At 42.1% G+C, this 71,804-nt stretch overlaps 5 protein-coding genes across 6 annotated transcripts in view; 3 read left to right on the top strand and 2 right to left on the bottom strand.

Moving 5' to 3' along the window:
• bnc1 (basonuclin zinc finger protein 1) overlaps positions 1-11,543 on the top strand; it is a 16,393-nt gene extending 4,850 nt beyond the window's left edge. Inside the window, exons 2-5 of the mRNA XM_070828026.1 lie at positions 4,123-4,225; positions 5,785-6,020; positions 7,683-9,778; positions 10,552-11,543. Of these exons, the coding sequence (XP_070684127.1) occupies positions 4,123-4,225; positions 5,785-6,020; positions 7,683-9,778; positions 10,552-11,344 (3,228 nt within the window). The 3' untranslated portion in view covers positions 11,345-11,543. The remainder of the gene's footprint in view (positions 1-4,122; positions 4,226-5,784; positions 6,021-7,682; positions 9,779-10,551) is intronic.
• Positions 11,544-19,250: 7,707 nt separating this feature from the next.
• On the top strand, positions 19,251-51,538 carry sh3gl3a (SH3-domain GRB2-like 3a). The gene is made up of 11 exons (XM_070833734.1): positions 19,251-19,407; positions 43,087-43,155; positions 44,244-44,316; positions 44,452-44,595; positions 45,971-46,104; positions 47,505-47,663; positions 47,915-48,018; positions 49,300-49,424; positions 49,553-49,585; positions 50,512-50,577; positions 51,321-51,538. Exons 1-11 carry the CDS (start codon positions 19,363-19,365, stop codon positions 51,521-51,523), a joined length of 1,155 nt encoding a protein of 384 aa, XP_070689835.1. The 5' UTR covers positions 19,251-19,362; the 3' UTR covers positions 51,524-51,538.
• A 5,603-nt stretch (positions 51,539-57,141) lies between these two features.
• Positions 57,142-58,347, bottom strand: gjd6 (gap junction protein delta 6). The gene has a single exon (XM_070833722.1). It carries the CDS (start codon positions 58,345-58,347, stop codon positions 57,142-57,144), a length of 1,206 nt encoding a protein of 401 aa, XP_070689823.1.
• A 6,357-nt stretch (positions 58,348-64,704) lies between these two features.
• LOC139204582 (E3 ubiquitin-protein ligase MARCHF3) lies at positions 64,705-67,980 on the top strand. Its single transcript, XM_070834584.1, has 4 exons — positions 64,705-64,889; positions 65,304-65,499; positions 67,257-67,463; positions 67,805-67,980. Exons 1-4 carry the CDS (start codon positions 64,705-64,707, stop codon positions 67,961-67,963), a joined length of 747 nt encoding a protein of 248 aa, XP_070690685.1. The 3' UTR covers positions 67,964-67,980.
• Positions 67,981-69,382: 1,402 nt separating this feature from the next.
• lmnl3 (lamin L3) overlaps positions 69,383-71,804 on the bottom strand; it is a 7,087-nt gene continuing 4,665 nt past the window's right edge. The window contains exons 10-12 of one of the 2 annotated variants that reach the window (XM_070830694.1): positions 71,500-71,610; positions 71,303-71,371; positions 69,383-69,716 (exon numbers count right to left, since the gene is read on the bottom strand). In XM_070830694.1, the coding sequence (XP_070686795.1) occupies positions 71,333-71,371; positions 71,500-71,610 (150 nt within the window). In that variant the 3' untranslated portion in view covers positions 69,383-69,716; positions 71,303-71,332. The remainder of the gene's footprint in view (positions 69,717-71,302; positions 71,372-71,499; positions 71,611-71,804) is intronic. The other variant, XM_070830703.1, reaches the window with a different exon arrangement.

Raw genomic sequence — 71,804 nt, 5'->3', positions numbered from 1 at the left:
AAGAAAATCTGTTTAGTTTGAACCTGAAATTAATAAAATCTGTACATACAATTCAGTGATAATTTATGTTTCCCATCAGGAAAACTCTCACTTCCTTTATTTCCCCTGTGCAGTAATTGTCTTGTTAACTGATTAATGGCTGATAGTAAAATCTGATCCGCTCTCACTTGGCCGTCAGTCTCCCTCTTCCTCAGAGCTGCTGATAGCCCTGTTGTTATTCACTCTTTGGCACCAGCACCGCTTGTTTCCCCATTGAGTGTCAGTTAGTGCCTGGCTGCTGCTAATTGATTAGTTTTCCACCACATTAGGCCAACAAGTCCCTGTCCATCCCCAAACTGTCTCTGTCCAAGCAGCTGTTCACTTCTGCTGAGTCTCTTGAGCACCGTGGCTATTCCGGACATATGGCAGGATTTTATTTTAAGAGCAGAACAGAAAAGACTATTTCATTTTACCTCGTGTGTGTGTGTGTGTGTGTGTGTGTGTGTGTGTGTGTGCGTGCGTGCACGCGTGCGGCTGTAACCAAGAAGTGGGATGAGGATGTTGTTCTATGTTGACCAGGCAGAACATAGAAGTTTCTTTTTCTGCTTCTGGTCCAGAATGCCTGCTGTAATTTTTTGTATATTACAATTATTACAATTTTCAGCACCATTAGACATCACAGAGTGGACTAAGAAAGTGAATCTGACCATTTCATGAAATCCAGGAAACACCTGGACTTGAGTTTTTAAAGATTCTCATGAAAGTACATTTTTCTATGAAAATAATCTTTTCAAGTTTAACTTGATCCGATGGCAATCAAATCCAACAACATTGGTGTTTTTACTGCTGGGTGTGCGAAAGGTATTTCTCACGCACATGCAGGCACCTCAGAGTGTATCACTCAGGATTTGGTTGTCATGGCACGAAGATGCTGTTTTTATGTCGTCCCTGCCTTCTCCTCGCCTCACTCTTTTCTTAGCCTCACCTTCTCCCTCTTTAAACCCATGTCGTGGCCTCCATCTCTCCATCCTACACAGCCTCTCTGCAACAAATGGCATGAAGGGACTGGCAGATTAAGAAGTGCACAGGGAGACTGAACGTTTCTTCAAGTTAAACAAAAAAATGCTGCCCGTGCCGTACAAATTCATACACACTGAAACCATAGAGATGAAGAGATTCAGACAGACAAAGGCTGTAGAGGTTCATAGTATCACTTACAAGGTGTAGCTGTTATTCTAAGACACTCACATGTTATTATTAGCATTTAAATTCTCACTCTTTAAAATCCTTTGTTTTTTGCTTTAGTCTTAAATTAAATCCATATGCTGACTTATTCTAGAGCTTTCAATCGCATCTCATAGTCTTCCTCAGCAGAAGGAGCTCGCTCAGGTGTCATGGAATTAGTTTGGTGGTCATCACGTGGCCGCAGAAAAGATCGAGAACGAGCGCTCGCAGACGAGAGAGGCTCTGACTTAATGAAAATGTTGATACGCTCATCTGGCGGCCTTTAATTCTTACCGTGTGCTCACAGGAATAAACTTTACAAGCAGCAGTGGGGAGATGGGCTCTTTTACCCCAGGTTTTACATTCCAGGCTTAATGCCAGCTGCACTAACTCTCTTGCAGCGTCCCAGTTCCATACTGTGCATTGTGTTCACACTGGAGAAGTGACAGAATTTGTTATGGTATTTATGCAGACCAAAAAACACAAATTGATAATAAAGAAATGTAAACATTTTTTCTAATTTTTGTTGCATGAGCATTACTAAAGAAAGCTCATGCTTTAGCTGAAGAAACCTGACGAAGAAACCTCTTGCCTGTCTGTCAACTTCTGAAAATAAACCTACGCCATTTGTCATTTATTTGACAACATGTGCTACATTACAAGTGCATCTCAGCAAATTAGTGTCTCATGTGATGTATTCAAGGAGTGTACAGAGGTGAAGGGGTTGGTGTGTGGCTACGCTGTTATACATCACTGATATAAATAAGGCAGCATTGTGTTAGCTTTGGCTTCAAAAACACTGACCCAGCCGCATCATTTTGTGCAATTAGTCTTCTTGTCATCGACTCCATTGATGCGTGCGAACAGCCTTGGCTTTGTTGTGACAACAGTAAAGAGAAAGAGATGGTGGGGCGTGGGAGGGGGGCTTGGTCACCAAGAGCCACTCCTGTGTTAGCCTGCCCTGTGCTGCCATATTTCTTCTTCTTCTTCTTCTTAGGAATTCATGAAATGAATCGCTAATTAAGATAAACGACCTGCAGCGCACTGTGCACTGGAATGTGTGTGTGTGAGTGTGTGTGTGTGTGTGTGTGTGTGTGTGTGTGTTTCAGGCTGGTGAGTGAGCAGAAGCACCTGATTGAGATGTATATTAGGGGGAGCAGCAGCAGGAGGTGTGTGTGCACCCACAGTGGGATGGGATTAGCCTAATTGGGCCGTGTTGGTTCTTGGTGCTCTGTAATGATGGGATTATGTCGCTGAGAGATGAGCAAAGGGGTTTTTACACCTCACCACTGTCCCGAGGAGGCTGAGCTCGCTGGACAGAGATAAAACCCGACAGAGAGGGCGATAGAGAGAAAAGCAAACGGATGTCATGGGACCAAAGGCCTGAGCTACCAAGCTGAGTCTCAAGGCCAGATTGCTGGCGATGATGAGAGGTTATTGTAAGGTGAAATAATGTGATCCCAGATTTCAAGGACAAGCTCAGCCTGGAGCGCAGGACCAAGCGACTGACTAAATGAGGAGGAGGAGGCAACCCCCCTACCCTTCCACCCACCCACACTTTTCCTCCTTCTGCGTTCGTGGAGAGGGAGTGAGCTCCAGCGAGGAGCTAAGCATGCCGCTCATGTATACTAAAACCCCACTGATCATGCATTATAGATGCAGAGGGAGAGAGGTGGCGTAGCGCAGCCACTCCGAGGTTTTCAGCATGTAGCACTAACAACACTGTCTTTGATCATAAATCTGATGATGCTTTTCCCTCAGTTCCTGGTGTGTAAATGATTTTTTTTTTTTTTTTTTTTGGCCAAAAAAGGGGGAGTGCGGAGAGTAAGGGGAAGCGGAGTCAGTTTTAGTGTATCAGTGCTCTGGAGTCTCTCAGCAGAGCCGCTGCCAAGTCAGCAGCTACCCAGAAAACTTGACTCATTACTGCCATTCACTCCTCACTTTGAGTCCCTGTGTCGGTCCACTCACTCTGCTTTTCTGCATGTTTGTCCTGAAAAGATAAAACCCATTAGCAGATGAGCTAATGGACAGAGCTTTCTGACCTGTGTGTGTGTGTGTGTGTGTGTGTGTGTGTGTGCGTGTGTGTTTGTGCGCTCATGTGTGTGTCAGTAGTGCTGCAGGGCAGGTCTTCTCTACAGTAACGAAAGGTCTCAGACACACCTGGACCACCAAAACTATCACAATCAATCAATGCCTAAGGCACACACACACACACACACACACATACGCACGCACACACACACACAGCTGTGCTAACGCTGCTTTCACAAGGCAAACCAGGCAATACTCAAAGGTAGAGCAAAATTACTTTAGGCAATCATGCTTTGTCTTTCAGTTTCCGTGGGCAACTTGACGATTGTGCATTTTTCATGTAGCTGAATAAGATGAGCAGAAACTTCCATGCACACACTCTAACACTGTTTTCCTCGACTGCACATTCACAGAAGGCTGAGATGACAGGGTAGATTTTCTATTCGTGCTATTATGTTGCATCCCTGCGTATGTAGTACTGTGACCACATGAAATATTCAAACCTTTAAATATAAAAGGAGTCTAATCTCAAGAATGTCATACCTTTTACACTTGCAAGCTCCACTAGCAGCTCTGATTAAAGATCTCAAGGTTTTTTTTTATTCTTTATGTCTGGCTGAATTTTTGTAAAGTGTGAACAAAATGATACAAGACACACAATATTTTCATTTTCTGAAATGCTGCAGCCTTTAAAAAACGTGTCTGGGGTTTGACTAATTCAGCATCCGCTGCTTCACAAAAGTGCGGGAACAAGAAATTATTAGTTTGTTTTGTACTGATTTTTTTAAATGTCTACATACATAATAGTGGAACTGTGTGTTGTAGAAATAATTTTTTGAGTGTGCTCATAAAAAAAGGGAAAAAAAATGTTTTTTTGTGTCTTAACAGGCTATCTGCTGCACTTTGGTGAACTGTAACTGTGACAGTTTCAAGCCTGGGAAGCTGAAGAGGAGGCAGTGTGAAAACTGCAAGCATGGCTGGGTAGCACACGGTGAGAGGAGACATTCAACGGAGGCTCTTTTCAGAATAATATGAGCAGCATGTGTGGATGGGGACAACCTATTATATGCTTTTAATGTCAGAAAATACACATTCCTCACATACCACTAATATTATCTTTCCATGCTGAGAGTTTTGGTTTCATCTGTCCAGGTTTTGAAGTGTGTGATATCTTAATGCACCCCACTACAATGTAGATGAGTGGAATTTAATTTGTGGAGCCAACAGCACAGAGAAAGGACTTAAAAAAAATTCTACAACTACCTATCTTTAGAAAATTAGGATAACACCTTGTCAGTAGTCTTTTATCTGTGAAGGATTAAATGAAAACTGTTGACAGTGTGAATCATGGATAATCCAGAGTGAAAAGAATTAACACAATTACAATAATTCGTCATATCTCAGCTGAATGTTTTGCACGCTGCCGTCTGGTATTTGGTCAATCACATCTCATCTGGTGTCTGTCTGGTGGTCTGCACCACATTTTACCTCTACCTTGGATTGATCCATCGTCAGGGATTAAGATTTGAGTCACTGTCCACATGTCTCTGGATGTTACTGCTGAATTTTCAAATGAAATTCCCCAATACTGTGAGCACCACAAAATAAAGTCAATTCACCTCCACTGTATTGTGATGGAAACAGGTATCTTACTGACAGTTATCTCAAAACCTGGACAAATATTACCTAAACTACCTGTATGCACAGATAGCACTAGAAATTTTTGATTTTTGAAAGAAATATGTTTTCGTTTTTTGGGGGGGTGAATTGAGCCTTTAGTAGCTCCATGTGGCATTTTAAACCATTAATCTGTCAAATTGCTTTGATACCTAGTTTACATACTGTGAACAAAGAAGACCATAATTTGGAATAACACAGTCACAGTGTTTTGTCACTCCTGATGTGAAGCAGAGTTAAGACCACATTTCCAATTTTTTTTATTGTCATGGAAGCCTCTCAGCAACAGTTACATTTGTTTACTCTAATTACACTAATGTCTCCAACATTTGTGTAGTTTTTCACTCATCACCGTAATTTGGTTTCCAAAATTATTATGAATACACCTTTTTTTAAGAAGTTCAAATCTGCAGAATAAAGTTGAATACCATGAAAATTAAGCTTTTCATGAATTACTTTCTTCAGCTAACTGTTATAATCAATTGATGTTATTATTAACTACTTATTCTAACTATTCAACTAAGTACTCAACTAAGGACTCTGTGTGCCATTGGCTTAATGAAGGGCTACAACTACAGTGTATTTTTTTTTTCAATATTATTATTATTTTTTTTTGTATTGCATTGCTCATCCAGTACTCCAGTATTTTAATTTTATTTGTATAGTCTCTAACTTGTCAGCATTTCAGCCGCTAGCAAAAACAGTCTTGCTTGGATTTTTATAAATACACTAACCACATTTCCTGCATGACTATGAAGAAATATAGATTTTGGTTTTGTCCCATATTGTGTTTTTTTATAGTTTTGTTTTCTATGCTACTTATATTGAAAAAAATGAAATCTAACCCAGTAAATTCTGATGTGTGTATTCTAGCCCTGAGTAAACTGAAAGTGCACCACATGTACCAGAGCAGCCAGGTGGAGATTGTGCACTCCAACGTCGTGTTCGATATCTGCAGCCTGATGTTGTACGGCACCCAAGCCATCCCCATCCGCCTCAAGATCCTGCTGGACCGCCTTTTCTCTGTCCTCAAGCAGGAGGAGGTTATCCAGATTCTCAACGCACTTGACTGGACACTGCAGGACTACATACGAGGATATGTGCTTCAGGTGAGCAGTGTGTGTCTGTGTGTGTTTAGGACTGCATGCTCTTAGGAAAAAACTCCAAACAGTGTGGGTTTCTGAACACCTGCACAAAACTACCGTCTGATTTAATGAAGTACTTCAGCATTTTGGGAAATACACTTATTTGTTTCCTTTCTCAGAGTAAGATCTGTATGAAGTCAGACTGTGGTTAACCTTAGCTTAATATAAAGACACCAAGGCAAAGACTGTGCACAGCATCCTGAAGTCTTGTTGTCACTGCACTTTTGTCAGGTTTAGGACTATTGTGTCTGTACAAAGACCCAAACCAAAACCTGTGCTGGCTGGCCGTACCTGGGAACTGGCACTACAGCAAAGGAGACATCCACTAAAAATCACAAGCTGCTGTCTGTTCATGCATGGATTGAAGATACATAATGTAGAACACGTTAGAATCTTTGGCCACAGCCTGTCTAGCTTTTCCCTCTCTCTTCAGTCTTTATGCTAAGCTATTACAATACATCAAATCAAAACAATTTCAGCCTAGTATTTAGTGTTATTCTTTAACCTCTAAAAACAGCCTGGAGGCTGGGTCCCTAAAACTCAGAGTATGAGTGAGTAAGAGCATGTGAAGGGAGAAACAGAAAGAATTTCTGAGGAAGGCGAGGGAGGTGGAAGGACAAGATGGGTGAGGAAAGCACTGCTGAAGACAGGAGAGAGTAGGGATGTGATGTAGTGACCCTTGCCATGAACTCTCTTGGTACCCTGCTTATGTTGCTGTGGTACCACCACCGCTTGTAGGACTCCAAACTGTGCCGGGTAGATTTGTAAATGTTGTCTTTTGCTTCAGATTTCCTCTCAAGCTGGAGCCAAGCCGGCCGAGGCCTGGGCCGCAGGCACTATGTCAGCGCAAGCTCTCACTTCGATTAGTACATCATCAAGTATTCAAGTTGGGCTGCGTTTAATTCATGTTAGCTCATCTAATGGCGAACGTAGAGTCAGAATCCTCGACAGGCGCCCAATGAATGCTCTATGATGAAATATTAATCACGGTTACGGCACGAAGCCGCTCCTCACTTTCAAAGACGCCCGAACTCACATGTGATTACTGCTGGGCTAAGGGAGAGAGAACCCGCTTGATCAGTGTGAGCCGCCTTCTGATCAACCCTCCCTTGCTTGTGTGTCTTTACATGTGTGTGGTATGTTTGTGCACCTTTTTATTTTTGCATGCCTTTGGGAGTGTGTATGAGTGTACGTGCTAGTATGCTTGTATGCATGTTCTCACCACAATGTGTGTGTGTGTGTACGTGTGTTCTCTGTCTGCTTCTGCTGATGCAGAGCAAGTAAATCCACATGATTTAAATGAAGAGAAATGACCTGCAAGATGAAACACTGTGTGTCTGTGTAATGAGGGTTCTCAGGGTTCTGCGCTGCCCGTTCATATTAACACTCCATCTGATTCCTTTATTTAGCTGCCCTGCCAGTCTGCTTTATAGGGTGTGTCATCTAGCCCACTCTGTGAATATGTATGAGCAGCCCAACAGACACTTATAATGCTAATGATGATATTGCTCTCTCTCCTTTCTCTTTTTTTCACTTTCCCTCTCCTTCTCAATCTATTTCATGTACTTGCCCTTTCACCATCCCTGTCCTGTGCTGGTGTTCGCTTTCTTCCTCTCCTGTCTGTAGGATGTAGCGGGGAAGGTGCTGGACCGATGGGCCATCATGACATTTGAGGAGGAGATTGCCACACTGCAGCAGTTTCTGCGTTTTGGTGAGACCAAGTCCATAGTGGAGCTGATGGCTCTTCAGGACAAGGAGGGTCAAGCGGTATTGGTTCCCAGCACCCGCACCAATTCAGATATCCGCACTTTCATTGAGCGGAACACCCCACGCACTGCTGCCAACCTCTCTACATCCAAAGTCGAGAAGCCGAGCAGCAACAGTATGCACCACTTTGAAAACTTTATCAACAGCATGGCCTTCATGCTTCCATTCCAGCTGTTAGGCTCTGTTCCTGCACCATTTCTGGGCTCACCAGCAGGGGCACTGCAGCAGCAGCACCAGCAACACCAGCAGCCATGCCGTGGATCGGTGGAGCAGCAGACTCAGAGACGAGATGATCAAGGGCGGGATAGTCTAGGGAGGGACAACCCTCTGCCTCTTTCACACCATCCAGAGAGCAGCCTGCTAGGTTCCAGCTCTGTCTCATTCACTGCTGATCTAGACCGAAGTGGAGACAAGACAATGGACAACCTCTCCACCACCACAAAGATCGAGGCTGAGGATTTCTCCACTAGTGACAACTACTCAGACGGACCCTCCACGCCTTGCACACCCTCCATGAGCTCTGATATAACACAGATGTCACCTGAAGGCAAGCTGCGCTCCTTGGATAGAAACGGGAGCACCGGTGGAGGGGTCTCAGGAGGTGGTGGCGGAGGAGGTTCTCTGAAGAAGGGTCGCGTATATTGCAATGCCTGTGAGAAGACATTCTATGACAAAGGCACACTGAAAATCCACTATAATGCAGTGCACCTGAAGATTAAGCACAAGTGTACCATTGAGGGCTGCAACATGGTGTTCAGCTCTCTGCGCAGTCGCAATCGCCATAGTGCTAACCCAAACCCACGGCTACACATGCCCATGAATCGTAACAACAGGGACAAAGACCTGCGGGGCAACTTGTCTACTGATGAGAACTCACAAGGAGAGAAGAGGCCTGAATATGGAACCCCCATCCCCGTCTGCTCTGCAGAAAGCCATAAATCGGTGCCCAGCTACATGGTGAGCCATGTGGACACTGGTTCTAAACTCCACAGCAGCTCCTTCCCCAGCATGAGCCAGAGTGGGATCCTTTTCCCCAACCTAAAAACAGTACAGCCAGTCCTGCCTTTCTACCGCAGCCTGGTTACCCCGGCAGAGCTTGCTAACACCCCAGGAACACTGCCCTCGCTTCCTCTATTGTCCTCCTCTGTGCCCATCAAACCCATCACGGCCCCTGAACCCTACATGACAGACCCCATACCAAAGAAAAAGTCTCGGAAGTCAAGTATGCCAATAAAGATAGAGAAGGAGGCGGTGGAGCGGGATGAACAGATGGATAAGTACAGCAGCTCTGAGGATGAGGCCCCTTTACACGGCAGGGACAAGGAAGAGTGTGACGGTAGCCGAGCAGAAGGGCATATGTGCGCGAGGCAAGCTGGGGAGGAGAAGGAGGTGAGTGAGGCTTACATTGGAGAGGAGAAGGACAGGGAGTGTGGCAAGCATCTGTTGGACCAAACTTTAGACAGAGAAATGACAGAGAGGGAGAACAAAGATGACGGGGCAAGGCAAGCTGAAACAGGGGTCATCACCTGTGCATCCTCCCCCTTCGACAACAGACTGATGGAGAATCACTGTGACAACAACTTACTCTGTCAGGAACCCAGTGGAAATGAAGAAAGAGAAGACAGGGAGCATGCAAACATGCTGCACGCAGCTGAGAAGATTTCAGAGCTCAGATGGGATGATGGTGAGCACAGGCTGACTAACGGGGGCCCTCCTCAGCTCATAGTCCGTGAGAGGGAAGGCTCAGACGGCTGTGTCGATGACTACAGTGACTCAGGTTTGTCTCACTTCGACCCTGACATCGACCTGCCACACCATTGTGAGATCTGCCGCAAGACCTTCAAAAACCCCTACAGCGTCAAGATGCACTACCAAAATGTCCATCTAAAGGAGATGCACATGTGCACTGTGGATGGCTGCAATGCTGCCTTCCCCTCCCGCAGAAGCCGAGACAGGTGAGAGGCTGTTTATTTCGCTATTTTCCAGAACGAGTTATCAGGGTTGTCGACAGATGTAAGCCTGTACATTTTGTTTCCAAAGAGACCAGAGTTTTCTCAACTTGAAGGCATTGCTGTTTAGCAGACACCTTATATATCAGTAGTATAGCATCACATCACCGGCTCTCAACCAATTGGCACTAAAACATGCATATGTGCTGGCAAAGAGGAGGTACTCAGATCAGTTGCTCTAGTTTGGTTAGAGTGGAAACGACAGAGCCTCGGGCCCTTAAGTTCAGTTTCTGCAGTTGTCTGCATGCAGCCAAAAATTTATTAAGACTGTATGCACAGATGGTACAAGCTGCACATGTGCGGACACGTCACCAAATGACACTTGTAGTATAGTATAAAAAGATCTATGAGCACAACTGCTGAGTACATCTGACCCATTATAGCATAACATACTGATTTACATTGTCTAAAGAGAAGCCCATATTGACTGACTGGATTTGACACTTCTGACTTGTCTTTACACGTGCTGTGTAAATGATGTGGAAAAAATGTAATATAGTAAGGCAAAAAAGGCAAAAAAACTGCTGGCTCGAACGTCATTAGCATGTCTGAAATAAGAGATTTTGTCACTGCATAGGCATTTAAGGGGTGAACAGTGCCCCAGTCATTGAGCATGGCAATAAAAGTATCTTCTTGTGAAACTTTTAGGTATATTGTACATTCACCAAGGGCTTTATAATACATAATTGAATTTCAATGCAGATTTTTTTAATCAACAGACACAGTTCAAATTTGAACCTGCATCACAAGCTGCTGACCAAAGACTCATTCAGCCCAGCCAACACCCACTACTTGCCCTCATCACACTGTAGAGACTCTGGTCTGAACTACTGCCAAGACCAGCGGGACAGAGACCTGCCCCATCGAGACCCAACCAGCCAGACCTCCGTCATCTTCCGAGGAAACAACCGCATGGGCCTGGTCTTCCCTATGAGCAAAATGTCCGCTGCATCGTACAGTGCTGAGGCATCTCCTGTAGGAGAGATGGAGGGATTAGGAGGGGGAGAAGGTGGTGGAAATGGGGAGGATGGGGCAGTGCTGGACCTGAGCACCTCCTCCTCTGCCCCACCTCGTTGCAGCGGCAGTGTTCGTTCTTCCTGGGACTCAGATGGAGCTGGTAGCGAGGAAGGGGTTGAAGAGGATGAGGAAGCACTCCCCATGGAGGACAGTGATGAAAGCTGCGATGGGATCGGCGTGGGGAGGCCTGGGGGCGAGGAGCTGCCACTCGGGGGAGAGAGGACCCTGGGCCACGTTGGGGGAGGACAAGGCGGGCTTCAGGGAGGCGGAGGGGGATCTCCGATAACCTGCCATGTCTGCCAAAAGGTCTACAGCAACAAGGGCACATTCCGAGCCCATTATAAGACTGTTCATCTGCGACTGCTTCACAAGTGTAAAGTCCCTGGCTGCGATACATCTTTCTCCTCTGTGCGAAGCAGAAACAGGCACAGCCAGAACCCAAACCTTCACAGGAACCTGGCTGTTACCTCAGGTGCCGCCATGGACCAGGAGTAGGGATTTGAACTCATATGCCAGCGTGACTGAACTCCTTTTATCCAACTGTCTTTTTGTTGTTGTTGTTTTTCATTTTTGGGCACCTAAAGAAGGCTCACCAATTAGCACTTTTCAAGTCCATACTGTAGTCCATCTTGTCGGAAAAAAAAAGAGAAACTAGAGAGTCCAATCAGCAGTTAAATGCAACTTAATTTTGGAAGGCTAAAACTAATAACTAAGCAATACATGTATTTATCTGTGTTTACACATCAACATATAAAGAACAACCAAAACATTGTCAGTAAATTCATTTTTCAGCATTGAGAAATGTAACCTTAATGAGTCTCAGATTGTCTCTTGTAATGCAGTACTGATTTCTTTGGATTGGTTTGCCTTACCGCCCAGTTTAGACCTTAAAAAATTCCATTTGTATGAACTGACTTTTTCCATGTGTTGTCCAGGTGAGAGTTGAGCCATGAAACTGTATCATGCGAGTGATATTTTTCTGGTGTTTTTGTTGTCAGATGTCCACATCTTCCCTGTGAAGCTATGAATAATTGATATATTGATCAAAAGCAGTAGTGAAGTAACCTCTACACGTGTCATTTCATTCGTTTGGACAATGGTCTTTAAAAAAAAGAGTCTTTGTTGAACAGCTATAGTGTTGTGAGTTTGACCAATAAGTTATTGTATGGTGTTATATGATCTGTCTTTACTGTTCTGGTTGTTACATACTGCTAATGTTGACCAAAGATTTTTTCAGTTCACAGGTGTGTATAGAAACCCCTTCATACTGTATGAGGGGTATGCAGTATTAAAAGGGTCTGCCTCTCATCTACTTTGTGATTAAAAGCAGTATTCAGATGTGGGCTCTGTTGTAAAATAAAATGCAGTTCACGCCCCCCCACCCCCCACAAAAAAATACTTTTGACTAATCGGGGTGAGAAAAATATCTTGATTTTGGTGGTGTTTTTGTAAAGAAATCTGCTCATGGGACTAGACTTGATTGAGGCATTGCTCTTGTGTTGTTTGTGTGGTTGCTTGCAGTATCCTGACTTTACTGGACAAACAGCAGGAAGATTTGCTGTGTCTGGAGGCTAGAAGCATGTACTGTGAATGAGTCAAACACTGAGAAATAATAATTTAAAAAAATGCAATTTATAGTAATGGCCCCACACGTGAGCACACCCTAAAAAAGAACAGGTAAACAAAATGTTTATTGAACTGTATATTCTGTGAATAGAGTAATTTGTTATCTGAAAGAAACCAAAAAATATACTGTATAAAATAGGTTAATTTCACCACTAACATTATATGTTTTTCTTTTGTTTTTCAAAAATGAATGAACAAGAACATTGTGTTGTACATGTCTGATTATTTCACCATGGTTTCCTGTTCTGGATTTGCTCTGTATAATGTGTATTTTTTTTTTTTCACTCTGTATTTAAATGCAATGGGCCAAATTTAAGAGCCCATTTGTTTGTTGTTTGGATTTGTTAAAAAAAAAAGGAGCAAAAAAACAGCATATGTTGATAGGTGTTCATGTTTCCTATGATTTAATGTTACAATATTCATTCCAATTAAATAAAAAGCCATATGTTTGCAAGCCTCATTTCATTCAATTTTCTATCCATTAAAAAAGTAAGAGCAATTATTCCTTTTATCATACATATATATATATGTATACACACACACGCACACACACGTATATAAATATATAATACAATAACGCAAACAAAGGATGTAAAGAGGAGGATTTCCAAGTATTCTTGTTGCCTTGCTCCGCAGCAGTATCATCTGATCCAGGCTGACTCCCTGGAGGCCTTGTAATTCTCAGTGTTAGGCGGAGCAACACTGATGAGCCTCTTAGAGACAGATAAAGCAATGGGCTGCTAAAAGGATAACATACATGCAGCTCTGTGGAAGATATCCCTCTTAACAAGTCATTCAAAACAGAGGTGAAACAAAAAGATGTCATTTTTTTAAAAGAGGATTTCCCCCATTTGATCACTTACCTCTTGCAGTATTGAGCCATCAGATGGTTTAGGTTTTATTTATCCAGATATTAGCTTGTGAACGAAATTTGATCCGTGTGTCTCGTAACACTGAAAAAGTAAAAGAATCAGCCACAGCACTTTTTTACGGAACCAGTGTCTCTGATACTCTGGATAACCTGCAGGCTACACAAATGTTGACAGGTGTAAGAAAGAAAATATGCATTGCCCCTTTAAAATGAATGAGAAACTCAGTCTAATGAGCTGGATCTGGTGTAAATCAGCTTGTTTGGAGAAAACGCAATTATGTGCCATTGGCTTGGCATTAAAGGAGCAACCTGTCTTTTTTGCCTTATTTAAGGCACCAATATGTAGTTAAACTGCAGTGAAAACACAAATTGAGCTCAATATTTCACCAGATTCAAGAAAAAGCAGGATTTAGAACATAAAAAGAGACTTAATGGCTCATTGAGCAGGACTTGTTCTCAGAGGTTATCTTGCCATCAGGCCTCGTTGACAGGCTGATGAGGGGTGTGGGCCACAGAATGACTGGGTTCAGGTCAACCTCGGCTTGACCCCTTCACTGCTACACTGCCCAGATCAGGCGAGCAAACAAAACAGATTACAAGTACTGCTAGAGACACGGGAAAAAAAACAGCCATGTGGACACAAAGATGTGGCAACATCATTGTCCGAATGCAGACAGAGCACAGCAGCAGTGTTCTAGAGTGGTGAAAAGCATCAAGCCAAGGGTAATTTTGTTAGAAGCTGATTAATATTCTTTTGATTACATTTAGATTTTTTTTAATCTTTCCGTTTGGAGTGATAAAATGGAGCCACGCACATGGTAGTCACGTTCAGCAGTGATTAAAATTTGCATCGCTGCAAAAATGGCACACACTACACCATCTGAAAAAAGCTCTCACAGTTATTGAAGAGGTGAATTAATCGCGGTAATACTGCTATGCAAAGTTAAAGGGCATGGATGGAAATGGACCAGGGACAGCGGAAGTACCGTTGGGCCCGCATTGAAAAAGCGAGGAGGACAAATCTGTTACGCAACATGCCAAAGTATTGCACTATTACAGAGGGCTGAAAGCCTTGCATAACTCAACAATTCAACCCACCCATCACATTTACTGTACATTAGCGAGCCTGCAGAGCTGTTCCTCATCACTTAGGAGCTGAAAAACCCAGTTCTGACAAGTGGCCCCCATCCTTTCTCTCTGGCACGTTGCAGAAATCTAGTACCACTCATAGAGGGCACAATGGGTTATTTCAGTCCCTCCTGTGTGCTGCATGTAGGCGACAATATTCAGCAGAGAACCTGGTTGATCTGTAGAGGTGGAGCACTTGCTCAGCTTCCTCCACAGAGCTGTATCTGTATCCAGAACAACCTGCATCTTTAGGGCTATTTTTAAGAAGCAGTGGACCATTTTCAGACACCGTTCAGTGGTAAATATGGAACAGATTGAGGAAAGGAGACGCTCCTGCAACAGCTTGCTGAAATACACCTGCAGAATTTGGGGCAGTTTGATTGTGGGAAAAGAAATCATGCAAAACGATACACGGAAACACAGAGGCCTGAAAACTGCCTTGTCTTGATCCTCTTGGATCATCCCAAAGGTGCAGTCAGGCGGAATGTGAAGACTTCGAGGTGACCCAACTGCATGACGAGTCAACACAAATGGAGCGGACATGAGTTTGGGCGGCAGAAACTGAGATTAAGACTCGTGTTGAAATTGTTTCACCTGAAGCAAAACATTTGTGGTTATGCCAAATGATGCCAACTACGACTTTAATTCAAAATGACTTCAAAGAAGTGGAGATGCTGTGCTCCCACATCTCAGTTACAGCGTTACTTAAGTGTGTACAATATTATCATGGGAGACAAAATCAATGGATAAAATCAGAAAATAAGTAAACCAAACAATTCGTATGCTTTCCATGAGAATACTTCAGCTGATTGCTGTGTTGAAAGTTAGATTTGGAAGCGATGGATACGTGCACGCTACTGTGAGAATCCCAAACACTGAAACTGAGCCGTCTGAACACCACTGCTGCCGATCCCCCACATGTTCCAGAGAGAAGGGTCTTTCTGGGGCACTGACACTGGATCCCACCTCTCCGTCCTGGGATGGGGATCAGGGCCGGCGGGGGAGGGGGGGGTTGTTGTTGGGAGAAGTGGAACTCGAGGGTAAGGCAGAGAAGGGTGGAGAGAATGGATTGTCCACGGGTGCTTGGGAAGCTGAAGAATATGAGGGGATATTACCGCCCGGCTCAGCGGCCAGATGGACAGCAGATGACTTTTGTTCTCCCAAATACTCCGCAGGCCGAGGGAGGAAGAGGAGGAAGACAGGGAGGAGGTGGAGAGGAGGAAAAGCAAAGGGAAGGAGGAAGGGGGCGGGAGGAGACAGGCCCAAGTGAAAGTTTCAGTTTTACAAGATTTTTTTTTTCTTCTCTGGATTGTAACATGTTCATCAAAGACATTAGTGCATCCTGCCAAGAAAGAAAGTCACTTTATCCTTTTTATAGTAATCACATCCACCATTGTGTGAGCAGTGAAGTTATATGCAATTACCAAAAACATCATTGGACCAAATAACACATTTATTTCGTAGATTTCCATTGACTCACAGCCCTTGGCCTCCCAGAACCAGTTTAATATCCTACAGCTTTAATTCAGCTGTGTACACAAATTAAAATCTGGTCTAACTCCACCACAGCGGGCATGCCAGCACAGGAGTGGGGGCTCCTGCTACTCTGCCCCCTGCTGCTGGAGCCCAGATCTCTACTCACCTCCACACCTGCTCCTCTGCAGACCTGTACTGCCCCCCTGTGGTGTGGCACAGCAGTCACAGCTAGACTAAACACAAGGAAATGACGATAACTTCATTATTAACTTCAGTATCTGTGCAGTGTTTAATAATTAAATACAGCCGTAGTGGCCCTAATGATGCCTTTAACCATTTGTGGGGAGGGCTAACATCTGAAAGCCAGAAGGGGCAGGCTGTGGAGCAGGTGGGGGCCTTTAGATCCTTGATCATTAAGATATGTAGTATATAGAGTCTGGTCTTTCTCTGCTGTCTACAACAAGGCCCAGCAAGCAGTGCTTCTTTTTATGGAGACTCAAGACCGTTCAAATCTGACACATTTTTGCAGCTGTGTGCAAATCACTCATTGAGTTTGTCCTCACTTTCATTATTACATGGCTGGTGTAACGTTCTCTCTGTTTAACGCCAAGTTAAAACCTTCTCAGATCAACCAGCCATGCAAGTTAAGTAACAGGCACCATCATCAGATCTCTGCATCCACTCATTAACTGTAAAACAAATGCTTAAATGCTTAAAGAACTTCCATTAACATGATGAACAAGCTGTGTAAGACTTAGCACATACTTCCACTGTGCCACACTGGTCTTAAAGGAATAGTTAGACATTTTGAGAAATGTGTTTTTCTTAGCTTTCTTGTTAAATTGTTAAATGACAAAACAGATGCCACTCTCAGGTGTGCAAGCTGGTTAGCCTAGCTTAGCACAAGGCCTGGAAACATGTGGGGAACGGCTAGCTTGTCTTTGAAGGTAGCAAAATCCACATCCAGCTCAGCGATTAACAGTGTTACGTCTGCCTGGCTTCATCCAGGTGTGAAAAGTTCTGATTTTACAACTGGTTATGTCCTGAACTATTCATTGGCCAGGAGCAGTTAGAGGAGACACCACAGAACGCTCCTGTAACTACTTTTGCTCAAAAAATCTTAAAGCTCTCCTGGAGAAGTACAGCAGGATGTAGCCTACATAATATAGTGTAACAGAGATTTTGAAAATATGCTGGGTTCGGGTGTGTTGGGAGGTCATTTGGATACAACCTGAGTTTTAGTCATCTGAATCCTTTTTGATGAGTTGCAAAGCAATATTGTACCACAAGGGGGCAGCAGAATCATAATACTGTTGAGTCTAATCTACTAGTGAGCATGAAAAAGGGGGGAGGCAAATGAGAAGGCAAAGTTTGTAGAGGGAGACTGAGGTCAGGATGGCAGTGAGGGGGCTGCAGGAGCAGAGAAACTACAGAGGTGGAGGTGGGTAGCTAGAAATGTGACAAAGCCAGAGAGACCATTATAGAATCAGGAGATTTGAGCGATTTAAGCTGCCGTTAACATAACTTGCATAATCAATCAAGATAATTATTTAATTAAAATTGTTTCAATTTTATGTCTTCATGTATATTTTCAAAAAAGAGGGGGAGCAGATTTTATGAAACCGCATATTTATTTTTCAGCTGAAAAGATACACACAGAAAAAAATGAAGATAGCTAGATCAGGTTTGTGGCCACACTGAGGACTACTTGAAGCGTAACACTGTAACAGATGAAATATCTCATCTGCTCTCTGATTCTTCAGCGAGCGCTCCCTTGAGAGCATAGAACCAGCCTCAGCATAGCAAGAATAGAAGAGACGGCAGCAGCTGTGATTAAGCAGGAAACATGTGGCATCTGGCCAGTGTCATGGTTACAGATGGATGCACCAGAAGTGATGCAAGGAATTGGCACTGACGGAGACGCAGTTTGAATTCTGTTACGTTCATATTATGGGGACGAGATAGTTTGCAAAGGTGTGTTTAACACTTTGTTCATTCATGAGATGCAGACATTCATGCATTTTTTTTTCTGAGAATCAAGCTGAAGACTACAGACTAGTAATGTAATAGTATGGCTGCCATAGTGCAGAGAAGTGGCACATGCTCTGTGCAGAGAATTATGGTCATAATACATTTACATAAGCATTGAACCTGCAGTTTGTCCAAGGTTTTATTGTATTGTGCTTGAATATTTGAATTTTATGCTAACTTCATTCTCACTTCATTGCAAGTGTGCTTTTCCTGCATTCAGTTTGAGATTATATTGCAGTTTTGAAATACGAAACACTGGATTAATGCATCCAATAATCCAGAATCCAAAATTAATATGCAAATATATTTTATTGTAAAAAAAAAAATAAAAATCACAGAGAAACGATGTCTGTACGTCACTCAGCAGTCGTGTCTGTTCTCTGTTTACTGTTCAGTCTTTTTTTTACAAGCTATAAAGTTTATTCAGCCATGGTACCTTTTTGCCTTCAGTCGGTATTACTCATATTTCCGACGCCTTTGAAGTCATCATTACTTTACGCTACAGTCTCCTCCGCACGAGCAGCTGTCAGCCAATGGGGTTGGAGAGGTGGCGACATCTCTGCGATTCAGGAAACCCTCTCCTCCTCCGCCACTTGATGAAGAAAGCTCAACCACGTCTGCTGCTTTTCCGCTTTGCACTTTCAAAATAAGACCACGACTGACCGATGCCTCACAACCATTTAACACATTAGTGTGGTGAAAATGACACATGAAATGGGCCGATAGGCCTTCGCCTTGTACTTGATATCAATATAAAGAACAAATGTAATTATGTGCTATTCAGCTTAAGGCCTTATGAGGTTCTATCAAGGTTTCTTTTTGATACGTTGGCATTGTGTGTCCTCCTTTATTTAAAACAAAAAAGATGTCAAGGAAGTTGTAAAAAGTGAACGACCTGATAGCAGTTAGACATTGTGGGGGAGATCTGTGGTGGAAGTCTCACTCAGGACTAAAAATAAAAAAAATAAAAAATACTGAGAAAACTAATACTTAACATATTAATACTATATTAATACAAATACTTAAACTAATACTTAGAATACTTAAGAAAACTGAAGTCGCGACAGTATAATTTCACTTTCTTACTGTTCATTTTGAATGAGAAGAAACGTAATTTTAGAAATAAAAAAAAGTTTCAATTTTCAGTGGTGAAGTTGAGACTTTTATTTCTAAGATAATACGGATACTTCCGGTTGTGTCGAGCTCTTCTCCGTGAACTTGACTCAGCTCGGGTCTCGCTGCAATCTTGAACGGCGGTGACTGATGAGTGCAGCGCTGTGGAGTCGCCTGGCTCTTTCTTTACCGTAGATTTCTCCCCCGATTTATCCTGTGATTTACCGAACATTTTCTCCAGAGGTGAAGCTCTACACGGTCGTGGAAGATGTCTGTGGCCGGGCTGAAGAAACAGTTCCACAAAGCCAGCCAGGTATGGAGGCGCCTGTTATCGGTCGTTCATAACAACAATTGTTTGGATGTGGATCGTGTTTGCGGGCAACGGTAAACGGAATCAGCCCGCAGGTGATACGGAGACATGAAAAGTAGCTTTAAATTATTTTATTTGACAGCCATGGCGAATTCACAAGCTATTTCGTGTCATCATAAGCTATCTGTGTAATGTTACTTTTTCATCCAGATAAGTTCGCTTCGTACGGAGACAGCGTCACACCAAACTCCGTTGAAAGTTCCCAAAATTAAACGTATTCTCGCATATTAACAAACACACATTCGTCATTTGTCTTGTTTAAAGTATGTGTATGAGAGACTGAAGTCCCAATGATATTTCGGCGTAGTTATTGGCGTATAAATTATTCACCTTGCAACACACCACTTTAATAACATTTCAAATGTTAGGTGTTGTTGTCGTTGTCCCCAAGCTAGTATCACCAGGAAAAACTCTCATTATTCTAGGGTGGGCAAAAGCTATAAGAAAAGTGAAATTCCTCATGAATATCTTTATTTATTGAAAATATCCTAATATTTGAATGTAACATCTTCTATTGTAAGCCCAGTATTAATGCAAAACGACGTTATTACAGTAGCTATTAAGAGTCTCTGTCTTCTGTGCACCAGCATTGTGTAGTAAACTTGTTTAAAGGCAGGTGGGCTGACATGGAGCCATCAGAAACACTGAGCCAGCAGGCCCTCTTATGGATCTGGGCGCATCCACTACTCTTTAATGAACTCATTAAAGTCCATTTGTTCCCACAGCCTCCTGCCACCAAAACACGCCGTGGTGGGCGGCTGTGAGTAAGTGGGAACCAGTTCTAGCATTTAGATAACACTGGAAACAAACACCGCCTAGTGGATCTCCTGATGAGTGTGCTATGGAGCAAGATTAATGGGTTAGTGAGGTATGTTTAGCCTGAAGTCAGAGTCTCTTTTAACCTGATCATCATGATAATTTACGCAGTGCAAGTAAACTTGTTCCATGCTTACAGTTTCGGTTTAAATCTGGTTTCACTTACACTTTTCCTGCCGATGTTCTGATGTCACTGAATGATGCCATGCTGTTATACAGTAGCACAAACTATATGCATCAGGTGGTCACAGAAAAATCAGCGATATTAACACACACTAGCAAAATTACACAGCACATCATATATACACCGACAGACTGCTGGGGGTGCAGCAGCTACGGACCACTCTGGATCATGTTTTTAAGGTTGATGTGCTAAGTCTGTTTTACAGTCTGTACTGAAGCTAATGGAACACATAAGAAAATTGATTAGTCTTTAGGCATTGGTCACAGATGATGTCTATTTTCACTTATAGTGAATGGGGCAGTATCATACCCAGACATACATGAGTATAATGTTAAATATGTTGTATGTATGAGGATGTGCAGCTGTCACATTTACACGTGTCTCAAGCTTTGATTGAACCTTTAAAGAACCTTTGCCAGTCAACACCAGTGGGCTAGAATGGAGTTTGGCACGAGGTTATCATCACAGGCGTGTTGTCCATCTGTTAGGTGTTCCTTTACCACACATGTAGCCCGCTGGTGCATTTGGCGTGGAGAGACCACGTAGAGGCGTTCTGTTGCCTGACGGAGAACCGGGTAGACGTTTTTCTCTATCTGACGGTGCCAATAAAATGCACGTAAGTGTGACATGCGCTCCAAGTACTTATGCAATGCTCAGTGGGAATCGATCGAGAAGGAGTGTCGTCAGTGGGCTGTATTAGCATGGCGAGCTAATAATCAGTGTAGAATGAAACTAAGCAAATCCTACCTTTGCCTTAAGCTGGGCTCAAGTCTCAAGTTTGTCAGCACCCATCAAGTTGGGTGTTTAAAGTGGTTATTATATATGTTTTGACCTTAACATTAGGCCAAATGACTATTTGTAATGCAAAAAGTGTTGCTCAGTGTGATGAGAATGAGAAACTCTGAAGCCCCCCCCCCCCAGCTCTGAGGAGCTCTTAGCTTCTTTCAGCTCGTTATGGTCAGACTGACATGCTCAGTTCTGTAGCGATAGACCTTTGGTTAGATATTAAGTAGTGCACTTACAGTTGCTTTTCTTGCACTGCAGTCGAAGAATACTGGCTCACTCACATGTGCACAGGCCTGGACCCGTCTTCTCGGCTACATAACACGATAATTAGTCACCTAAAGATTCCAGCTCCCAATGTGTAACTGTAGACATGAAGACAGGTTATGTAGTATATGTAGTAATACAGGATATAAGGTGCAGTTAAAAGGAGAGAACTGTGATGCATCATAAGAACATAAGAGCGACTCATGACCATCTCATGGATTTGTCTATCATATTTATGCTTGATCAAAAACAAGAACTGACTGTGTTACTTTGCTGCTCTAGACAAGCAGCATAATGCTTTGGATTAGTGTATCTCTACATACGCTAAATCATCTAGGAAATAGCCGCATGTCACAAGTTGTTTGGTAGTTGTAGAGTGTAAATAACAGACAAGCGGCAGATAGAGCTTTCAGAATCTCCTCGTTTGTCTTTAAAGCTCACTTAATCATTTCTCTAACATGGTTTCCTTGAAACTTTGAAACAGGCCTGTGGGACTCAGAGCTGTGAAGCAGTCTGTCTTGTCAGTCTGGAAGCTAATTTTAACATTAGCTCATGCAGCTCCAGCATCATTAGGTATCATCGTAGGATTTTCAAACTTTGTCAAATGTGACTGACCAGCAGTGTTTTTATTTTTACCATAGCTGCCTTACTGTTATCACTAACTATGACCCACATTTGAATGACACAGGGCGAACTGTAAAATGTATTTAGGAGCACACGAGGAAATAGAAAGTATGGCAGAATTCAGCCTAAGCAGACAAAACAAAAACACTTTACATTAACACAACAATGGTGATAACAGCAGTCACTGAGCTGAACCAATATTGCATGTTGCAAACAGTCCACTGGTGGTGGTGATCCACTTGTAAATGGCCCTGTGGACACCACGTTTTTCTACCAAAACTATGAGCAAGTGAGCATGCAGTGAGCCAAATAAATAGCTAGAGTTATCTAGCACCATACACAGCGTTTGAAGCCTATTAGTCATTGTTTCAGAAGACTGAGTGCGAGAGAAGCTGAAGTTTGTGTAGTTTTGACTAAAACGGTCTACGGCGAGGAGGAAATAGAAGAGGAAGGCGATGAAGCAGCGTTAATTGAAACCCTTGGCGTTGGTACTTGCTCATCCTCCACTGCCTGTGGGAAATACAATGTTAACCTGCTGTGGCAGACAACACTCCCATGGCTCATCTTCACGGACGGCTCTATGTGCTGAAAGTGGTGCAAAAGTAGGAAGCAGGCAGGCAGCTCAGTCTTTTGTTCCAGCAATGCTCGCCTTAAACAAGATACTGTGCAGAATCCCAGTAAGTTACTGGGGCATGTTAATGCAGGTATCTTTCTGCTATTTAGGTAAATAATCTATTAAAGAATTTACAGATGCAGTTTAATTGCACATTATATTGGTGAAATGTTTCCTGACAGCCCTCCAACCCCTACGTCATTCCTAGTGGAAATTCCCTCTAATTGCTTCAGGTAATGAATGATAATGCCTTATGTGTCATTTAAATTCCCATGCCAGTTATCTAACTAAATAGAGAGTGCTGACGTTGATAATGACCGTAGACAAGCATCTGGGTGAATCATAGATCAGGCCACACATTAGACATTTACTGTCTAACTGAGGCTATCTCCGTCTTTTCCCCTCACAGCGGAGAGGAAATTGAATGCTGAGCATCTGGGCTCATGCGGGAAAATATGAACGTCATTATTTATCTGATTGCTCGTGGAGTTATTCCCGTGTGCATGAGCTAAATGTCAACCCGCTACTTCCTGTTTGTGTGTCTCCTCTCCACACGTTGATCAGTATAGTTACGTATAGTACGCAGAGCTGCACATGCATTGTCTCTTTCACAGCCTGTTTTATGAGATATCATGTGGCCTGGTCTCTAACATAGGGACGTTATCCACTCTCACTTCTTTTTTATTCACTGCACGTCTTTTGTGCGCAGTGACTTCTCATGAAAGTACCTCCGCTCTACCTGGTTTTCCTCTGCACCTGTTTGATCTCACAAACTCCTGCATGTTGTTCTCTGAGTCATGTGGTGACGAGCAGTCAAAGCAGAGAGTGTAAAAAGCGTTCGTCATTTCCTGCAGCTGCGAACGCAGTGAGAAAATACCTGAAAATAACAGCCAGACTGTACCGATCAGACTCGTCACCCTTGCAAAAAAAAAAGTCAAAAATATTGTTTGGTATTTCACCTGCTTCCTGAGGTGGAAATGGGACGATGACCGGGGTGATGACCAGATGTATAAATCTCTTTGAACCAGCAGAAGATAACTGGGAGGGGGAACACTGTCACTTCCTGTTTATTCGAACCATATCTGAATCCATTATCCATTATTATTGGAAAAAGGACAGGGAGAAAGTAGTGGAATATAATCTATGGCTCTTTTAGATAAATCACAGTTTCAAGATGGGTTTGCAATACTGATTGATCCCAGTTTATCTACCCTGATAGTCAGACTCCATTTCTCTGTCCAGGGGCCTCATTTTGCCCGAGCTGATCAGTACTGACAGTTTTGACATATTTATCCTCTTGATGTGATTTTTCGGCCAATGAAGAGAAGACAGTTGCGGTTGTAAGGAGCAATTAAACTTCTTTGTTATGTTGATCCAAGAAATGTGGTGATTTAAGAGTTCTGGCCAGAAAACCCGGCCTGTCTGAATCACTGAGAAAATCTGAGGTGCGAGCAGCGATGTAGAGGTCTGAAACCGGAACAGAATTCGTCATTCGATTTAGTTTGTCACAGTTTTTAGTGGTTTTTTTTTTGAGTGTAGATGATAACAGGATGCATCAGAAGACTAATGGTAGTCATTAGGATGCTAATATAGTATGTTTTTATTTTATACTATTGATTACTATAATTTATTAATGGTTACACTTGTAAGATCCTCAATAATAGATAGATAGGTATAAGAACAGTAACACTGTGTCAGTGTGAATGTGAGAAGGTGTAAGGACATCTGATTCTGCTGTGTTGTAATCTGACACTGTTGTGACACATACAAAAGGTCCAGGTATTAGCTGAGGACGCAGACCGCCTCTGTCTATGGCTTGATAACGGCACTGTTGCTGTTTCTGATCTGCTGTTTAGTTTGCGGTGCAAAGTCCACAGTACAGGTGGAACCCACTATCAGTGGGGTTTTATGGCTGATACTACTGATGTCTCACACACACAAATAAGAGGCAGTGTCATAAAAAACCTGCAACTTCTCCGTCACTCTTATTTCCACTTCATCCGAGAGTGACACACTTGCAAACTTAAGATAAATGTCTCCACTTTAGTGGTAGCTGGACTCCTCACCATTGAATAATTCACAGCAGTTGCATTTTCTCACAGCAGCTGATAATATGTGTGAAACAACTTGGATCATAAAATCAAAACCAAAGGCCTTCAAAGTTTGAATATAGTTAGATATTTTGAGTTAGTGTTTTAGGTCTTTAAAGGGTAGCCTGGATTTAGTGTTGGCTGGTCTTGTGGTGACTTTGTCCAACGTTCCAAATCGCGGCTGCAAGTGATCAACAAATGCTTCAGTTTGAAATCACATTACAAAACGCACTGCGGCAGTACAAGTACAAGCCATACCTCGTCTGTTGCAGGCCACATCTTGGCCTTTGTCATGGCCAAATAGTGACATCAAAAAAGTTTGGTCTCATTTTGAACTGGAACATCTGTAGATGAATGCCATACCTGATATGCTATGATCCACTAAAGTTACATTACAACATGAACACGGATGGACGGCCTGGACTGCAGCACATGGGGTCGGGTCGAGGAGGTAACTCTGGTGTTCACACACCTCAGTGCAACTGCGTTCTAATCATAGAACACACAACAAACCCAGAGCTCCAACCTTAGCATCTTCCATCTTGTTGTCACTGCGACACCAATCGCTGGCTGGCTTACATCACATGCAGCGTTCCTACTGTCGGTGTGAACGCAAATAGACATATAGTCGCTGTTATAGAGGCTGTGGCTTGTATGAGTATGTGTGAATTGGATTGAGTTGTTTGGAACTTTCGTTAGTACTCTTCTGATATAAAATGTTTCTCCTAAAACACCTGCCATAAATCACAGGAGAATGCAATTTTAGCTGTTTCTTGGATTCTCAAAATCACAGATTTCCTGCATAAACTTTCTTCATTTATATTCCATCCATCTGTTACTTATGTCTGCCTGTACTGTGGAGTTGATCACAGCTGGTTGCCAGACAAAAATGATTCCACATTTACTGCAGCACATCTTACGTCTTTCCAATTCCAAAACTACGTCACGATTAGAAAGTTTCACCTCAACGGTATTCATGGAGTTGCTGTCGCTATTACACTTGAAAAGAGACAGAGGTAGGTGTGTAAATAGTAAAAACAGAGCTTAAGAAAGAAGATTAAACCTTTTTCTACTGGCACTTCTAACACACCTGGCCAGTCGCTGTGTAAAGTGAGTGGGATTTTTGGATTATCTGTTTCAGAACGTGACAAAAATTGTCAGACTAATCGCCCTGAATACTGCTGTCGCATACTGAAGCTTTATTAAAGCATATTAAAAACCAAACTCTCTATTAGTTGAACAGTGTAGGTTAAAGTGTCTCAGGGTCTGACCTCATGTCTTCACCACAGCTCAGGGTACAGAACCTGTGTGTGATCACGTGCATGCAGCAGTATCATTATCTGCCATAGTACATTATCACAGTAACCTGTGTACGCCCGCAGCCTGGACCAGAAACAAAATACCACCAGATAGAGATACAGCTGAGACCTCTGTGAAAAGAAGCCATCCATCTTTAATGACGAGGTGATGCAGGGACTGAGCCTGGTGGTCTGGCAGGCAGCCTTTCAGCTCATTAACATTTCAGCTGCTGATCATTATTGTGTGCAGCTACACCGTGACGTGGATCAGCCAGTTTATGTTGGTGGTACAAAATGAGAGCCTTCCGGCTAAACAGCAGCTGATACATGATATATAGACACAGGCTGTCCTATTGGAGGATCTCCCCGAGAGCGAAACATGATATCAGTAGCTTCTCTTTTTTCACAGAGAAAAGATCTTTTTTCTATCATCAGATATAGAATATTTATAGCGGTTCCATGTTTCAGTGTTTTAAGAAGAATAACCAAAACATTTAATTTTCAAACTTTTATTTAGGAATATTTCCTTGAATTGATATTCGCACGTGTACAGAACATCATATGTAAGGAAATCTACATTTTTTTTTTAAGAAAGTAGGGCAGACTGGGGTTTGCTGTCACACTTTTTACTCTGTGAATTACTCATCTTACAGGAGTCATTCCTACATTTGAAGGAGGCTTAAGGTCTTGGGTTGAAATGTGCATCCCTTTCATTCTCGTAACTTATTCCAACAGCATTATATTAACCATCAAAGTTGTCCATACACTTATCAATGGAGTTTCAGTAAGAAAAATGCGATTTTAAAAGAACGTGTAACTTCTAAGATTTAAGATGGAGACACCAAATCAGTCACCATCCCCATAATACTGACTGTATTTGTCTAGTTGTTTAAACCATGAATATAATCATGATTGTTTGTTTGAATTATTCTCTGTAATGAGCAGTAAAATGAAGGAGTTTACATTGTTGTACATTTTTAAGCTTTTATTAAAGCCATAGTTTCATAACAACTCATGAATATAACATCTGATGGATGTCACAGATGTGACAAGCAGCCCCCCCCCCACCCCGACCTCTTGGCCTACAACATGCCTCTAGTTAGCAACTGAAAAGTGGACTAAAATGAAAGTTAGCGTCCTCACCCCAATGTTTCCTGTGTCTTACACAGAGTGGCCAGATAGAAATGAGCATGACATGATGCCAAATGTTTGATATCAACATGATGAAACAGCGCCCTCTAGTTTCGCTGCAATGAGAGAGACAACCAGCCCTGTTTTCCACTAGTTTAACAACTACTTAAAGTATTATTAAGATACTCACTGCTACATTGGCAACAGTATGTAAATGGTAACTGATGTCTTCGGAAAAGCATTCGTAAGAAACGTTTGCAGAAATAATCAGTTGGGACTCAAAGATCATTTGTGGAAATGAGACTGCAGCAGCATAAAATACAGATTGAGGCGGACTTGGAACAATGGAATGCAGAAACAGGGAATAATGGCGTAAAAAGCAATGGGAGTGTGTGGGTGCAATCTTCCAAAAACAGATCCAGACCTTATATTTTTCTGGTTTAAAGCTCCTGATAGGAAAGTTACTAATTGTGCTCTTCAGAAAGTCCCAAGTTGGTGGAATGTCTGAATCTGTTCAGCTCTAACTTTTCACTTTCAGTTTATAGCTGCATTTTTTGCTAGTGAAGCTCAAACGTTGAGGTAATAGGCTCCCCTATTACTAGTGTCCAGGCTAAGCTAGCTTGGAACCTCTAGCCTGCAGCAGGGATGGGGACAGAGAATAGGCTGCACTTGTTTAACCCTTGTATGGTGTTCGGATCTGTGGGACCCGTTTTCATTTTTTTATCAAGAGCAAAATGATACGATTAATTCTTTTTTTCAAACTCAGACTCATTGGCCTTGACTCATATTGATGAGTCTGAGTTTGAAAAAATGATTAATTGTATAGTTTTTCTTTTGATGAAGAACATGAAAACGGATGAAATCGGGTCCACAAACCCGAACACCATAGAAGGGTTAAGTGTGGCTGACACAGCACATACTTACTGACATCTTGTGCTGCTCAGATTATCATCAGGTTGTGTCTGATGGGCTTTAACATTCATTAAAGTTAGAGTTTTGTTACAAAGTTTTTATAGCTGTGGTTATGAACCCCATGTTCATAAGTTAGTTAGTTTCTTAGTAATCTAGTATCAGCCAGGCTGTAGACTGCATTGACCACATATCAATGGTGTCAGGAGGCTACATTTCTTCTTTTACAGAGGCAGCTTTTCCACTTACTTATGAATATGAAATATTTGGTATCGCGCTTGCAAGTCTACAAGCTGTCATCATAATTTCATGTTCCACTCACACCATGTGGCCTGAAAGAATAGTAATTACATTAGATCTGTCCAGGGCTCGTCAGATAACGACACTACTGATGGCATCAGACAAGTGTGTCCCTGCTCCGGCCAGGTCTCTAATGAAGCAATTACCTGGAATGGCAGGTTTAACCGAGGCATGACGAAGGAGGGTTGATCCGATAATGTCATGCCATCCTGTCTGTTGTGTTTTGCTTTGAGATAAATTGATTTTCTTGTAAACCTTCAGATGATCTGTTTTCAGTAGATCAGACCTTGTTTACTTAGTTACAGTTTTTCCAGGTGATGATTCTTCAGAAGCATTAATTCCCTGAAACGGAGCAGTGTGTATGAGTTAGCAGGATGGGGTTTGATACGTCTGCCTGACTGGCTTAAAGGGAAACATAAACAATAGAGTGGCTGCTAGCCTGCCTGCTGCCTCTTCCTTCCTGCACACACTGAAACCTGAGTACACACACACACACACACACACACACACACACACACACACACACACACACACACACACACACACACACACACACACACAAAACAGACTGTGAAAGCTGTGGTTCCATATAAACTGAACACACACACATTGACAGTGTTGTGCGGTAGATAACTGTGTGCGTACAGTAAATGCTGAATGAAAGGCTCTTTTCACAGTCTTATCTGTCCAAGGACATCTCAAGCTTTTCAACTTGCTGACCTGATAGATGGACATGTGAGGCAGCCCAGGTTTTGTGCGAATGATGTATATGGGAGGAGAGATTTGTGTTTATTTGTGCCAAATTGAAATGATAACTTCATGCACATATATGCTGAGACAATAATGCTTATCTTCAGCCTTTTGTACCTCGTATAAGATACATGATAGCGACAAACTACAAACATCAGTCAGTTGGGGAGCCCATTAAGCCCTTTCATGGACCCTGACTGATCCGTTAACCCTACTTTGATAACACTGTACAGTGTGTTATTGAGCGGGGTATACAATCAGCTGTCTGCCTTTCATAGACCCTATCAAATCAATGAAGAGCATCTATCTTTAGTGAGGGTTGTTTGGTCCGATTAGACAGACACACAAGTGAAAACCTCCAACACAATGTTTACCATTTACTTAAAGGGAATGGAATTTGTCGCAGCTTTGGTATGTATGCTTGCCTTGTGTAATGTTAGTGTGTCCAAGGCGATGTCTCCGCTACTTTAAATTTCCCTCTAACAAATGACTGTAAAGGCTCCAGTAGTCTGAGGACCCAATATCCAGCTCTGTAACTCCACTCCAAGTCTGAGCTGTTTAGCCTCATTGTTTGTCACTGGTTTTATTGCACATTTACTCAGGATCACTCATCAAACCTGTTTCCTGTATATCCTATATATATATACGATCACTGTTTTTGTCAAAGGAGTCTGGTGGGTTTGTGTGGTGAGATACGATGGCTGTCTCTGGTTAAACAAAAAGGATCATACAGGTCTATCACTGCAGGGTTAAGGTCATTTGTAATATTCCTAATCTTTTCAGACATTTTGAATAACAATCTGTGCCAGTCAGTGGCACGAACGAGCACTTGTAGCGGACATGCTCTGATTGGGCACAATTATCCCCAAGGATTACATCGCACCTGTTCACTGTGTGTTCTTGGCTGCTGGTGGAGGCAATCTACTGGACCAATTCCAAAAGTATTTGTACCTGCCAATCATTTCGAGCCAAAAATATGTAAAAATTGGGCCTTGGTTTTGAAAATACTGGAATTATCCTTTAACAAACTGCATAACTTTTACATGTTGCCATCTAGCGTTTACACTTCACAGCAAAATGTCCTACTGTATAAACATAAAATTACATGGGAAATAATGGGAGATTTCAAAAAAAAGCATCAAGGAGACTCTAACACATGTAATTTTCCGCCACTACGGTTCTCCGAAACACTATTAAACGATGGAGTTTGATGCCGACATGCAGTAGAGTGGGATTATGGGAGATGTTGTCTTTGTTGTTTAAACAACCACCATTGCCATCTTATTTTCAGGTTAACGTTCCTTCAGTGGTCATCATTCAGGAGATTTTTACAGTCACAATGATTTCAATTGTGTTTTGAATGATGGGTGAGAATCAGTCACAATCATTTTAAAACACTGAATGAAGCAATTCAACATTAAAAATGTGTTTTCACATCGTTTTTAGGTTAGGATTTCTTCAGTGTTCATTGTTCACAAGGCTTTTACCAGATGTCTATTTATCCACAGAGGTTTCCTCCTCTCCAAACGGATCCAGTAATTAAAAGATATTCCAGTTCAAAGACATAGTTAAAACAACCACAAATATGTCCAAAAACAGTTGTGTCCGCTTTTGAAATATGGAAAATATGCACATTAGCTGCAATATCATTATTTTTAATATTTCTGTGCAATAAAAATGAGGAAAAATCTAATTTCACTGTGCTGTACTCTATAAATGTTTTGTTAAACTTAATTGCTTGTACATGATCTCAGCTGGAAATCATGGGGCGGCTCCAGTTTCCACCTCATTCCACCCACCACTGAACAAACAGACTTCTGCTCAAAACAGCAGGAAGGTCACAGGTCAGTCCAATAGTAACTGCTTGTTGTGAAGAACATCTGTCAATATTTTTGTGTACTGGAGAACCCAAAAAAATGTGAAATTCCAACACTGCATGCACTCCGCTGTCTGTTGCGTTAGTAGAGCAAGTCCTCATTACTTCTGCCGTATAGCTCCTTTGGGAGATGCAGGAAAACAATGTGGTTCTGGTAACACTACAAACCCTCAACAACAGAATTCCTGTGTACGTGAGGTCAGTGATTTACCTCCTCAAGAGGTTTTGTTTTGGAGGGAAACTGCTGCTTACTCAAGGAGGCCATGCAGTTTCACCTCATGTCACTTTCCCTCTAATCAATAGCATACCTTAGCTAAGGGGCAGCTCAGTGACAGACTGACAATGAGTCACAGAGCACCGAACAGGCAGAGCATCACACTTGTTTTCTATCTTCTTATGAATGTCTGCATTCTCTCTCTCCGTACACACTCTGCAGGCGCACAGTCCAGCCAACCAGGAATGCCTCATAACTTGTCCAGACTAATTTCCCACAAGATCCACCATGCTGTGAGGCTGAGGGGAAAGTATGTCCTGGACATGATCTCTGCAATGCATTAATTAGTGTGAACCAATATTAACACGTGGCAAAATCTGAATAATTGAATTAACATTGCTGTGTTAAATCCAACCTCCTTAATTAGCCTTTAAATCTAAAGTCAGATCTCTTCAAAGAGGTTAAGGCAATTTCACTGTTCCCAGTGCCTATCAAATGTTTTAATTAGTTTTTTGGAAAAGAAATGACATCCCAGATAAAAGTTTAGGACCCCAATGTTAAACTGAATTTCTCCCTAATAAGGATAATAAGCATTTTATAGCAATTTAATTAATACTTAACTTTTATGCTCCAGCCAATTTGAAACTGAACAATGTGTCTTGTGCATTATCATGCATGTGTAGCTTATATACAAGCCTTCGCTTTTACTGGAACAGTTCTCTAACAAAGCCAAATTAATCAAATCATACACATTTGTAATCAGTCAGCGCTAATAATAAAAAAATAATCAAACCGAACAAACTGAACAGTGAAATGTTGGACTCACTGATGATCACATGTACAAGCTTTATGAACGACTCCCTCGGTCTTCAGACCTTCACATAGTCAAATTCACGAGTTGAATTGGTGATGAGTGTCTGTGGCAACGCTCATTGCTCCCGAGCGCCTGCTTCAGCCAACAATGTCTCAGATAAACATGGAAGTGCCTGAAAAAATACAGCGCCGGCTTCCAGTGGAGGGGGGAATGGAGACTTACCCTGAAGTGGCTGAGAGTGAACCCTGTGCTTCATAAACACTATGTTAACCATTTTACTGCTTCAAAGAAAAGAAGCTTGGTATGTTAATGAACCCAATAATATTTAGGATCTGCTGATGGTTCGACATTTCAGTTTTACTAAGCAGCTTCAGATTTAAAGTGAATTCCATCTTTTAAATAACTTACTACCAGGCTACACTATGGTATTCAGACTGAATCAGATTAGCTCAAAACCCCCAGTTGACTGACAATAGTGAAGCATTCAATATTTGGTGAATTGGATCACTGCCAAATTGAGGAGTGGCTTCTGCTAATTCTTCCAAGGTAATACCATCTTTACTTGAATGCTTCATGATACTCCTGAAGTATTAAATTACCAGTTCTTTGAATAGAGTTTGGTTTGGTGGTCTTCCTCTTACCGTTGCTTTGTATTCGATGTAGCTTATTGAAGGTGTTTTGGAATTTTTGGAATATACATAAAGTCAGATTCTTTTTTACTCCAAGGCCTCAACTGTGTGATATGAGACTGTGTCGAGAGCTGATGTTGTATTTTTACCTTGAGCTCAGACTGCAGTTTGCTCAGTGTAATGAGAAACATTTATTATGTGTCAGGCAGGTAAACTTTGGTTAGAAGTGCATTTTGAGGGAGCAATGAGTTCTTTGGTGTGCTTGCCTCACAGTGATCCATCATTGCAGCACATCAAAGAGGCTAACAGTGCCATTGCTTACACTTTGTTCAGCGGTGCTCAAGGCATGTGCTGTGCAGCTATGTGGAGTCCTGCAGCACATCTCTAGCCTGAGCCTGCGACTGGTCTCTGGCCCCAGTGCCCAAGAAGGGGCACCCCAAAGTCTTAATTGACTACAGACCAGTGGCTCTTTATATTGCATGTGATGAAGACCCGTAAGAGACTGATTCTCTCCTGCCTCAGGGCTCTGCTTAGACCAGCGCTGGACCCCCCCTGTGTTTTGGCTACTAGGAGAACATCTGAGTCAATGATGCTATCCTTTAGCAGCTACACTGGGGTAGTTCCCAGCAGGACAAGGCTGGGAGCACAGTGAGGATCATGTACTTTGATTTTTACGATTCTTTTAACCACACAGGTGCAAGTGAACACTCCACTTGAATTACCTGACGGACAGGCCTCAGTTTGTCAGAATGTGTGTCAGGAACTGTGATTAGAAATATTCTTCTTTTACACTTCACATTTTAGTTGCATATTTCTTCGACCAATTCGATAAGCATGATATTAAGAGGTTATAGTAACCACAACCATAGCTTTCATGTCAGCTGGACAGATGCAGCACTCACTACGTGGTTTGGGCCAAACAACCCCTACACCAGAGGAAACGATTACCATTGTGAGAATGAATAATGGGGTGAAAACAAAATGGCAGTTCCCGTCTCATTATCAGGCTGCGTTTCTCTGCGATTCCCAACTTTATTCCTCACGCTTCACTTCAATTTAGACCTTCTCTCCAGCAGGGAAGATTGGTTGTTGATGTGGGAGTCAGCACCACCGTTCATTAAACGGGCAGCCAGCTGGAAGAGTGATTAACAGTGTGATGAAAGTTCCTGGCGAGAGCGGAGCCTGTAGTTGCGCTGATCTATGATAACATTCCACACTGCTGTCGAGAAAATGGACAGCGGTGGCCCTGCGTTTCGATTGGTTGAGCATGATTCAGTACAGTTGTGAAATAGCTATATTAAATGCACATTTTTGATCCATATCTTATGTATACAGGATAATATAGGGAGTAGTCACAGTATATAAAGCACTGTCAATGTTGATTTGCGATACAACTGTCATCTCAGTTCTGAGAAATCCAGGGATATTTTCACCATATCTTCAGCTGTAAAATTGTACATCGTTTACTTTGCTTGCAGAAGGCTGTGTAAAATCTGGACTATGCGTGTTAGTTATGTGTTAAAGCAAAGGGACAAGGAAGGCAGAAGATGAAACATTTTGGACCCAGCCTGCTCTGCATGGAGTGCTTACTCACTAATGACAGTTTCATCACCTTGGTCAATCTGTCGAGTGAAAACTTGATGGCCCATTTGTTGGATTACTCTGGTGATGTAAGTGCATTTTAATGATTCTCACTGCAATTTGGCTCTTAATTTTGTAGTGTTGACCACTCATTCTGTTATAATAACAATGTAAACACCAGAGTAAGTGCAGAGATGTGGAAGCACAGTGACATTGCTCTAACAAAGTCAGACTGGGCAAGAAATGCAATAAAATAGTGGATAGACAGATAGAAAATAGTGGAAAATAATGGCTTTGAAAGTAACACGAGGTTACTACTGTAGGTAAGCTACACTGTTGCCCATAAAGTTGGAATAAAATGTTTTTTACCTCTTCTCATGAAATGATTGTGACAATGTGATTTATTCTTGATAAATAAAGTGATAAAAATAATCTTCTCAACTTTATTGATCAAACTCTTCCAAACATACCACAGTGAAACTTAAACCACAATTAACCTTTGCAAACTGTGTATTCAGGCTTTAACAAAATTGGGGGTATTGAACAATTATTCCAACTTCATGGGCAACAGTGTATTTAACCAGGGATGCTAAAATTTGCAGCTTACATTAGAGCAGATACCCAGTTTAATCCTTATAGCGTTGCTCTTGTGTTTTTGGTTTTGGAAACGGCTTAAAGAAGACATCATCCTCCAGGCTGTTTGGATATAGAGAATCACTGTTACCAGCAGCCTATACAGACTGCTTCAGGATGAGAATTCTAAAGCTCGACAGACCTGCCATGTTGTGTTACGGTTGCGAAGCTATGACTGGACAATTGCTGCTGGTGGAGAGGTGTTGCAAACAACTAACATAACAAGGCCACTGTTATTATTACTCATAGAAATGATGACCAAACCTTTGAAATAAGACCCAAGTTGTAATAAGTGGGAACTATTCCACATACCAAGCCACAAAAGCCCTGTGAAGTATGGAAACTGACAGGGAAGTGTTCTGTACTAATGCACTATTGTTACAGTGTTATTGTTTGGTAGGTGGGTCATCATTGTGTTTGCTTAGACTAAGCAGTGTGTGTGTGTGTGTGTGTGTGTGTGTGTGTGTATGTGGTCTTTACAAAGGGAGGAACACACAGTGTGTGTGTGTCCCCTCTGCTCTCTGAGGCCCGTCTATAAAGACCTGTGTTCAGAGTGCAGGAAGACGGAACACAGATCTGTCAACACAGTCGCGCAATCAAAGAAATGACTGCAAATGAACGTGCAACGCTCGGGTCTTTTTTTGATCTGTGACTTGAAAGAAAAAAAGTACCATCTTGACGGTAAAGATGGTAGCTCGCCGGAGAGTCCCTTCCTGTCACAGCACCTGTTGATCGGAGCGGTTTTACTTTCCTTTTGTACTTTTTGTATTGCCTTGTATGCACTCTCAGTTCACTACTCATAGTAATTGCAGCTCTAATGTGCAGGTTAGATGGCATAAGTTTTAGATCAAAAGCACAACCAGCACCAGTAATTTGCTTTCCCAGCTGCCACCTGCTGCTGCAGCCTGTACCGATGCATCTGACCCGGAGCATGTCACTGTCCCAGTGAGAATAGCTGCTTCCCCATTTCTCCCTTTAATGGAACACCATGCAACTGAAACATTAACATAATTTAAGTGAGAAGGGTTTTCAACCAAGAAAATCTTCACAACAGCAAAACCTTTAAATAGCACAACAAACATTTAAATAGCATTTACTTTTGTCTAGAATTTTCTTGTATGAAAATACATAATAAATAAATAAGTTAAAGGAATTCCATTTAAGCTTTGTATATTTCTTTCACTTGGATTGCTTCATTTTTCTCTAAACAGAAACATACGTCGTCAGAATGACTTGAAAAATGCCATAATTAGATTAGATTAAATGTCTGTGGTTTTGATTTTTAATTTTCAATTTATTGAGACTAATGGGGCCCTAAACTGAAAACTGTTTTGGCCTGTTGGGAGCAGCAGAAATAAGCTGTGAACACAAGAGTGACTTGAAAGCAAACAGTTTCATATGTTGACCTCAGTTACACTGTGAGTGAACAAAAAGTCACATTGACACTCTTTTAGCTCTGTTTTTGGTCTCTACCAACACCTGAGGGAAATGACTCACATTTTTAAACTATGTTCACTTGATAGTCTCTGACAGACTGTCTGTCTGCTTTTTCCTGCTGTGCAGCAAGTTTATAGTGGGTTTCTAGAGCTTTATCTCTGAAAACTGTCTGCTACCTGCTGAAAACGTCACTACAAGAGCGTTGACAGTGAACTAGTAATAGTGAAGTTGTGGGGCAGACAATGAGTTTTACTCTCTGTGTTCCTGTAAGAACAGACCACATAAAGACTGGAAGCAGGTGGAAACCATCTGTGTGGCTCTGTCCTAAGTTTAAAAATACACATGCAAAAACTGAAATTGCCTTTTTCTTACACAGCTTATTTTGCTTGTTTTTTACATTCAAACAAATGTTAGAATAACAATTTATGGTTTTAAGGCAAGTTATGCTCGCTCTCCCGTTTCTGTAAACCACATCCTGACTCCAGCTCCGTATTTAACACATAGACATGAGGATGATCCCCAACCTCTCATCTCACTCAGAGACAAAGGGAAGAAGTGTTTTCCCAAACTGTTGAACTAGTCATTTGTGAAAAACATGACTTTAAGTGTGTGACAGCCAATGACTTGATGGAACAAACAGTTTTTGCAGTAGTGCAGTAAAGTTGTACAATGGTACCTTCCTGTGCATTTCACACATGCTGCCCCCCCCCACCGTCCTAGAAAGGCTCTGGCAGTGCCGGATTGGGATCATTCCTCCACTCTGAGTCTGCTAATTTTACACAAGCTCTGACCCACTTGGTGCCTACAACTCTTCACATCTTGTAGTGGAGTCTAGGACACACACACACACACACTCACACACACACTCACACCTATACAAGGGCAGGGGGCAGTAAGACTCTGCTTAAACAACAACCTTTGCGTGTGTTTATTAAACCACTGAAAGTGAAATTCGGATTTGGATCATGATTGACTTGTACCTCGTTGGATCACAAGTAGCGATGGTGCAACAAACTTCAGACCTCATCTTGCAGTTGCACTTTTATTGCTTAGAAACTGTCGCAAAGACATCCATAGCTCATAATTTTAGCTTAAAGTCATATAGATACAGTGTTTTGTGTGGAACAACAGATTTGCTGCGGCAATGTGAACCGGTTGCAAAAGGTATTCTTCTCATGGTCAAACACAGTGACGGATAAACATGTGTACCTGTATTAGTCATGTCATTCTTACTCCTACACTAGCCATTCTGATAATAAGAAAGAGCCTCATGTCCTCTTTGCAGCACAGCTTCTGTTGTTGGAGCGTTGCATTGATCAAGTTAACACAGAGTTCCATTGTGGATTGGATTGTACTCAGTAGATAGATTACTGTAGATGATATTGCTGTGCTGCTCCCCTGAATGGATGATCATGATGATTGAATTGAGAGAAACATAGGCTAACATCAGTGAGAGCAGCAGTGCAGCGTGCTAAACTGTGCTCAAGTGTGTGATGAAACCCAGGATCACTGCACTGTGAAATTCATCAGACGTGTGTTATATATTGAGGACTGCTCAGTCACTGTGTCTATGACCTTTCGAAGCATAACTGTTTCCTTTTTTTTTTTTTTTTTTTTTACCTGTGCTTGTGCAACCGCTCATTACACTGTGTGACCTCAAGAAACCCATACACAAAATCATCACAGCTGTTTTCAAGCCCTTTCCCTCCCCCGCTAATGCTTTCCCAAAGCCTCAGTCATACTGTACATTGTTCGCCGATCCAGTCTGGTTGCTGACAGTAGGCCTTGCTGCAGCAAAGCTATCTCCAGAGCTGCTGTCATCTTTTACCGATACAAGACAATGCAGCACGCTGAAGGTCATGACCTGAACTTCCCCTCCTGCTCTTCCTGTACTCACTCACCAGGCTCAGCATCTTCATTCACCACCAGTCGTGAGGCTCATTAACTAGAGACACCCTATAATAGTATTTATGCCACTCTGAATCACATGACTTGAGCTGTTCAGAGGTGTGAGCACAGCTCCACTGCTGCTTAGGACCACAATATTGGATGTGAAAGCAGCTGAATCATAAAATACTAGTAGAGGCTGCACATTTTCCTTTCAGATCAAGAATGTAAGCTGAATGGATTAATCCATTAATATCAATAAAATTAGAATAGAATAGAATGATTTGCTGGTTCCAGCTTCTTAAATAAGAGGGGTTGATGACCTTCCTGTTTCATGTCATTTTAAAATAAATACTGTCTGGACTGTAAATGTATTTGTAAATCACCTTTAAACACGGAGGCAATTTTTGTGCTTTCAACTACTTCAGTGAAGAAACAAAGCCACTTTGTACTCTGCACCCATAAAATGACACTATGTAATACTGTTACCATCACAGAGTGAGTAAAACAATAAGATTTAGGCCTGCAGAGATGAAATGATAATTTATTCCTGCATCTGATAAAACAGCAAAATACAGTCGTACAAAGCCAAACACAATAGCATTAACTTTAACAATAATGCATGATTGACATGGGCAATAATGCAGAAACGTGAATGGAATTAACTTGACAGAGCATTGTTGCAATCTAAACAACAGTGGAATAACCCTGCAAAACACTCATCAAGCCAGGTCAGTAGAGTAAAGCCATTTGAATAATTAAATAAGTATGGACAGGGATCATCAGTCTAAACATTAGCCCTGATCTGATGGGCCAACATCTCGGATGTTTTTAATTGGTTTCCGATGGTAAGTGGAAAAATAATGTCTTTTCCTTTTTATTTTGTCAGATACTGAGTGGCCCAAGGGCAATCAGTGTTACGTCAGGCAAGAGCCATGACATATTCATACATGCTCTCCCCCGAGAGAAATGCCAGAGAAATTATGATTCATGAGGAGCAAATGAGAAGGCTTTCATCACCTGAATGACACGCGTAATAGCACCACAATATCACGCTAAGCTGGCCCTGAGAGTTTCTAGTCCTGTGATACTACACCTCTCAGTGATGAGTCAAAACGATGATGATTAGTGTCTGTAAATCTAAATTGAAGGGAGTGATTTCAGGGAGTTGGGTACTAAGGCAACAGCTTATCCCTTTTGCTTTTCTTTCTGTCATATTTATGCTTATGTTTCTTTATATTTTGTTGAATCTATACCATCGAAGGGCGTGTTGAATCAGCAGCCAGCAGTTCCTGTTTGCACTCTAACCGTGAGCATGCAGACAACAATCAGCTGGGTTACTTTAGATGATTAGAAAATGATGACATGATGGTAACGAGACGAGATCTGAAGTTCCATGATTTTCCAAGTTGGTTTGTGGAGAGGGTCTGACCTGGAGAAGAAGGGGTGCGAGTTGTGATATTAACCCAGTCATTAACATTCATATTCAGTTGCTTTGGATTAAGGTTCCCTTTGAATTTGGAATCTTAGTTATTATGCTGTCTGCCCAAAACACTGCTTTTTATAACTTCAGCTCTATTAATCCTAATATTCCACATAAGATGCCTAATTTCCCTGTTGACACTCTGCCATACGGCACCACTCATGATGACTCAAGTCTCGTTTCTATTCTGGGTGAATCTCCAGATTCCCCCAACTCCTGAGCTCCCTGATAAATGCTGTGCTGTTGGCGGAGCTGCTAATTTGACCACTTTTAGCTGGGCTGTGTCTAGTGGAGCACCCATCATCGCCGTCTGCTCTATATTTAACCTGCAGCTAGTTTACTCGGCCTCTCTTAAAGGAAGACGTAGTAGTTTTTTTTCATATCTTGAGAGAGTGAGGCCGTTGGGCTGCCATATTGGAGGGTTGCATTGCATAACTGCCATCGGAAGAACCTGAAACCCTCTGCCTGGGTAAGCTTCATGAATTGTAAAGGAAACCATGTTAATATACTCAAATTCTTTCAAGGATGCGTGGTTGTTTTGTTGTTCAGTTATGGCTGCTGACTTCAGTTAAAAGTATAGAGTATCCATATCTCACAGCGTCTCCATCTGCACAGCAGAGGACTGGAAAAGCTTTAAGAAATGATGCAAATTCCAGCATGACATGACATGAAAGTGGGTTAATCACAAATGACATTCTAACAAACAATGACAGTAATGGTTTCTCAGTTGTAGATTACAAACTGACCCGCGATCTGAAGTTTTCCTCCTAAATGGCCAACTGCCCTAAATCTCTCAGTATTAGTCTATTTTTTGTGCACACAGAATTTTAATCCTCTTTTAAATCTGCCAGGGAATGGAGTCAAAGTCCCGTTCCTCTGTTTGACACACATTTTATGCAACTATGCAAGGTCAATAGCATTACTGCTGCTGAGGCACAGGGGATGACTGTGGATGTCCCCATACAGTATCAGACCAGTTCACTAAACAAAATAATCATTAACCTAAAAAAACACATGACAAATGCAGATCTCTCATGCTCAGTATGGTCTGAATTTATAAAGATGCATCATCTTTTCTTTCAAATAATGCACTGTTTGTTACTGTAAGTGTATTGTATTTTGTGATCAGTACAACAATGCACAATAATAAATGCAATAAAATGAAGGCTGACATCATTGAAAGTGAAAGTTAGCATTGTTGTACCTCCATGTAGGTTAAATAAAAGGTTGCAGTTACCTTAATTTATTAGTGATTTCACGCACCCCCATGTGAACAAGTGACACAAACATGCCCATGAAGATGTGTGACCTACAGATGCTCATCTTGAATTTTATACCTTCACTGAGGTGTGCGAGGCCTTCCTGCTGTAACACTCTCAGGTGTGACTGCAGAGCCTCACTCAGCTCAAAATCTCTGAGTAGGGTAGTGGGACAAGAGTGGTTGGGTGGACTAGACATATGCATTGAGAATGAATGAGCACAGAACCTATGTGGTATATTGTTCCCTCAGGGTCCGTGATTAAGACTCACAGAGTGACACTCAGACAGGTAAATACAATGATGAACTGCTCGTTTTAACTCTCCAGAGCAGAACTTTAAAACCTGCTGTGTCTGTGTGTGTCTATACAGTGTGGCAGCACGTTAATGCACCTTTTCATGCCTTTGTGCTGGTGGCTGCTGTGGCCTGAGACAGTGTATTTAGTAATAGTTCTATCAGACATCATCATTTAATGTTTCCTCGCTGTGAAAATGTACCTCTGCAACATTTCCTGTCAGAGTACATTTGAACTAATTTTCACTTCTATTTAACTACTTTTTGAGTTGCAGTTCTTTTATTTTAGTAAAATATTTTAATACACCTCCCAATCTGTTGATTTGTGATGGTAATGAACGTTTTCTAATTTGTGCCTTTTAATGTAAAGCACTTTGAGTTTACCTGTAATGAAATATGCTATATTAATACAATTGCCAATATGGTGCCAGCTCTGCCTTTTTTTAACTCGGTGTATTTGTATAAGTGGGCTCTTGCTTCTCACTGTGTTATCTCCATTTTTTTTTGTAATGTGCGTATAACACTGGCAGTCAGAGTCTGTTAATTCATAGTCACTCTGGCCTTGACATTTGGATCACAGAAAACATGCTGCAGTCCACACTCCAAATTCAATACATTACCGCTATTTGTAATAAACAAAGTACTGACTCATTCCCCACTACAGCTACTGTAGAGCTACTGAAAAAGTTTGCATCTGTAGTAAAAAAATGAATATATGCCTATATTAGTCATTTCCTGTGGGAAACTCCACTTGAATTCACGTACAGCATGTTCTTTTCCCGATATTGTAGAGCTCAGCTTATTTGAAGCAGTCTGTACTCGAGCTGAGCAGCAGAGAGACAGATTGTGAGGATGATGTCACCTAGGAACAAATCCTGGAGATGCTAGACTGTGAATAATAGAACAACTGCTGGCACATGGTCATGGCTTTACTGAGATACTGAGCTACGTTTTGGCTCAGACTAAACTGCAGTGGATTGTGTAACATGGAGAGGACTTTCTAATACTGTCTCCACCCTCGTGTGTAAGAATGTCAATGCACAGTAGAATCAGAGAGTTATATAGTATTAACAACAATGTTAAAAAATAAGGATGTGATGCAGCAGAGTGAGTTGATTATTGAGCTTGGTAATTACATCTTAAAGCAGGGGCTCCCACTTTTCAATATTGCAACATGTTTTGGTGGCTGTTATCATTCCTTCTGTTTATTCTGACCCTGGAGAGATCCTGTGTAACCTGGTTTGATCGACTCAGGCTGCTGACTGAGTCAGATAAACTGTGGAATGTGTTTTTGCACAGAAGGAAGACTGGATCTAGCTTCATCACTTACATTGAAAGGGCAAATTGAGGGGACCTTTTAGTCAACATGAACAACTACAGCAAGAGAATATAATGGTCATATGGACAAATGACTATTGTTTTAATAGAGCAGAAGATAAGATACTGGGTTAAACTGGGATACTACTGCTATGTGTGTGAATAACAAAAACAAATCACAGTTACTCAGTCCTGTAAGTATGTGTACTGTGTGCTGCATTATAAAATTGTCTGTAGCAGATTCAGATGTCAATAATCTCAATTAACTAGAAAAATGGCCAAAATGTGGAAAATAACACTGCGTGTTAACTAAACAACACAATTGTCATGAGCTTCAAGTTACTGTTATTTTCCTCTTCTCCCCTCTCTCTGTCCCTTTGTCTCTGAAGTCTATGTTTCAGTCCTCCATAATCCTCTCTGCTCTCTCTGTGCAGCTACTCAGTGAAAAGATCAGTGGAGCTGAGGGGACGAAGCTGGACGAAGACTTCATGGAGATGGAGAGGGTGAGTGCAGCACAGGTGTCCGCTCTTAGTTTCCCGTAAACACAGATGATTCATATTGTCAGTCGAAAAGCCCCCCCAATTCCGAAAATCCTTTTGTCTTGTCAATGCACATTTTCTTGCTGTCATTTTATTAGTGTCATTGCACACAGCAAGTCAGAATCAGAAAACAGGAGGCCACAGGAGTTACAGGGGTAACAGCCTCACCAGAAGTCGACTAATTTATCTAAACTGGCAAGTCTGAATCTGAATCAACTTTGGGTACAGCCCTGATGTAAAGTACAGAGCTGCAGAGAAGATTTTGTTAGCCTAGCTTAGCATAAAGACTGGAAGCAGGGGGAACAGCTAGCTTAGCTCTGCCCAAAGTAAAAAAAAAAAAAAAAAAAAATCCTACCTACCAACAACTCTAAAGCGCACTGATTGATATGTTTATGGAAGATGAGCTTCCATCTGAGGATGCAGAATAGGCTGCATTGTCTGAAACTACAAATACCAGATAGACTTGAGTATGATGAAATGAAGAGTAACATGGGACGCTTCGAGCCTTACTTTACTGATAACAGCAGCACAACAAGAAACCCCAGAAAATGTAATAACCATTTTTTTTGTTTTTGGAGGCTTTAGTGTACCATCACAATATTACACTTGGTGCTTACGCTGTTAATTACAATTACAAGAGTAATGGCTGATCAAGTTTACAGTTAAATGCAGTTAAAGAAAGAAAAAAAGTACTGATTCAAATCCATTTTGTGTGTCGAATAAGTACGACTTTTGCTAAATCATTCTACATCATCATGAATCCTATAATTATTATCGATAATTCATTTGTGGATAATTATTAATTCCATAAAGCATATTTGAATGTTAGTGATCACTATGAATCATCTAAACATCTAAATTATAACATATTTTGGGGATGAAATTGATATTCAGGTTTCATTTAAGTTACACTAAGTTGAATAGCTTAAGTAGTGGAGTCACATAGTCTTTTTTTTTTTTTTCATCATATTTATCTTAATTCACAAACGGCAAAATATTTGCACAGAAATCTCTCATTTTTTAATCTTGTTTTTGTATCTTGCTTCCATCAGAAAATCGAGGTGACCAACAAATCGGTGTTTGATCTCTTGTCCAAAACAACTGAGTATCTCCAGCCGAACCCAGGTAAAAAAAAAAAAAAAAAAAAGAGAGCTGAATCATTTGATTATTTTGTTAAAGAATTTGCTGTCTTATAGAAAACTACGACACGTCTTGCAAAACTAATTGATTTTGTGGTACATTCATTGTTTTCCTCCGTAGCCTCTCGAGCCAAACTGAACATGCTGAACACAGTGTCTAAGATCCGAGGGCAGGTGAAGACCACTGGCTACCCTCAGGCTGAAGGCCTGCTGGGAGACTGCATGCTGCGCTGTGGCCATGAACTGGGAGAGGACTCCGTCTTTGGTACCGCATATCTCATATTCCAGAAAATAGCGGCGGGGGCTGCAGGGAGGCGTTAATGGATGGGTCTCCCATTTACAAACAGTCAAACATGCGCCGCGGAGAGGGGTGGGAAGCATGTTGTCACAATATCATGACAGCTTGAATATAAGCTTTCAGTGTTTAGAAATAAAGCAACTTGCTGGAAACCACCAATATTTTTCAGGGGTGAATTAATTTGCATCACTCACCCACTCATTTCCAGCATGGTTAAAAACATGACGACCCCCTCACACAGGGAAGGTTAGCATTCACAGAGAAAAATGTAATGTTGGCATCAAATTCCTGCTGTTTTCTTTTAGCACAGATGAAGAACAACCGACTCGGTGTTCTCCATCTGTTCATCTACTTCTGGATTTAACATTTGTTAATGTCAGCATGTATTAAAAACACTAAATGGACAGTGCTTTATAAAGTGCTTTCTACCTTAGACAAAGTGCAGTTTAAGGCACAATAACAACTTTTCATGTTGATCCGCTCATCAGCTCTCAGTCATCTGTGTTTTTTATCCCCTGCATGGACGCCATCTTACTGATGACGTCGCTTTGAAACCTATTGTCTTCTTTAGAAATCTATTTGGATCAGGCTTATGCTAGAAACAGGCCTTCATGCTCCGTTTCTCTGTCAGGATTCTTTATTCCTTTTTCATTTTAGTAAGAAGCCTCATTGTTTTCTGATCTACCCCAGTTTTTATTCCCATAACTTTCTCTAGTTTAATCTACATTTCCACAGCATGACGGCATCTGTCAGTACCACAGAATCATGTCGCACTCGCCACTCTGCTGCTCTCAGTCAACAGAAATACAGTTTTTATTTGCTATTTAATTCCAATCACTCACTTTTTTCATTCGCTGGTTAGATAATTTCATTCTCAGGTGTTTCACATTAAAAGTCTTGTAGTGACTCAAAAGGCATAGTCCCTCAGTTCTGTGGCAGGCTTTTATGTCTCTGTGAGTTCAGGGTCTAGAGTTTCACTGTGGGAGTTGGAGCAGGCTGATGGATTTGGGTGGAAAATCCATCACGTTGTTACGCTTATAATTTTTATGATCCCCTGTCACTAATAAATAATACTTTCTAAGTCTAAGTTTAGCTTCTAAGTTTTTAATCATGGGAATGTTGAAGTTACTTTAAATATTCAAAGGCTAAATTATTAAATTGGCAAAAAAGTTAGATTCACATAATCGCATATTTATAGGATTTAAGATCAAGTATTGATTATATTAGTACTGATTATGTGAAGCCAAAACTACTTGGCATGATTTCTGTGTTACAGTGCCCTGCTGAAAAGACCTGAAAAGGTGAACTGAAATGATGTGGTCTGTGTCCCTCTGTCCTCTAGGATGTGCTCTGGTGGACATGGGCGACGCCATGAGGCAGATGGCGGACGTGAAGGACTCCCTGGATATAAACGTCAAACAAAACTTTATTGACCCCCTGCAGAATCTGCAGGACAAGGACCTCAAAGAGATTACGGTACGTTACAGCAGCCCGTAACCTGTAGCTAAAGGTACATGACAAGTGGTAAGCCATTTGTTAATTTATGATTGGCAGTTTAGACAAACTACAGTATGAGAGGGGTTTGATTTTGCTCCACGGTTCAAAACTACTTTAGTTTCAAAGTAATGCTGACAGCGTTTGCAACACGGGGAGGAAATGTGACAACATTTCCAGGATGTGCCCAGATTTCTGCAGCACATTTGCAACAGTGCTGCAGGACAGTGTAAACCTGTGTTTCATTTCATTTGATCCAACTATTAATACCACACCGTATAACTGTTATTAAAAGTAAAAGTCCTGCATTCCAAATTATATGTGAATGTATTATTTGCTACAAACAATTGCTGGATAGTTCAGTCTCTAATTGCTGCATTACATTTTATTTGCTGACCATATATCATTTATATACAATCTGAAGCTATTAAGTAACCAGTAACAAGCTGTCAACTAACTGGAGTAGCATGAGGAGTACTCCTTGTAGTGGTAGAGTAGAAGTAAACAGTTGCAAATATTGAAGGCATGCACATCTACCTCACAACTGTAAATGAGCATGTGCTTGCTTACATTCCACCACTGGTGATAAGGAGGCTGCAGATTGACACAGATGCACTTGTGTACCATGCTTTTCCTCTGCTTCCCAGACATGATGAAAAGTCACTGGGTTTTTTTGCTCAAATGTGGTTCTTGTACTGTACTTATTGCTGTACATTCTTTTTATGGTATTTTGTACTACACTGCAGATTGGTGACAACTGATAATGAATCCATAGTCCATACATTATCACATTGGATGTCCAGTTGTAAATGAGCAGAAAAAGGAGCAAAAAAAAAGAGTCTTTTAATGTAATTAAACAAGCGGGGTGAGGACAGTCAGTGTGTGGTTGTTACATTTCAATCACTTTTTAATGAGAAGGACCTTTGATTAAATTACTTTTCACTTTTTAATCTTCACTTCCACACTTTTCTTTCCTTTTCTCACCTGATAACAGTTCTGATACCTCGAGTGTGGCTCTGTCACCATGCTCTTTATTTCTCCCAAATTTAAAATCTGTGTGTTCATTTTCATTTTCATTTTTTTTATCAAGAGCAAAATGAAACGATTAATTCTTTTTTCAAACTCAGACTCATTGGCCTTGGCTCATATTGATGAGTCTAAGTTTGAAAAAATGATTAATCGTATAGCTTTTCTTTTGATAAAGAACATGAAAACGGATGAAATCGGGTCCACAAACCCGAACACCATACAAGGGTTAAGGTAACATGAGGCCAGGAACTTATTGCCGAAACAGAAATTAGGTCACTATTGATGCCGTCTCAGATTTTGTGTATCAGACCTATATGTGATATCGGCATGTTCCTGTTTGTTGCTGTTTGCAGCACCACCTGAAGAAGATGGAGGGCCGCCGGTTAGACTTTGACTATAAGAAGAAGCGCCAGGGGAAGATCCCGGATGAGGAAATCCGGCAGGCTGTGGAGAAGTTTGAGGAGAGCAAAGATCTGGCAGAGAGGAGCATGTTCAACTTCCTGGAGAACGATGTAAGAGAGGATAGAAATAATACATATTAAACTGACCAATAGGGAGTAAACTTAAGGCAACCAGCCATTTAAACACATCAACTTATTAGCTATTAACGTGTGAAAAGGACTATGTAATACATCAAATTTCTTCCCATTATCACAATGATACATTACAACGTGTAACGGTGGTGCTTTAAAGGGGTTATGTCACTTTGCTGGAGGTTAAGTTAATGTGTGTGTTTGCACATGCTTTGGGTTTTGGCCAATAGGTGGAGCAGGTGAGCCAGCTGTCGGCACTGATCGAGGCTGCCTTAGAGTACCACCGGCTGTCGTCTCAGATCCTGGAGGAGCTCAGCGGAAAGCTGCAAAAGAGGTATAGACTGTGCTCTGTTGTACTTGAGGCAACACTTCACTCTCACTTTGCTGCCAGTAATTACTTTGCGGCGCTCATCCTCTGTGGGAGAATCGCACTCTCATTCTGGTGCCACCGTTCAAAAAGTAATTTCGCTCAGAGTGGCTGTGAGCAGTACATTTATTCATGGCACCGGCTTACAGCATGTGACCTGGGAGTTCTTCGTCATTTTGGAGCCATAATGGAGGTACACTGACATCCACACAGCATCATACCAACTGCCTCGATGCCATGACTAATGAGATGAAGTAATGATATTTTTTTTTCAACATTCATCTCTTTTCTCCCTCAGAATCAACCACCACCAAACCTCTGTATGTTTACAGTCCACTTTGCACATTGCATACTTTTTGAAAACCTTTTCAATTCATTCATTCGAAAACTGTGATGTGGGTGAGAAACTAAAGGAATGAATAGAAGTTTCTGAAAGACATTTGCTTTGCCACCTGTTGTTGGAGTTTTAGGCCGTTGGTTGTGTAATAAGTGACAACATGTTACTGTCGGCAGACTAATGTTGTCTGTGGTCTGATCCTGAGATGAAGTATTAAGTGTTAAGATGTTTTGATTGCGTCAGTGCATTTTGGTTGTGAGACTAGCTGTCATGTCGTCATTACACAAACACACAAAAACTTAAAACTAGAAAAAAGAAAGTATGTGACTAAAGCCAAAGTCTCTTGTCTGACAGTGTTATGTGTTGGTGGAAAGAGCAGCAGTGATTATGTACATGTCTGAGAATAAAGAAATGTGTCCACTATGAATCCAAAATTGCACCAGATGAATTAGACACATTGCAATTTTATGTCTTAAAGGGATAGTCTGGATTTTTTGCAGCGGGGCTCTTTGAGAAGGTCAATGTGTTGCGTACAGTAGATAGCGGTCAGCACGCCCCCAGTTTGGAGGAGCAGACACGAGTTCCAGCACAAACCCTAAGCAGTGTAGTGCTACGAGCAGGAGCAGCAGAACACATACAAGTGGACACTATATTTAGAATATTTTCTCTGCTTTACATTTGTCATCAGACAGCCCTTTCAGCAGGGAGCTGTGGTCGTCCTCTCTTTCTCTTTGCTTGCTTCAGAGCTACCGGACTCCATTACAAAGTGTGTTATGCTCCAGAAATCATTCACAAAAATCTGAGTTTTACTTTGCAGAAAGCAGGAGTTGAGTGGCCGAGGCTGCGGAGGCACAGCGTTTGTTTAGCGTCATGGAACACGTTTTTCTCACTCTGCTACCTTCTCATCCCAGGATATCCTCAGCCAGCAGTCGGCCCAAGAGGGAGTTCAAACCAAAGTCCATCAGGAGCAGCATCGAGACCCTGGACAACAGTCAGCACAACGGCCTGTCCTACAGCTCCTCGCTCAAATCCACCGGTACAGCTGCCGCGTGTCTTCCTCCAATCTGTGTTTTTGCTTCCTTTCCTGTAATTTTCTCTGTCAGCCTCATCTTCATTGTTTGCTTTGAGTTCTACTGTAGACTTTTTTTCTGTTATCCCCCACAGATATCCAGATCAACCACACAGTCAATGGCAAAAGTAGGTATTCCTTCATACAGTGTTTAGGTGTGAGGCTCTCATCCCTCTGAAGGGGCTTAACTTCCGGGCTGTTATGTGTTCATAGTGCGTGCTGACAACGTTAACGCTCTATATTGTTATGGCATTTAAAAAGACGGTGTATCGTGGGCCATCACAAGCTAATGTTAACGTTAGCTCAGCGATCAAGCTGACAGCCAGACTGAGAGGACAGGACTGATTCAGATGATATCTAATATCCTCAGCTTTAACTGACAGATGTGACTCACCAGCAGTTTGCCATTAGAACCAGAAGTAAAAAAACCACGTAGGACTTGTTGTTAAATGCCATTTTTGGCTGTAATGATTTTAGAGAAAAATGAGCAGTATTAGTTTTAAGAATCCCAGTAATGTAGCTGTTATATCACTAAATATCATTTAATTGTTATTGCTATGCACAAACTTACTTATGATAGTTCCAATGTATCTACAGTAGTTGAACATATTAGTTGTGTCTGATTTCATGTCTAATGTATCTTGTATTATTTTACTATTTTTGTCATACTCAGTGACAAAGTGATTTTGACAGGATTTTTGCTGTCTGTCTATGTCTGTCTGTCTGTCTGTCTGTGTCATTGTGTTAGATTTATTAACGTTGTGTTCTTATGTAGAAGTTAGGTAAATTCTATTCACTTTGTGGCCAAATGCATGTCTGACCACTTTTAAAGGAGTCAGTGCAGCTAAAGTTCCCCAGCACACCCGTCAAGGCCGAGAAGGAGATTTACAGCATCCGAAAAGCATTGCTGCCCTCTACTGGTGAAAGTCCAACACAACCAGTGTAGAGTGCACACTTTAGGTCTTGATTTTCTTCATCATATACTGAGTGTGAGCATTGTTCTGTGTTGTCCTGTGCTCAACATCATCTCCATTTGTCTTTCCATCTCACCCAGCTGATCATATAACCTCTGTTCCACTGTCATGGCCTGAGAGCCCCACCATCAATGGCAGTATCCACCGTGAGTAGCACACAGTAACTCTGCATTCACATCTGCGTTTGCCCGCCGTGAGGAGAGTTACCGGATCAAACCAGCACTTTAAATCGAGTGTAAAGTTCAGTCGTGATCTTGGAAACTATAGTTTGACTGAAGGTAAACTTACTATCATTTTCAAGAACTTTCAACCTCATCTAAGGGTCTTCATCAGCCAATTGGAGTTTCCTCAGTTTTCATGAAAATCAGTATTAATACTGAGTTCTGACAAATGAGCAAATCCCATCCACTCAAGGCCAACTTACTAGTTTTCCTCTGAGCTTTCAACTGTATCTCACAGTCTTCGTCAGTAGATGGAATTTCCTCAGTTGTGAAAGAGATCTTAAAAAGAACTCAAGGTTCACTTACTGGCTTTTTTATGCATTTTAACCACGTGTCACAATCTCCATCAGCAGTTGGAGTTTGTTTGGTTGTCATGGAGATGGCCCAGTATTAGTAGTGAGTGTTGACAACTGAGCAAATTCCATCCACTCAAGGTCCTCTTACTAGCTTTTTGTGGGCTTCACAATCACATCTCATAGTCTTTGTCAGCAGGTGGAGTTTGCTCCTTACAGACATTTTATTGATAAAATGATTAATTGAAAATATGGCAGGAAATTGAAAATGCAGCTTTAGTTGGACGCTCGGTGTGTGCACTTCAGCCCTTTCCCATAAATGTGAAGCGGTGAAACAGTTATTCAACCACCTTATAATCTCTTTCTGCGGTGCAGAGTCGGAGGTGTTGGACCAGCCGTGCTGTCGCTCCCTCTATGACTTTGAGCCAGAGAACGAGGGCGAGCTGGGCTTCAAGGAGGGTGACATCATCATCCTCACCAACCAGATAGACGAGAACTGGTACGAGGGCATGATCAACGGCGAGTCCGGCTTTTTCCCCATCAACTACGTGGATGTCATCGTCCCCCTGCCTCAGTGAAGGCTGGCACCTCGAGTCCCCAGCAGATTCCCTCCCCCCCGTGCGCCTCATCACGCTCAGCCTCTGTTCCTCAGCTCGACTCGGGCCTGAAAATACACGGGGCTGAAAAAAAATTCTGTCTCCTGATTGTCAAGCTGAGCCAGAGAGGTAGTAGTTTTGTCCCAAGCCAACTTACAATGAAATATCGCTGATTACATTGTTTTCTCTGTTTATTTATGAACGTGAAGCCGACTGAAACCCAAGCCATTAAGTGGGACACTCCTCCTGGTTGGTCTGACCTAGGTGCAAATGTCTAGCAGTCGTCAAACTCTGTAATTCACCATCCAGTTCACCGCCAGTCTCTCAGATGACGCTGCTTTCTGTTTATAGTGATCAGAGTTTATCTCGACGAGCTGTCCGCCTGTTTTTCCCCCCTCACCACTCTGCTCGAAGTGCACCGCTGGACGTCATGACAACATTGTTGGTCACTGCAAAGAGTTTATATGCTTTCATTTGCATTGTAGTCATTTCAGGAACATTATTTACATGTCAGGGTATTTTCAATCCCAATACACTGTCATTTAGTGGCTTTAACCGCCATGTACCTCTGGTATAATGCTGACTTCATACTAGCTAGCTAAGAAGCTAAACTAATCCAAGTACAAATTTAGTCAGATGAATGAGGGGTTAAATCAGCCCAGTGTTCAAAGAGTTGGTTCATCCTAATTACCCTGCTGATAGTTTTTATTTTATTTGTCCAAGTTTTGAGATATTTGTCTCTGAGGTTTAAGGCTCAGAGCCAATACAGAGGGGCTGAATGGAATTTCCTATGTGTTGCTCAAAGGAGTGAACCAAGACACAAATTAAAAAAAAAAACCAAAGGTTTTTAAGCCAAAGGTTGGCTGAGAAAATAGGATTTGTTTTAATTGGGCACTCTTTACCCTTTTAAAGGACATGAGATGAAGGCTTGATGAGCCTGTATAACTCCACTGCTGCTCTAAAAGACCTCCAATATGGCCACTGCAGTCCTGTATTTTACTGATTTTTTTTTTTTTTCTGTTTTCTATTTGTAAATGATTTTAGGTTCTGTGTTCCTTTTCAAACGCAAGCCTCTTTTTTTTTGGTAAGTATTCATGATGCATAATGAGGCCTTCAAGTGGAGTCTTGCCACAGTTCGAGGATAATACTGCGGCTTTGTTCTTGCTTTTGTTGTTTTATCCATCATTTCTGTCAGTTATAACGACGATGCATTCATCAAGTTAATTGCCGATGTCTTGCTGAAAAGACGTCTTCCCCTCAGCTCTAAAAAGCGTTACAGCCTCTTTCAGCTCATTACAGCCTGCTAATTCACTGTTTTGGTTCAGTCTCATCAACTTGTTCTAGTAGTTTTTGGCAGAAAAGCTCTGAAAAAAGATTCCTGCACTTTATAAGGCCATAATATGTCACAATATGTGTGTGTGATGTTCAGCCTGTTGGCGGGTTACGGCCCAAGTGACCAAATACAATGGATTAATGCTGCTTTGAACAGACCCTCAGGTTAGCCAAACATTTGTGGAAGAGAAGATGAAGTCAAAATGTAAAATTATCACCCAAACTGTCTGTTGTAAACGTCCATCACAGACAAACTCCCTGATTTAACTTTCACCTTGCTTGCCATAGTTATGCACACGTTTCTTGTCCAATCAAGAGTTATTGCAAGCATTCAAGCACACATACGCTCAGTTTCACCCCCTAAAACAACCAGTGTGATCGTCTGACTGCTCGTGTTTCCTCTCCGGCCCTCTTGGACTGTTCCCAGAGTGCAGCAGTGAGTTTGGTGAGTACACTCTGATTGTAACCGATAGAAATGATGGCCAAAATTCTGAAAAATGTTGTTTTTAGTTATTAAACATCCCACTGCTACTTATCTCAGACACACTTTTATTTAAAGCCACAGCTCTTAAAAAGTGATCACACCTAACTCGCAGAGTTAACGTCACCAGTGTCACGTTCCGCAGGGATGATGGTAGACAGAACACGCCGTATGTTACTGCTGATGTTACTCTGCCTGTGTCCAGGTTGGTCTGTCGTGTCTTGTAACTTTCTGTTCACATCCCCAAACTGACTGCCTGTCTGCCTGCTGTGCTCTTAAGTGTCGCCCTTGTTACGACTGCGAGGAGCTAAAATGAACTCCCCCACCCCTTCTCTCTCTCTCTCTCTCTCTCTCTCTCTCTGTTTACATGCTCTGACTTATTGTGACATAATGGAAGGACTGCACCTCCCGCTCTGTGTCAGATGGGGACGAACGCCTTGTCACACTGAAATCATATGAAAGTGCTTTTTGAAATGTCGTCTGTATTGCACTGAAGCTTTAGAAACTACCTACCACATATGTTCATGGACATGCACCTTTTCGTTTGTTGATGTTTTGTTTCTCCTTTTCTTCAGCGTTTGCACTTTGTGTCGTTCACAACGGGGTCAGAATTCCTACCATGTCAGATATACGTGAAGTCAGAATGGTAGATGCTTAGATTTATATAACCACAGATGTTCTTTGTACTGTACTATAATGAATCCACTATCTCAAATATTGTAATGTAGATTGGAAAAATGGTTGTGTCACATCGTAAATTGGACGTAGACGGAGTCTGTGGAAGTAGATGAACCTGTTACCTTGTGAAACTCTCTCCAGCTTTCTTATTAGCTAGTGATAAGCCACAGGATAAGTAGAGTCCTGCAGAGACTGTGCGGCAGGAACCAGTTAACCAGCAGCTGTTTCCCCTGATGTAGATTATTCAGTTTAATGCTACCAGGCAACAGGTGAATTACTGTAAAATCTGCTTTATTTGAACCTTTATTCCTTCTGTTTTATAGGTGCATTTTTATTATATTCCTGTAAGAATCCTGCAGGATAATCTACACACACTTTCCACAGCACTAACTCCACCAGTACAACAACACAGTCAGGTTACACTCACCACTCTGCTTCACTGTTTCTCCTCACCAACAGATATATTCACTCATTCATTTGCTCCAATTGCATCTATTTAGCAGTTCTTTTTGACATCAAAAGCTTTCCTGTCGCTCTAATTGGATAGAATTGCAAAATGACAGGAGCTGTTGGGGGGAAAAAAGAGCATGACATGACTCAGGTGTTGTACTGAAGAGTTGGTATTGTGGCACAGGTCATTCCAACTCAACGTTTAGCTGATATTAGTGACCAGCCTTCTATTTATTCAGCCACTATTTGAATACTGGTTTATAATTGAGAAATCACAGCACTCAAATATATTCTCATAGCAATTCCACAAACAGGCCCCCCCCCCCAGAGGTTTGTGCATTCCCTTATTTTAATCCATAAAGAAATACTATAATGTGAACAGGCTTTACTCCAGACCTAAACTCAGGTTTGGGTGTTTGTCAGGATACGTACTCGATGAATTGCATTTTTAATCTACATTATTTAGTTTGATTTTTAAATTTTTTTTTTATCGTATGTGGACCAACTCTACTTTGTATACAATAGAGAGAAAATAACAAACATGTATTGGATACTTACTGTTAGCTTGCAGTTGCTTAGATGTTCAAGATGTTGCATGATTTTTATTTTTGATCTTTTCCTAAAGATTGTTAATATGGATGTTGGATACTGGGGGGCTCTTAGCACAGGGTGCTATCTGCAACACAGTGACAATGCATTACAGAAAGGAATGTCCACCAGAAGGTTTAATCCTGCATTCAGTCTCCAGGGGACGAGGACTGCAACGTTAATTAAGAAATTGCCCAATAAGTGCAGTTGTCATGAACCAAGTGGAAGCAGCCATAGTAGCTACACATTTCCAAAGCGTTTGACTTTGTTTACAGATTTGAGACTGAATGTAAGATTAGCCTCTTTTAAACTATACGTTTGTGCAGTCAGCCCCACAGTTTGAATGGCTGACTCTTTGATACACTAAAACAAGATCTCTCTCAACACTGTACCTCTGTTTGCCTTTGCAGTCCACAAAAGTCTCTCCTCAGTATTCATTTTACAACCAACTTCTAGACGAAGGAAACTGGCTGCGCAGTTCTGTGTTTTATTTTTTCAGTAGCATAATTTATGCAAAAGGTGTTTTATAGATGTTGTAAATGAATATATTAATAAATATATTGCGTAAATAAATGACAAGCAAATATTGAACCACCATTTACACGTGTGCTTTGTTTGTGTGCATCTCGATCTGTGAATTACATTGTATGGCCAAACTTATGTGGACGCTCAAGCCCACCTACTTTTTTGTGCCTTTGTTAGGTGGCTGTTTTTCATGTTTTAGGGTCCTCGTGTTTCCAATAAAGAGAACTCCAGACATTGTTTTGTATTAAGGGGACTCAAAAAAAGGTTTGGAGCCACTGCCTTAACTAGGCAACCCTCTTATCAGTGATCTCAATAGGGAACACTTAAACTCCTTACCACCCAGCCATCCACTATCCTTGTGCATGGTGAACACACAGTACATAGCAATTCACAGAGGTTTTTATTCCATTATAAAGTCCAAAAAACTAACTCAGTATATAAACACTACAGTCCCACATTTGAATGTCTCCAGGCTTTAAGACTCACCCAGCATCAGCATAAAAAATAGTATTTCTTAGAATCTCTGATCTGTTGTGATTTTTCAGGACAGTGCTGCTTTATGTCCATCCAGTAAGGTAACTAGTCCTGCAATAAATCCCACCCTAATAAAGGCTCTAATGTTCAGCTTTTGTTGCAGCTGTTGTTGAGGTGTCATTTTAAATGCTGTAGTTTGTGGTTTGTAATACACAGAGAGGTTGTAATATTTGCTCCACCTTTTTTTTTTATTATTATTTTCCTTTTTATTTGATAGCATCAGTAGAGATACAGACAGGAAAGCAGGAAAGTTTGATTTCCCCAGAAAGTTTGAAATCCCTGGTTTGATTCAGACATAACCAGTAGGCTAGTAGACAAGTTCACCCTCACTTATATAAATATTGTAGACAAAGTATTAGAAACGTGTTAGTATGATGCCATACAACAGCACCACACACTCCAGCCTCCACAATGACCATAAAGTTGAATCAACACACACCATGAAGGAAGGATTTACTGCAGGACACTTGGAATAGACTGCACAGGTTTAGCCTGGTGCACTTGAAAACAATCCAGGTGTGTCTTCTCTGTTAGCTCTTACTGTCTTTAGCCATGCAGATAGTTTTGGTTACATGTGTCCAGGCTTTAAGATGTCTGTCTCTGAGATTTCTGCCTCAACGCAAGGAAATTGGAGGCACAGTTATTTTTGGATAATTTATCAGTAGCATATATCTCCCTGAAACAATGTCCTGGTTCTAGATAATACACACTTTCCTGATGATGCATATAAAACTGTTCAAAGCATGGTCTGTGAATTATCCTGAGTAACGGAGCGCATTTTTTGACAGACACGTTACTGTTGAATGGAGGTGGGGGAAGAAGTCTCCAAAGAAGAAAATCTGCATGTCTGCATTCAACTAAAGGTCAGTAAGAAAATTATTTCTTTATAATTTCTTTGAAATGTGGGTAAACCAGTCATTTAAACTATTCATTCTGCTGGGGACCCTTTGAATTCCAAAGTGAACCCTGTGGGTCTAGACAAAGGCAGCGACGTGCGTCCCCATGGCAGGAGCTATATCCAGACCTCAGCGCTCCTCGGCTTGGACCCTCTGATCTCCCTCTTACTCTTCAGTGGCTGCCTCTCTCCTTTATGGGAGTCCTTTCTCTTTGGTTGCTCTGATCTTGTCCCTCTGACCCTGCCTGGCTCCCTCGTCCGACCACAGTCCACAGCACAGGTCCAATCAGGCTGGTGCCCCACCACCAGGTCCAAAGTGGGCAGTGAGGTGGTACTGGTCACGTCCCTGAAGCCTAAAGACGATGTGAGAGAGGGGCTGTCTGGAGGGAAGGTTTCATATCCACCCTTCATACTGTGGCAGCCTCCCCAGGACGCCCTCTCCCTCAGCCTCACCACCTGGCGGATCTTCTTCCAGCCAAGGTGGTTGAGCTCAAGCAGATTGAGCAGGATGCAGAAAACACCCACGCAAAACATGAAGAGCAGGAAGATGGTCTTCTCTGTGGGCCTGGAGACGTAGCAGTCCACCGGCTGGCTGCAGGGGGCCGAGGTACAAAGGAAATGAACAGGCACCTGGAAGCCGAACAGCTTCCACTGGGCCAGGACAAAGCCCACCTCCAGAACGGCCCGTAAACACACATGGAGGACATAACATTTAGACAGAACCCCTCCAGAGACCACGTGACCCTCTGCACTCCCCTCCCTAAGGATGCAAGGTCGGCCATTGCTCAAGGATGCCATGTTGTTAGGGTCTATCCTCTGTAGGTTCTGTGCGGTGATGCCCTCCAGCACGTCCGCCAGGCTGTGACCTAGATGCTTATGGGAGCGGATGGAGCAGCTGTCTGAGTCGCAGCTCTGATCGTACACCTCCCGTCCACCACCTCGCTCTACATCCAGGCCTCTCTGCCCTGGGATATCGCCTAGTCCTTGCCCCTGTCTCCGGGGGTTGTTTTGGGGCAGTTTGGACAGGTTGTGCCACGTATAAATGATGAAGCAAAGGGACGGCGTCGAGACGCTGATGATGTGGAAGACCCAGAAGCGAGGTTGCGAGATGGGCGCAAAGGCGTCGTAACAGACGGTGGAGCACCCCGGCTGCAGGGTGTTGCACACAAACATCTCCTGTTCGTCAGTGTACACGTCCTCAGTTGCCACAGCAACAATGAGCAGCCGGAAGATGACCATGACGGTGAGCCACAGGCGACCGATCATGGTGGAGTGCTGGTGGACGGCATCCAGAAGGCGTTTGAGCAGGGTCCACTCCGTCATGGTGGCGTGTGGCTGCTGGCAGCCTCGAGGAGGGACGAGCTGCCTGGAGTAGAGCAGTCTGCTCTGAACTGATCCACCTCTCCTTCTCCTGAACTCTTACCTTACCTTCGACTTGCTGACATCTTAAACCACCCAACAGTTCCGGGCACCACTATCCCATCTAATCCACACTACCTTCTGTCCTTTCATTTTTATCCTCAATTCTGGAAACTCGAACCTCTAATTTCTTGGTCAGAAGGTTCCTCTAAGCACGTACCACCCCTGGCTGAGGCTTGCAGTAGACTTCCTCTCTGCCTGAATGTTCAGCAGCTCTGCCCGGCTGCCTTGAGAGCAGTGGAGCCATTGCAAAAGAGAGCCACCCCATCTTTCATAGATAAGGATGTCCACTTGACATGAGTCACTTGGCACGCTCGCTTCTCTCTTGTCTTTAGGATCCATTTTAAAACCAAGAGACATCACCCTTCCTCTGCTGGAGGAGCTGCTGATAGTGACGACCGATAGAGCATTCTTTGTAGATTAGTCCTCTGAAAGCTAATGGGCTCTTCCTTTAATGGAGCGGCATATTTTAAATGACGACCAGTAAAGAACAACATGCTCACTGTCAGGTTGTGGAAATCACACAGTGGACAATATTGTATACAAAAAGGCATCAAGATGTTTGTGTCAGGATGCATGACTGAGCAAAATAAGATTCATACTGGTGACAATAAGGCTTTTTAGAGTTCAGACTGGTGTCAGGTGAGGTTTTCTGTTCCAGGGCGTGTTTTGACTGCTCCTCTCCAGCCACTTGCCAATCCTCTTATCTGTGTTTTAAAAAAAGACCCTTGAAAGGTCTGCTACCATCAAATCATTGTGTCCCCCAGATAAAACACTCAATGACCCCTTTTCTTACTTCAGATGGTCCCAGTAAGCCCCGCCCGAGTCTCTGGCTCAGACCTCTGCCCACTTTCTATTTATGACATGAACAGAAACACTGGATGTAGCATTATCTAAACATGTAATTTAACTCACATGTAATGCTACTTTATATTCTTAAGGCCTCTGTATGCTTCCAACTAAGTGCTTGCGGGACCATTGTTTGCAACTTTTCAAAACTACAATATGACAAACAGACACAGTGTTTGGCCAGGTGTTTGGATGGGTGTGCAGCTTGGAACTTCTAACTTCAAACATGCACACACACAGGCCAAAATCAGCATGTAGGACTTACATACAATAACTTTTTGAAATAAATGTGTAACAAGATAAAATAATAAAAATAACCAGTAGATCATGTGCTACTTCCATTTGTTTTTCAATTGACATTAAGCTTAATAAGCCATTTAATGTTATTTTTCCGCACTCGGTCAGGTGAGTCAGTTAGTGCTCTAGGGTTAAGAATGATACTTGTATCTCCTCTGAGCAGGTGTTGCAGTATCTTTATTACGATGATGGGAGCATACAGGTAACGCAGAAAGCACATATGTGAGTGTCCAGACAGCCTCCTACAGTGCTTTTGTCTACTATCGATCCAGACGGAGGCATTAACATCTTTTAATGGCTGTTATGGGACCTGATGAAGCGAGGGATCGATAGACTGGAGAGTGGCCCCTCGCTCCTGCCCTGAGCAGGATTAGAGAGGGCCCCAGTCCCATCTAACACAATACAAATGGAGGAGGGGTGTTGAAGGGTCCGCTAATCGCAAATAGACCTTGACTAAAGCCCAGACACAACATCAGCCGACCCAGACCTGCAGCCAGAGGCAGCGTCCAGCAGACCTGCGCCCAGCACCGGCCGCGGAGAGGACAGGAAGTGGCTTTCTCCAGAGCGGCGTGACGGGGCCCTGTGTACATATGTTTTCATCCAGCAAGTCTGGGGCTCCGCATGCTGCTGTCCCGCCAGTGTCAAAGGAATTATCCACCCTCTCAGTCTGTTCATGAAGGAATTCCCAATGATGTGCATTCCCCCTGGGCTTTGTCAGTAGCAGCCTGGGAATGAATAACAGACAGGATTAGAGGGAAAAGGGAGAGAAAGAGAGGGACTAGTGCTCTGCCAGTCAGATAAAGTCCTTCTCTTTCTCCCTGATGCTTAGGAGTTATTTTTCAGCAGGACTTTCATCTGAGCTTACATGTACAAAGAGAGAGTAGACTATAAATATGAATGAGGGGAGAATGAAGGAGTTTTCTTTAGAGCACTTGGCTCTTAATCTGCTCCATACACAAACATGGTTTACTATATTTCAAATATAGAATACTATATATATATATATATATATATATATATATATATATATATATATATATATCAAAATAATTAAGTAAGTCAGTGTACATAATTCAAAAACTAATTTCCCAATCTAAAATAATTAATGCTTAAGTGTAGAAAAATATAACCAATTTCAGTTGAAAGTTATTGATGTCTTAATAGTCAATATTTTAAAAATATTTTCATAGTAAAAAAAGCCAAGTTTTATTTTCCTAAGGGTGAAAAAGCCTCTGGTAGACACCTTACTGTGTACCAGTGTGGAATGAGAGCTGAAACACTGAGAGGTGAAACACTGACTACATCCTGCTTCAGGATTTTGGGACACATGGAGTCTGAGATGAAAACAAAATGACAGTTTCAGAAACTCTGAACGTGTCTCTGTTTGCTCCAGACTGTTTTCATCACCAAGACAAGACACACCAAGAACACTTCAATGTGTCAATGAAGCTTGACTCTCTGCTCTTCTCTCTCTGACCCTCGGTCATGAGTTTAAAGTTCTAATGTTGGAACAACCATGTCCTGCAACTGCAGATCCTACGAACATGATTCACGTTTTTACCCCAGACTGATGGTGTTATTTTTCCTTCAAGCAACAGAAAGAGGAAGACTTCACCAGTAGTCTAAGTTTTCATGTCTTAATGACAGGGTTAAAGGTCAGTGACACAGTCGATGACAAAGCTTCTGTTCCCCCAGCACGATCATATAAGAAACACAGGGGTAAAACTAGAGGGAGTACAAAGAGAGTCAAAAATGACAATTTATCTTTTGTGTATTTTCTCACAGTCAGTAGACTCAATATACCAGCAGCTGTGTTCTCAAATATATAGGAACAAGGGAAATGTACATAAGCAAAAATCACATGCGGGATGTTTCTGTCATTCCTGCTTTTTATGCATACATGCAAATGTCAACAACTGAATGATATTGAAAAAAAAAATAAAATATGGCACCCCCCTACAGTGTGTAGTGTAAAAGGGTTTATAGCACGTTGATTTCCAGAGAAATACTTTTGAGGGAACTGCACACATTTAAATATTCATTTTTACATTTTTAGCAGACCAAAAGACCCTCACATTAGCTTAACAGTTAACTGGACTCCATCGACTGGAATGTACCATTTAAACACTGATTTTACCCTGTAATTACTGCCAATATCAACAGTTATTAAATAAAATAAAGGTAAAAGAGGTAAATTAATAAATAGAAGTGAAAAGAATATAAACTAACATCAGTAACTGCTAAACATGGGTCATTCTAATAAATATACAGTAATACTAGGAGAGCATTTGAACTTTTAAGACTAGCTGAAAGCTAACTTTACTAGATGTGTCTACTAAATATTAAACAGTCACTTTAAGCTCTCACTGTGCCAGAATGCAGGTTCCTCTGGTTGGGAGCAGACTTTTAAAAAGCTGCATCTCCAGTTTTCTTATGACTGATTATCTGATAAACTTGTTGTGGAGGATCTGAGTGAAAGTGAAGACACATTAAACAACAGAGAATGAACTGTAGGCAGCTGCTCAGAACTTTGCAAACAAGCAAAACTCCATTAAAATCAATCCTGTTTTTATCTCATGTCCTTCCTCATCTGAGCAGCTCCAGAGTTCACCAGCAGACATTACCATAGGAGCTGGGAGGCCAGTGAAAGGCTCGCTCTGCTGCCTGTCTGGTAACCCCCCTAACAGGATTAAGGGGGGATGCGGTGAGGTGGTGCTCCCGCATGGTGTAACTCACTCTGATGTGATTTCCATTTGTCTGGCCTGGCCCTTACTTTCCCCTCCGTCTAATCCTTCACTGTTCTCACCACCGTCCGTCAGCCACGCTAATCTGCTGGCAGGCTTTAGGAGGAGAGGCTTCCACACACACACACCCACACACTCGCTCTGATAAACACTGGAGGAAGGTGCTGGTTTTCACTGTAAGGGAGCACACAGCATCACAGAGTGTTTGTGGACATCAAGCTGGTGGTAAGACTGCTGTTAGAAATCCACTTTTTACTTTTTACAGAGTGTTGTTTGAAGCCACTTGGCTTAGCTGTCATTAGCTCTGTTGTGTGTGTTATTGGCTCTGCTCTGCAGCAGTTCCATGTTGTGTTTAATGTGTCACCGCTTGTGTTTGTGATGCCCAGCAACTTGTCTGATATCATGCATATTATTTCAAACGTGGTGAGCAATTTGTTGATATAAGCCAACAGTCTTTTAAGATAATGTAGAAGTGGATAGAGAAGAGTGGCATTTAACGTGTGAGTTGACACAGGTAAGTGCAGGTAAGAAGTGATCAAATCTGCCAGTGCAGTAATATTTCATTCTGTTTTAGTACAATTTTCCAGAAATGACTTCATATCTTGAAATAAGTAAGGGCGATACAGACTGTCCTCAGACTGTTTGTTTTCATTAGAAACGTTAAAGTTGGATTAATTGATTTTTGGCCACTTGAGGGCAGCAAAACAAGCTGTAAACATAAAGTTGTTGTGGCTAATGTGTTGGCAGCACACGGGACCAATCAGGGCACCCAGCAGACATAGTATACAATAATGGCATTCATTTGGTTCGTCCACCTGATGAATGTAACTCCAGTACTAACTCTCCTTCAGCTTTGGTTTAGTCTCCACCAACTCCTGGGAAACATCTTTGGCTCTTTAGCTGCTGAATGCTCTGCTGTGTTCACCAGGAAGTTGCTAATATTATGTGTCAGAGGTTTGGCGCCTACCAGGTAGTGTACTGGGCTCACTGAAGTTCTCACTGAAAGCAGCAGCTGGAAATGAGGTTGATGCGAGCGGTGAGAGTGAAACACAGCAGTAAAGTCACGGCCCACAAAACCATAATAATTCATTGCTTAGGCTGTGGGTTGTCTGTGTGCGGTTTGTGTCTAGTAGCTGGTTTATCTGAGCTTTCACTGAAATCAGTTTAATGAGAGAAGTCAGACCGAAACAGAACAGGAAAAAGTTGCAGATCAAAATAATGAGCTAAAAGAGGATAAACGCTGCTTAGAGCTGAGGTCACCACAAGTGACATCTTTCAGATTACACAGTCATTTAATCCATTGTTGATATAACATTTGTACAATTTTAAGGGCTAAATCATAAGACTTGATTGGCACCTGGCTCTGGTTCTGGTTAGTTTTAACTGAACTCATATTTCCTGTTTTAAAAAGATAAAAATATATAAAAAATAAATTACAACTTGCAGTCTTTGAAGAAGTTTCATGGTGCAACTATTTCTACAATGTTGTGGTGGTGTGGTACCACAACCAAAGTCTGAAGGCATCCCACTGTCCAAAGGTTCTTGAGCAATTTGTGAGCAAAATCTGTGCTCACAAATTGTATCTGAAAACCTAAAATCTATGTGATGATTTCTGTGACTGTGTAAGCCCCCAAACACCTGGCTTTGATTTTGCCCACTTATGTATTCATACAGCTGCCAGTTGACCCCGACCCTCACCTTGCTTCCTGCTTCAACAGGAGCAAGAGTGATCACATGTCATCACAGCTGCTCACTCTCCAGTTTGCTGCTGACAGTGTATCGAGGATTAAAATCAAACAAGGACAGGAATGACACAGACATACTGAACATGCTCTCACCTCAGTCGACTAAATCTGAACTTATCCAGGAGTTGGACTTTGATGACTTGATCAAAAGTTTCTCCATGAAGGCCAGTAGAGAACCAGATATTCCCTCCTCACTACTGTTCCTTGTTGCGTTGATGCAGCTGTCTGCACTACATTTGATTGTTATTTATGTATTCTCTGGTATAACATGTCTTAGTGGTGGGTGGGTATTCTATTTCCATTATTGCAGTGTGGTTTTTGTTTTGACCTTCTTAGCTAGATAACTATTTATGTTGTACATGACTCACACAGAACAAAACTAAAATATGGTTAATCTAATGCGTGGTGTGACGTCCACGGTCCGGATAACACGCCCCCACACACTGAGATCTGTTACAAATCTGTAGAAATGACATATTCTTGTTTTTCAGTCTTCATTAATATGAAAACATTAGAAATCCACACGACTATTTTTGAATACACAAAGACGTGATTATGACCATTTGCGCAATTAACATTGTCTCTGCCTGTCTGTCTAACAGATGTGAGGCCCCTGACATGAGTGAATGGCCCCTGATATAGCAGACATGACAGCAGAGGAACCCCTGGACCCATGGGTGTCCAGCCCTGTGGGGGAGGTCAAGTCAATGCCTGAGCACAGTCTGGAGGACGAAGCGAACAGCTGCAACCAAGAACTTATGCACTATCACACAGACACGCCCACGGAGGAGTATGCAGTGGTCACTGACAGGTAACACACACACACAGGTGTTAGCAGGAAGGAAACACTCATGTTGATGAGGAAGGCTGGTATTTGGCAAAGAGAGAACATTAAAATAGAATTTAAGAGTGTTAACTGGACAGAAACTCAGATTGACATAATGTGATCCTGCCCAACTATTCACACATTTCAGACTGAGGTTGAGACTGAAACTTAAAGTGAATCCACTTTTGTGAATCCAAGTTATATTCAAGCCATCCTCCAGGTCTGGATGGATTAAACAGTAGCTGATCTCAGAAGAAAATCCTCAGAAAAGGGTAAACTAGATGTGTTTGTTGAAATGTGTCCAGCAGTGCTTCTCTACTTAAGACAGGAATCATTTCTCGCTGACAAGCCGCTATCCTCTGACATGACTGTTGTCTCTTGTGTGCCGCTTCCGTGCAGCGAGGACCCATTCTGTAGGATCTGCCATGAAGGCAGTGCCTCAGGGGAGCTGCTGTCCCCCTGCGAGTGCTCTGGTAGCCTGGCCATGGTGCACCGGGCCTGCCTGGAGCACTGGCTCACCACCTCCAACAGCAGCCACTGTGAACTCTGCCACCACCAGTTTGCACTGGAGCGCCTGCCAAAACCTCTTACTGAGGTAGGCCCCGACAAAGCTCTTTAACCGACTGCTCTTCTGGGTTTCATTTGTCCAGTCTATGAGGGCACTGAGGTTTCTACCTCCACCCCTGTACTATGAATGATGAATGAATGATGTCTGAAAACCTGAACAGATTAACCCGACATAATCTGGTTTGATCCCGCTAGAGAGAAGTGGGAAAATATGTTTGTTATTTAGCTGAACCAACCCTTAAAGTCTAAAGTAGAGTGCTCTCCTGTCTCCTCATTCTGAGCTGAAGTAGAGTCCACTGAACATGTGGAGACGGAGGACTAAGACATGCCGTAACATGACATAAGATATTCCTTTATTAGTCCCACGACGGGGAAATTTACAATGTCACAGCAGACACAAGGAGATATGAACAACATCGATGTAGTTCTTTAAATGATGTTAACTTTGCTCAGGGAAAACACATGTAGTGGTCACATTTGTCCGCCACTCTCAGCTGCAGGTCACAGACAGGAAAATATGTGTGTTTTCTTTCCTCCAGAACATTGAACTATTCCTTTAAGGTGATACAAAGCCCCACCAGAGTGAGAAACAACCTCTTTTTTTCTCAATGAGACAGCAGATGTCACAGTCAGTGGGAGGAGCCTCTTGGCGGCTTGCTGCCTTCACGTTGGAGGGCCTGCTGCTATTAGCTGGACCGCTTGTACCCCTAAAGCCACTTAGCCTGAGAGCCAGATTAGATGGTGTTTCCTTCCATTGCTGCTCTGCAGAGGACAGCGCAGGGGAGTGTATTAGCGACCTCCTCGTCTTCCTGCTCCTCCCGCTGCATGTGTGGCCACGGCCAGTAATCTGCTGATTAAGCACCATGTGCTCTGCCAGGTGAACAGCATAAGCCTGCTGCCAGGCGATGCTGGACACATGCGCACATATGCACAGAAAGCTTTACATCAGTGATGCTGTAGTACAGTTTCATGTGTGTTCTGGGGACGTGGGGAGGTGCTGGTCACCACTATCTAAACAGCAGGCCCTGAGTGGGACCTTCATCGCCCTTATTAGTACGTGAGTCAGGTGATGTCGCCTCCACCCACCTTCAGTTCAAGCACAGGTCTGATCAGCCAAACAGCTTTGTGGGTGTGCTGGACCTTTAAGTACTATTGACTATTAGCCAACAAAATTACAGAGACCTTAGGGTGCAGAATATGGATGTTACATTTGAAAGTGATCGTAAAATTGTAGGTCTATTACCATGTTAGCAAGCATTATTAATGGGGCCTTTTAGGGGCCTTTTAAAAGCATGAGTGAACATTATGAACTGGCCATAACAGTCCTTGTATTCATAAAGTGTCAAGCAGTTTGGGGGTGTTAGTAAGCATCACGCATCTGTTTTGAATTTTAGTATTTTGACTTCTGGATCACACAAAAACCAAACTGCTCTCAAACAACATTGTCAATACTGTAATGGACCTGTAATTCACAAGTTAGACAGAACTCCTAGTCTAGACAGAACTATTGTCTTTTACAGTATTTTGCTGATCCCTAGGTTCTATTTTAGGGTTATTATTTACGACAACACCAGCATTACTGCTACCACCAATACCACAACCTGAAACAGGTCACAGGATCCAAACATTTAGCACCACCTGCTGGACTAATCTCATATCTCCCACCTGTGGTGTTTCATCTATACATGTCCATATTTCAGTCAGACAGCCCCTCCAGCACAATGCCCACCATCATGATCTTTTATGATGTGCTGATAACCAGTCTTCACCCTCCTCCTCCCCCAGTGGTTATGTTCTCCATCCATGCAGCAGCAAAGGAGGACGCTGTGTGGCGACGTCCTGTGTTTCCTGTTCATCACACCGCTGGCCAGCCTGTCAGGATGGCTGTGTGTTCAAGGAGCCATGGACCTTTACTACACCAACGGCATGGAGGCCCTGGGGCTCCTGGTCCTCACACTGGCCCTCTTTACCATATACGTCTTCTGGACCATGGTATGTTCAGGGTCTGTGCTGCTCATTCAGACACACCGTATGCTTAGTTTAGCCCCACTACCCTTAGGTGCAATCCAGCTGTGCAAAGCCCAAATAATAAGCTGTGGGGTCACCACCCTTTCAAATGACTCATACTTGGATCAAATAATTATTCAATTTCGGTTGAAATTCTCTTCTGTGATTTTTGGATTTAAAGTCACTTACTACTTTTTCCCAGGCTTTTAACCACATCCCATGGTCTTTATCAGAGAATTGAGTGTTTTTAGTTGTCATGGAGATGTCAGGTCACATTACATTGTGTGTATATATATGTATATAAATATGATGGTTCTGTTTGTCAGGTGTCCGTGCGCTACCACATGCATCTGTTCAAGACGTGGAAGAAGACCGACCAGAGGGTGCGACTGCAGATTCCTTTGCCCGCCCACGCCACACATAACCAGCAGACCCTGTCCATAAACCCCCTCAGCAAAGCCACCAACAAAGAGACAATGGTGTGACACTCTGCAGCGCTGAACATACCTCAAATATAAGACAGGAGGGGAGCCAAAGGCACGTCCCGGCCCTCACATAACAGCAGAGTTGAAGCCAGGGCTGTAGGATTGCTTTAAGAGCTGGAGGACTGTTACACCAGCTTCTTTTTTTTTTCCTTTTTTAAACTTATTGTGGAATCCGAGTGCCAGAAACAGGAGCAAATCTCAGACTTCCACAAGCTTTGAGTTGGTCTTCCTGTGATGAAAACTGGAATCTTGTGACACTGACAATCAGTATCAGTTCATGAAGAAGACAATGAAGCGTTCTGGACTAATCTGATGGTCCAGTTATTTTTCCGGCTCATGAACTAAACTCCTAATGACAATATTGCAACTTCACAGTTCCAATATCTACAAAGCAAAGTGTGTTTGGCTTACACAGAGAGAGAGAGAGAGGACATTTGACTTTTCCACATCCTTGTTTTTCCATCACAGTGATGGAGAGGAGTGTGGCCTCGGACATGGGTCATTAATTTGTGGTTAAACACATCCAACAATCCCACTATTTTAGTCTTTCTGGTGAACTGGAGTTATGGAACGCTGAATGACGGCAAGGCGTGAATGCTTTGCCATTTTGGATTTAACATCGTTTATACTGAGTGTAATCTATGAGACCTTTCTTGGTCAAAACAAATCTGCCCACCTCTCACACACTGTAGACATTGATAGGAAGATTGCCCACCACCTGTTATTCTTCTTTTTGGTGTTGTAAGCTGCTCCAACACTGAAGTGTCCTGAGTTCTACAGAAAACAATGCTGGGTCTTGATAACTTGTATCATCAGGGATGGTTCCATCAGCCTTTAATCCCATCCCTTTAGCCAATGGGTCAACTTTTCTACTGCAATATGTTGCAGGATTTACATACGCTTTGCAATATTTTCAGCTTTTATTTGGATTTTCTTGCAGGTATTCTCAATGAGCCAATTGACAAAGTTATGGAGGAGCCATACCTATTGAATTTTGTGGCTTATCCTGAGAAACCAGGATGCCATTTCTATAGAGATGCTAAATCCCCCCCCCCATTTTATAGGGCTGAATACAGAAATCTCAGATATCTTAAAACCTGGACGAAATCAAAACCATCTGCACGGCAAAAAAAAACACAAAAAGGAAAAACAGGAAAATTTACTATTGAAAATGCGAGAGACATTTTTTTGGGAGGCAGTTTGAGTGAATCAACCTTTTAGCTTGCACTGATGAAAATTCCGTCCAGCTCTCCAACATCTTCCCGTCATTAGATTGGACTCAAGTGTTGCATTGATGTGCACTGAGAACACACAGCTTTTCAGCCACATTCAATTATGAGTAGCATTTGTCATAATAAAACAATCCTTCATATGTAGAGCCAAGTGTCTGACTGATCTGTATTTATAACTTTATTATTCCAACAGTTTTATTTCACACACACACACTCACTCATTAAAATTAGATCAAATCAAGGCAAAACTCATTCATATCTTGTGCAATTAGAGCGATGAAACAACTGAGGAGACTGAGGTTGATACTGTTGCTCTAAGGCGTCTGGGCTCTTCAAAGTCAGACTAACATGTCAGTGTCCTACTGTAGTTTGTTGGAGACGGCTGCAGACGTTTGTACTCCGACGCCAGAGCCGGTCCAGGGAAGGCGGAGGGGTGGAGTGGGGTGGGGGGGGGACGTGAAGGACAGCAGGAGATGGACAAGCACTCACATGACGGCACAGCTCACCTCCTTAGATAGGTCCTGAAAAGAAAATTGTTAAAGAAAAATTTTAAATGATTATTAGCATCATGGGACATGTCCCAGTCTAATACAAGCAGTCTGGTTAGTGCTGAACAAGCAGCTGGGGGAAATGGATGGCAGATAAGTAGAGCATGTTACTGGTAGGCAACAAACAGGTCCAGGTCTGTGATCTGGAGGTTTTCTGATCACCGTATTGTGATGATTCAGTTCAGTGTAGCTTTGATTTTGCCCATTTGAAAACACTGAGACATCCCTTAAACACACATTATCATTGGGTTCATTAATTCAGGTGTAATAATTATTACTTCAAGAGTTTAATAATTCACCATGCACCATTTCTCCTCCACCAATTGGGCTAGATACTGTAGTACGTTTCATGATAAAATGGATTTTTCTGTAATGCACAAAAGAAGCACATCTTTATGCAAATATGGAAGTGTGATGGATGAGATGGCAGCATCCAGACAGGTGATATTAAAAAAGTAAATATCTGAATAGTGAAGAACAAATGTTGCAAATGTTTTCATGAAGGCCAACCTGCTAGACTGTGCCTGTATCGTTTTACTGAAGCTGCTCTGGGGGCCCGCGGTGGAACGACACCTCCATTACACACCACATTTGTTTTCCCATTTGTCACCCATCAGTATGCAACATTTCTGAATGAGGACCCTGGGGCCTGTGTCGTGAAACAAGACGCTTAACTCAGGTTTTCCTGATCGGAGTAGTTCACCGTGGTAGCCTATGCTGCACAGCTTAAACTTTACAGGATCAGATCAAACCGGCAGTGCAGACGGCTTCTTACTCTTATTCTATTGTTGCTGTTGAGAATATGAAGCGATTGAAAATTAAATCCTTTAGACTCAACAAAATGATAATTAGAAAACACTTTTAGTAAATTATAAATGTCACATTTCTGTCTGAAGCTCTCTTGTCTCCTCTGGCAGACGATGCTTCTTTTTTTTTTTTAATTTATAATAGTGTTTGTGTGGCACTACAGGAAAATGGATTACGAATGGATTGTGCATTTATTTTCTCATATATACACACCAACTGCCAATACCATTTTAAAATGTTCTGTAATAAGTCCAAATTTTACTTTATGGATGCACGTTTAATATTTGGTCATTTTTCCAGCTGTTCCTATGGTGGGATTATACTGCCTAGATTTCTCCATGCAGAATAGGTTTCTGTTGCCGTCCTCCTGGTATCTGCATTGTATCTCTTATCATCCAAGTACTCCACTCATGGTTCGATGATGCTGCTTAATTAAGAATTCTCTCTCTTTCACATGAACAGGCTCAAAGCTGGATAACTAAACCAGCTGATAACCGGCTTCGCGATGCCAGTCCTCAGGATCACTAACGTTCATCTCCCTCTGGGTTACCTGACTGAGTTGAGCTTGCTTCGTGATGCAGGCCCCTGGTCTTCAATTCAGTTGTGTTTGGCATGTTGCTGAATGAAAACGCCAAGGCAGCAGCGGATCCAGCGTGTATAAACAAGCCATGCGTCGAGTAACTAGCACACACAGCAGCACACACTGGGTACAAGCAGAGGAGCAGAGGGGGGAAAAGCACCACCCTCCTCACCTACTGTACAGCCCGCTGGCTGCCCTGCACTCAAGAGACAGAACAACACTTCTTCTTCTTCCTCCTTGGCTTCAGTGTAGGCAGGAAGAAATACAGTGACGTCAAATTTCACACACCAACACATCTGTGCTTGTATCTTGAGGTTATGGAACATTTAGGTGGTTTTTTTTTGGCCGGTTCTATGTTAGTGTGTTTACCTGTCTCCGAAAGTGCTGGATGTCACTGCCTGCGACAAATTCTTCATCAAACTCCAGTTCAGTTTCTTCGTCGCCTCTGCCCTGCATACGCACCCTGTGCTCAGCTATTTCCTGAAAATAAAAATAAGGTATCACATGACTCCCGTGAGTTATAGCCAATGTTGTAAGACAGCGATTTACACTTAAGTACCCTGAACAAACACTGCTTCATCTTTAAAAGTGTCATCTATGACTCCAATTAGGATGTCGAACACTGGCTCATAATGAGGGGTTTACCAAGAGACTCCGCTTCATAGTACAACACT

This window comes from Pempheris klunzingeri, chromosome 1, assembly GCF_042242105.1.
Source record: "Pempheris klunzingeri isolate RE-2024b chromosome 1, fPemKlu1.hap1, whole genome shotgun sequence".
Lineage (NCBI taxonomy): Eukaryota > Metazoa > Chordata > Actinopteri > Acropomatiformes > Pempheridae > Pempheris > Pempheris klunzingeri.
This window is presented reverse-complemented; position numbering and strand designations above follow the sequence as displayed.

Bases quoted from the DNA above. Each gene is read 5' to 3' on its own strand.
- gjd6 (XM_070833722.1), bottom strand. From the start codon at position 58,347: ATGACGGAGTGGACCCTGCTCAAACGCCTTCTGGATGCCGTCCACCAG.
- LOC139204582 (XM_070834584.1), top strand. From the start codon at position 64,705: ATGGCCCCTGATATAGCAGACATGACAGCAGAGGAACCCCTGGACCCA. The intron at 64,890-65,303 runs GTAACACACACA...GCTTCCGTGCAG, and splicing joins TATGCAGTGGTCACTGACAG to CGAGGACCCATTCTGTAGGA. The intron at 65,500-67,256 runs GTAGGCCCCGAC...CTCCTCCCCCAG, and splicing joins TGCCAAAACCTCTTACTGAG to TGGTTATGTTCTCCATCCAT.
- sh3gl3a (XM_070833734.1), top strand. From the start codon at position 19,363: ATGTCTGTGGCCGGGCTGAAGAAACAGTTCCACAAAGCCAGCCAG. The intron at 44,596-45,970 runs GTACCGCATATC...TCTGTCCTCTAG, and splicing joins GGGAGAGGACTCCGTCTTTG to GATGTGCTCTGGTGGACATG. The intron at 49,425-49,552 runs GTACAGCTGCCG...TATCCCCCACAG, and splicing joins CTCCTCGCTCAAATCCACCG to ATATCCAGATCAACCACACA.